General features: G+C 55.7%; 1 protein-coding gene across 1 annotated transcript; it reads left to right on the top strand.

Annotated features, from left to right (window-relative positions):
* The first annotated feature begins 8510 nt into the window (after positions 1-8510).
* On the top strand, positions 8511-53685 carry SYT2 (synaptotagmin 2). The gene is made up of 9 exons (XM_045787640.2): positions 8511-8704; positions 38797-38991; positions 40182-40348; positions 41700-41819; positions 42277-42444; positions 42812-42979; positions 44342-44459; positions 45417-45550; positions 47497-53685. The coding sequence occupies exons 2-9, from the start codon at positions 38814-38816 to the stop codon at positions 47701-47703; spliced, it is 1260 nt and encodes a 419-aa protein (XP_045643596.2). The 5' UTR covers positions 8511-8704; positions 38797-38813; the 3' UTR covers positions 47704-53685.
* The last annotated feature ends 1074 nt before the right edge of the window (positions 53686-54759 follow it).

A 54759-nucleotide genomic window follows, 5' to 3' on the forward strand; every position in this document is an offset into this window, starting at 1 on the left:
AATATGAAGGCAGAACGGATATTCCAGGGCTGACTTGGAAGCCACGGGGGAACACTGGTGCTGAGGCGGTCCGTTCTCACCCTGGGCTACACAGAGAATGACGGATGCCCGGGCCCCTCCCAGGCTAATTGAACCTGAACCTCCGGGGCGGGGGGAGGGGGAGGCTGGCCATCTTTCTTTCTAGCTCCTAGGTGATGGATGGACCACAGCGCCTCAGGTGGCCTCCCGCGTTGGCCCCGGGGCTCCAGCCATCCCACCCTCGCAGGGGGACTGACTCTTGTCCCCACCCCACCCCGTGCTAATCCATTGTTGTCGAGGATGCAGAAAGCAGGGAAGATAGATTGATGTGGGATGGGTCTCCTGCAGAAGGAGGGGGGCCAGCCGCTAAAGGGGAGTGAGAGATGAGAAGCTTAGAGGGTCTGTGTGGTGGATCCTGGGAGAACAGTGAGGATGGAGGCTGAACCCCCAAACAGTCCCTGTCACCCACCCCCACATTTGCACGGACCATGAGTTCCTCCTTCGCCACTACCATGACCCTTGACACATGCCCGCTTCTCCCCAGCAAGCCAGACTTCCAAACTGACCTTCTGAGCTGAGATGCCACTCACTCAAGGCCAAGGGGTGATGGGTTCTCTCTCTCCAGGGGCATCCCTTCCACTGCCACCAGCTGCCACCAGCTCTGCTGAGGGAGCAGCTCTCCCAGAGATAGTTCCGGCCCAATGGCTGGGACGGACACCCCTTCAGACTCTATAATCAACTTGTGTGGCTTATTTTAAAATGTGCCTCAACTTTCCAGTTCTGTAAAATGGGTAGAACAATATCGGAATAGAAACTTACACCTGAAAAGCAGTAACTATTAATAGCTAGGCATGTGCTGAGGTGGGAGAAGTAACCAGCGTAGGCATCCAACCGTTGGGGATCAAATCCAGTCGCTGCTCCTTACTGGGTTAGTAACATCTTCAGAGCAAGGTTTTCTCTATGATTTATGAGTCAGTGACTTCCAGAGGCATATCTCCTGTCTGAGCCTCCTTCTTGAACTCCAGGCCCACATTTCCAAGTGCCTACTGGACACCTTCTCATGAATCTAGCACAGGTTCCCTGTGGAGCACACCTGCAAATGAACTCACAGCTCACATCCTCCCTTGGGGGCCCTACCTCTCTTCATGAATGACTTTGCCATCTTGGAAGGTGGTGAGACACCAGCCAGAGACTAGAGCCATCCTGGGTTCCCCTCCTCCACCCTGAACTCCCAGTCACCAGCATGGGGAGTCTGCCACCCTGCCTCTTCATTCTCCCTGTGCTCCGTGTCCAGGCTGGGATCATCTCTCACTGACCTATGGCAGTGGCCTGCCTCTTCTCCGTCCAGTGCGGCCACTGAGCTTGCTGCTGACAGCACCCTGCCTCCAGGCCTTGCACGTGCCCTCACCTGTGTGGGTTAAAGCCACCCCCTCTGGGGACGCCTGGGTGGCTCAGCCTGTGAAGCATCTGCCTTTGACTCAGGTCACGATCCCAGGGTCCTGGGATCGAGCCCCGCATCCAGCTCCCTGCTCAGTGGGGAGCCTCCTTCTCCCTCTCGCTCTGCCACTGCCCCTGCTTGTGCTCTCACTCTCTCTAACAAATAAATAAATAAAATCTTAAAAAAAAAAAAAGCCAGCCCCTCCAGCCTGGCCTGGGGGTCCTGCTGCCCCTGCAGCACCACCCCGGCCACTCCCGGCTCTGTGCGGGGTCTCCAGTCAACACGGCCAGTGCATTCTTGCCTCCACACTTTTTAAGCACTTGATATTTGCTTGATGTGAACACCTACCTCCTTTTCCTTGGCATCAGACCAGAAGCGCACTTCGAGACTCAGAAGTTGTCTTCTCTGGGTGACCTTCACGTCCACTGTCACCGCTGGCGAGGCTCCGGCCCCTGCTTCCAGGGTTCTTCGTGCACGGGCTCTAGACCTTGTTTCCCACGCTCCGTCATATGTGCTCATGGGCCCGTCTCCCCCACAGACCTGTGGGCAGAAATGCGCCCCAGAGCACTTTATATCCCGGGGCACTTAGTATATACTCAATAAATGCTTGACAGAAGGATCCCTACTGGGTTCTCTTTTTGTCCCCCAAAGACCACTCCCCCACTAGACCAAGTCACACTAGAAGGAACAGACACGCATGCTGTGTCCTGTCTATATACGTTCTGACCAGTAGATGGCGACAGAAATGTCACCTTGCGCAAGCAGGAGGCCCCCTCTGGTGGTTGCATCAGGCCGGCTGAGCTCCCCGCTCGCAGGTGGGCAGGCTGGCCTGGCGGCTTGAGGCTTGCTCGGGTAAACAGTTCCTCAGACGGTAGTTCACACACCCGCAGTTATGGGAGTTGATTATGTTGGCTTCCTAAATCCTCTGGGAAGATCCTCCGACCCCAGTCCCTTTCCCTCCTCAGGGTCCTCTGCCACCCATCTGTTCTTAGATGGCCTGCACGTCTGGCCTGAGACTGGAGAGCACTCGGACTCTCTCCTGATGTCCAGGAGAATGGGGGACGTGGAGATGATTTGTTCTCTTGTGACAGTCAGACTGGGACTGAATTTAGAGCAGCCCGAGAGCCCGGAGTTAGCTGGGTGGTGTCGGACAAGTCACATCAAACCCCGAGAGACGGGAGAGGGCGAGAGCCACACAGGCCGGCCCTCACATCCCGGCTCTGGCTCTTCCCAGCTGTGCGAACTCGGGCCAATCGTTTGCCTGTTTTGAGCCTCACTTTACTCAGCTGTGAAATGGGGACAAACACTGATTTTATAAGGTCGTTAGAAAGCTTACGGAGGACCCAGTGTCCACGATCCTGTCCAGCTCTGGTTGGGAATGAGGGCACGTACTATTGATTGGCAAGGCATGTGGTGGAGGAGGTTAGAGCGTGGCCTCAGAAGCAGAAAATCGGAATAAAATCCTGCCCCTTCTGCTTCCTAGCTGCGTGACCTTGGGCAAGTTCCTTCACCTGTCTACCTCAGTTTTCCTGTCTATAAACTGGGAATAAGAGTGATTCTCATTCCTAAGGTGGTTGTGTTAAGTAAGTTCATATTGAACCCTTAAAGCAGTGCCTGGCACAGAGCGGGCACCCCACGTGTGTGTCCCGTCCCCATGGCCGTGACCATCGCTAGCATGCCAGTACCCACACCGCATCGGCTCCACACGCCCACCTGCTCCTACAGGAAGTCGAGTTCCCTAAGTCCGCCGCAGCTGGCATATGTGGGAGAGCCCCCTAAAGCCCACAGGCACGCGTGCCGCCACATGGGTCTGGGCTGCCCCTGCCTCCAGTGCCTCGGTTCCCCATGCCACCACTGTCCCAGCTGCTCTCTGCAGCCTCTCCCTGCTCTTCCTGCTGCCGGGCCCAACCGCCCAGGCTCTCCATCTTTCCCCGTCCCACGGGCTGTCTCCAAAGGGAGAATGAGAACAGTATCCCTCTCGCCCTGAAATACTCATTTGAGGGGCAGGGTGGCCTGAGCCTGAAGGGTTAGATTCAGGAAGCCAGCTCTTGAGACCTCCCTTCAGTTTCCACACAGCTCTTTTTCTTTCCAGACCATTAAGTCCGGCAAGGTCAAGTGCCAACCACAGTATCCAAGCTGGAGGGTCGCTCCCTCTGACCCTCAAGCCCTGTTGTGGGCTCTGCTCATTTTGTCAGCTGTATTCCTTCTTTCTGACAATTTATTTACCAGAAACGTCTGTTTAAAGTCCGCCAGGTATGTCTCCATATGTCTGGAGCCCATTTTAGGCACAGTCCGAGCTTCCCTAGCGTACCACTCTGTAGCCCCCATGTAAACCGATGGATGCAAATAAATACTCCAGAAGAGGGGTGTCAGCACACTCCTCAGGTTTGGTGTATGCAGTTGGTTCTCGGCTGTAACCCGTCCTGGACTTCTTGCCCCCCACAACACTATAAACTGCATAGCACGCAGTAAGCACTCAATAAACAGTAGCTATTCTTATTAGTCTCCTCACCTGCAAAATAGAGCTATTATAAACATAAGAGCTAACATTTACTAACTACTTATTATGTCCCAGACATTGTTCTAAGTTTCTCACAGGTCTTGACTCCTGCGATATTAATAATGATCACGGGAGATAGATTTTTGTTCCTGTTTTACAGATGAGGCGCAGAGAGGTTGAGAAACTTGCCCGAGGTCACACAGCTGGAGACCGTATTTTCACCCAGCATAGCTTCCACCCTGTCACCTAGAACTGCTGGGAAGATTCCATGGTTCCAAGTTTTACAGGCCCTCCACAAGCACTAGAGACCCCTGCTCCAATTGCCAGTGAAGCTGAGGGGGAGGGAAGGAGGGAGAGGAGCAGAGGTGTGGAGGGGGGAAGAGGAGGAGCAGGGCTCCACTCGCAGTAGTGATGGTCTTGGTGGTGGCTGCAGGATTTAGAAGCTCTTTGCAGAAATCCAATTGCATTCCTGGAAGGGAAGAACCGGGAGTCATTATTTTGTCTGGACAGGTCTGAAGCGGGGAGGGAACTTGGTCAAGGTGAAGAGCTAGGTTGGCTTTTCAAGTGTCCTCTTCTCCTTTCTCCTCCCCTCTTTCTCCTTCTCAGCCAGCCCGGGCTTGGGCTGTGGGGTGGGGGTTTCCAGCGAGGCTGCCTCCAGCAGCTTCTCCAGGGTACCAGCTGTGGGGCTGCTCTGGACTAGGGCTGGGGGGAAGGGGCTGTCACCCTCCTAAGCATGAGCTTGCAGGAAGGCCCAGGTCACTCACATAGAAAGGAGGACATCCGAACAGCAACAGGAAGGCAGCCTGGGGAGACTGCAAAGTCCTCGTGAGGCCGCGTCTTCCCAACATGGCCCTCCAGCCACAGGCCCAGGAAACATATGGGCCACAGGAGCCTGATCCTGCGGCGTTGGACTGCAGCCCAGAGCTCCGGGGCAGCTCCAGAATTTCTGTGTAGGAGGAGCTCAAGCGCTGCCATCGCATGGGAAGGGAGGTGAGGGGACTTGTTTTAGTCTGTGGACTTCAGCTGGAGACGATTTTCTGGGAGATGCTGCTACAGATCGTGGAGGAAGCTACATTGCTGCCCCCGCTGGGCTCTGCCAGGGCCTGCCGCCGAGCTACAAGCGGGGTCGGCTTGTGCCAACACCTGAAGCCAGCACAGGGTCAGAGCGGAGAGCCCATGTTGGGCTGAAAGGCAAAGCCTGGGTGGCGAGGAAGGAGCCTCTGTGTCTGCTTTGTCCTGGCAGCCTGGGGAGGCAAGGAGAGGAGAGTCACTGAGCCCCCAGGGAGAAGGTGGGAAGCAGAGGAATATGGGCCATTCCTCTCTTCCTTCAACCCTCGTTTCTTTTGTATTTCTTTACAGCCTTTATTTCTTTAACACGGATGGGCCAGGAACACCACTGTGTTAGTCGCTCTACATTCATTATCCCTTTAATCCTTGCAATAACCCTATTTTGTAATTAAAGTCCCCACGTTGCAGGTGAGAAAGCTGAGGCTCAGAGAGGTTATGTCATTGGCCCAAGGTCACACAGCACAGTGCACAAGTGGCAGTGCCATGATTTGAGGACACTGAGCCTCAGAACCACTAAGATGCATTGCGTGCTGACTCTGCACCGGCTGGATGGACAGGGGGTCCTTTCCCTCCTGGAGCCTGCGGTCTGGTGGGGGGAAAGTTTCCAACAGGACATGGCAAGGGTGACAAGTGCTACAGACGAGAAGCACAGGGTTCACAAGAGAGGCGTCAGGGAACTGAGACTGGCAGTACAGCGGAGAATTGGTGTGGTGATGTGGGGCAGAGAGGACAGTGTCCTCCACCAAGAGGACAGCATATGCAAAGGCTCTGTGGCAGGGAAGAGCACAGCCCTTTCTGGACCTGCAAGGAGATCAGGGTAGTTGGAGCTCAGAGGGTGAGGGAGTGGGGGGGGCACATCTAGAGATGCCTACAAGAAGGTAGTAGGAGGGGTAAAGGTAAGGCGCCCCTGGGGAACAGGCCTCAGCTATAGCTATGTCACCAGCTCGTGGAGACTAGAGGAGGGTCAGCATGTGACATCACGAGACCCAGCTCCATGCTCTAACTCCCGACCAAAACAACACAGGAACTTGGGGGAGTCACTCACCCTTTGGGGGCTTCCTATGCCTCAGCGGAGTGAAGACTTGTCCCTTCCTTGCCTTGCTGCCTCCTGGGACTGTTTAAAAGGATCAAGTCAAATCAAAGCCATAAGCTGTTGCTACCACCCTGTGGCGGGGGGGGGGTGTCTCTGGGGCCCTAGGGACTCTGAGCAAACTGAAGCTAGCTTTTCTCAAGGGACCACCCTGCTCCCACCTCCCCATCTTGACCCAGCCCCCGGCCTGTGCAAATGTCACCTGATCCTTCCCTACCCTATCAGAATCCCACGCCCCCAGGAGGGGAGAGGGCACAGTGGAGGAAGCTTATACATTAAACACAGGTGTTCTCATAAGGAGCAGACGTAGTCCTATATAAATGCTTTATTTTCTGTCCTTAGACCCAATTTAACTGGCAGCAGCTTTGATAAGACTCAGGTATCTTTTCAGCCGTTTTACCAGAAGGAGCCAGGGGCTTCCTGTCAGCCATCCCCCAGCATCCATGGCATTCCACTGCAGTCATCAAGGCAGCCACTGCCCCAGTGTCTCAGGACATCCTAGTCTATGCCCCATCCAGCCCGCTGAACTTTCAGCCCTTTTCTCCCTCCTCCCGGCAAAAAAAAAAAAAAAAAAAAGCCTTTGGTGGATCTCAAAAGAGAAGCCTTTCTTCCCCCAGAAGAGGAGCAGCTGTGACCAGCCCCCCGCAGTGTGGGAGACCAGCAGCCCTGTGGTCCCGGGTGTGGGGCTGTGGGGGAAAATCCCTGGTCTCCTCCTGCAGAGCGGCTGACCTTGAGGCTTTGATGGTCGGTCCCCTTTTCCATCTGAAGGATGGTGAGGGGTCAGCAGAGCTGACCAGTCTCCAGCCTCTGTCTTGTCCCCTAGCCCACACCGAAACACACATACAGCCACACACACACACACACACCCTTCCCAACACTGATGTGTGGCCCCAGCCGGGTACATGGATGGCACACGCTCCCCCACACGCTTGCAGCCTGGAAATCCCCGACTCAGCTATTTCTGCAGCCCAGGGGCCGTGACTGGCGAGCGAGGCTCCAGCCCAGCTCGAAGCAGTGGGTGTCGCAGTGTTGCAGTGGCCGACTCTGGGGTGATGTCGATGTCAGGGGCTGGGCCAGGGAGAGGGGATTCGCTGCAGGCATGGGGAATTCCCAGAGTTCCTCAGACTCTGTGGAGATAAGAAGTCCTGGAAAGCTCTAAGGGAGGCCCTCCCCAACACATACACATATGGGATTTTTTTGGGGGGGGGGAATCACCTCCTGGGTCAAACCCCAAACTTGATTCTTGAGTCTGGGTATGAAGTACAGGAGCAAACAAGAGGGGGAGGCTGTGGGGATGAGGGCAGGGGTGGGATGGGTGGTGGCCCCACACCAGCAGAAACTGGACAGGGCTGAGCTGGGGTCATGAGGTCTTAGTGGGCAAGTGTCCAGCATTGAGAATGAGGCACAGGGGTGAGGCCGAGACACAGGAGCCGACCACGGCTCACAGACCTCCCGGCCCCTCCTGCCTTGTGAGTATGGGCAATGCCTGGTCCAGCCCGAGCTCTGGGAGGGTTAAGGCCTGGCTTTCCCCAAGAGGAAGAAAGCTGAGTTGTGGCAAGTGGGGAGGCTCTGGGTCCCTATGGCCGGAGCCCTTTGGTGGGTTCCTACCTGAGAGCCAGGCCCAGGCCCAGGGCAGCGCACACTTCCTCCTCCCTCCCCAGGGGCCCCTCCACCGGCTTCCTCCCTTTCCCTAGAGACGGGAGGAGAGCCCGAGCACCGGTCCCTACTTCACCCTCCCGCACTGAAGCTGGTGGCTGCGCGCTGTCCGAGCTCTCCGGGCCACACACCCCCACCGCCCCTTCCCCTCTGCTCTCTGCCTTTTGTCTCTATCACTCCTCCTCTCCCTCCCTTTTCTTTTCGCCCGGACTCAGGAAAACCTTCATCCGTATCCCCTGAAGCAAATCGGCTCGCTCCTACCCGCTAGCCGGTTCCCGACAGCGCAGAGATCCCCCTCCCCGCACCCCTCCCCCAGCCAATCCCCGCTCCCGAGAGCTCGTAAAGCTCGTGGGTGGCGCGGGTGGGGTGGGGACTGTCGCAGGAGGGCACGGGGCGGGAGGGGACTCCTCCGCATTTCCCCGCGGGGCTCCGGGGACCCGAGGCCGGACCCACCCACCGAAAACTTCTCTAGGGGCGCGCCGGGTTGAACCCCTTTCCCTCACGCCGCGTCTCCCTCGCACACACCTCCTCTTCCCTGTCGCCCCTCCCTCCCCGCCCACCGGGCGTCCGGTCGCTAGCAAGGGGGCGCGGGGCGTGCGGGGGCGGCCTCCCCGGGGCGGGGATTGCCGGGGCTGGGGCCCTGCGCCGCTGTTTGCGGGGATCGCCCTCGGAGGGGCCGGCACGCGCTGTGTGCAGGCGGATGTGAGGAGCATCTCAATTGGCGGGCGGGGGGAGTGGGATCGGGCTGTTACTACTGCAGAGAGAGAGAGAGCGCGGGCGAGCCGGCGAGCCGGGAGCCGGCGGGCGGGAGCAGAGCCGCAGCGGCCCGGCCGGCCGCGAAGTAGGAAGAGGGGAAGGCGACTTCGAGACCCCGGCCGTCCCCACGCTCTGCCCTCTGGGCGAGCTCATTCCGCACCGCGCACGGACATCCCCGGTAAGAGCCGCCCCGGGCGGGGACACCCTGCGAGGGCAACGCGTGGTCCCGAGCGCAGCCGCGCGCCGACCACCCGCGGCCCCCCGGGGGGCCTGGGGCGCGGGCGGATGCAGGGTCGCTAAACTGGGACGCTCCGACTTTCTGGGCTCGGCGCTCACAGCCGGATAAACTAAGTGCCGGACAGAGCCCGCGGTGGGGGAGTGGGCTCCGGAAATCCACTTGCGTGGGAACCACCCTGTCGGTCCCGGGGAGCTGTCCTGAATTATCCCGGGAGCCCCACGCCCTTGCCCTGCTTCTCTTCGCGGGGGGCCCGGGACGCGCGCGGGGAGAAGGCGAGAGAGGCCGCGGTGCCGCCGCGGGGGGCCGCGGGCGGGGGTGCGGGGGAGGCCGATGAAGTGGGTGTACCGTGAAAAGTGGGTGCGGGGCGCGTGGGACCCCCCGCCACCCCCGCCGCAATGAGGCTGAGCCGAAGCGCCCCGCGAGTGGAGCTCGGGAGCCCCCTGGCGCAGAGAGGGACGCGCTGGGGACACTGGCGGTGCGCGGAGCTCGAGTGTCCCTTCGCGCCCCCCGCCCTGCCGCAGCGGTCTGGGGCGGGGATGGGCGGCGGCATCTTTGCCCCTTCCTCTCCTCGAAACTTTTTCATACTCCAACGAGCGCCGCGGCTCGGTGCGTTGGAGGAAGCGGGGTCCTAAGGATTCTGGCAAGCGGCAGAGCTTGGAGAGACTGAGGTGGGGGTTGGGGAAGGGGCAACAGGGCAGTAGGAGGGCACGCTCTACTCAGTTTGCTGTGTGACCTTGGAAAAGCTGTTGCACCTCTCTGAACCTCAAGAAGATGAAGACACTTGGCGCCCCAGTCAGGAATGGGGACGAGGTGGGGGGTAGGGTGGTCCGGTGAACCAGCGTCGGGGCGCCTGTCCCTAGCTTTGGCGCCTAGGAATGCATGCCTTTGATCCAAGGCTTCTTTGCTGGGAGCTCAGCGCTCACTTCCTGGGGAGGGGGGAGGCAGTGTGGAGCTGTGCACCCAACGTTCCAGCGGAAGTCAGGAAGCTTCCATTCTGACCCAGCCTATGACCTTGGACAACTCACTTAGCTCTCTGAACCTCAGTCTCTTCATCTGTGGAATGGGGTTTTGGAGCTTATGGTACCTGAAGTCTCCCAGTTCTGACACCTGCAGGGGAGGCCCGTGGAAAGAATGGGTGGGGTGCAGCCTCACCTGCTGTACTCCTCCCCTAACCCAGGCTCTGGGGAAACTGTGGCTCCCCACCCCCTAAGACAGTCAGCAGGGCCTTGAGAACCTCAGCCTGCTCACCCATCGTCTCTTTCCACTTGTAAAAGTGCCAGGACGGCTGTGAGAATGTCTGGCTTCCCAGTGCCACACATCCTCCTTTCAGCCAGCAGAGCCTCCCTGGGGAGAGATTCCCAGTGAGAGATAGGAGTCCAGTGGGCAAAAGCGGATGTCAAGGACCCCCCAAGGTCATGCTGTCTGGCCCCTGGCTCTAGACGGGGCTGCATCGACCTCAGACAAGGGTGATCTGAAGGAATCATGTTTAGAAAGATCCCCTCTCTGCTGAGAGAGATCTCCGCTACAATAGCCCCTAACCCCGCACTCTGCAGCCTCAACAAGCCTTTGCCATAGGAAAGCCCAATCTCACTCCTTCTGGGGTGAACTCTGGTTTGGTCTGCAGTTGGGATGGAACCCACGAGCTTCTCACTGGGCCTCAGGGTGTTGTGGGGGAGAGTGCTGGCTTAAGACAGGAAGCCTGAGTTTAATCCCAGGTTCTGCCTCCAATTTGTGTGACCTTGTGTGACCTTGGGCAAGCCCCTTCCTTCCTCTCCTCATCTGTCCATCGAGAGGGTTGAACTAGATCACTTCTCAGGGCCCTTCCCACCTTGCAGGTCTGTGGCTGAAGCTCTGGACTGGTGTCTGAGTGCCGGCAGGGGGCTTGGCTGGGTGACGGGGCCAGGTGGTTCACACCCGCCTCACACACACTTCTGTCCCCAGAGCGGAGACAACGGGAGACTAAATGCTCTATATGGAGAGGCCACTTCCAAGGCCTTGCACAGCCCTGGAGTGAATCCTCGGGAGACCCTGGCTCCACTAGTTGTTAGCTGTGTGACCTTGAGCAAGAGACAGTGTTTTACATCTTCGAGCTTCAGTTACTCGGTTGAAATGAAAATAGTGGTGGTATTTTAGGATTGTTGTGAGGATTAAACAAGAAACCCTCGGAAAATGCTCCATCCGGTGCTGAGCCCTCCGTGCCCTCGGTGAGTGGTAACTGCTAGTCGTGATAACAAGAAAGCCTGTGGGAGCGGGTGCGCCTCCCTGCGGACAGGGCCTGGGATCTCCCCTGGGCTTCCAGAGCTTCCCTATGGAACAGGAGCAGTGCTGCCTCTTTGTCTCTCTCCCTCTCTCCCTCCCTCTGTCCCCCTTCTCTCTCTCCCCCTCTCTCTTTCTCTCACTCCCCCCCTCCCTCTCTCCCTCCTTCCCTCTCTCCCCGTCTTTCTCTCTCTCTCCCTCTCCCTCTCTCTGTTTTTCTCTCTCCCCCTCTCCCTCTGTCTTTCTCTCTCTCTCCCCCTCTCTCTCCCCCTCTCCCTCTCTCCCCCTCTCCCTCCCTCCCTCTCTCCCCCTGTCTTTCTCTCTCTCCCCCTCTCCCTCTGTCTTTCTCTCTCTCTCCCCCTCTCCCTCTCTGTCTTCCTCTCTCTCCCTCTCTCCCTCCCTCCCTCTCTCCCCCTGTCTTTCTCTCTCTCCCCCTCTCTCCCTCTGTCTTCCTCTCTCCCCCCCCCCCACCATTAGCATCATTCTGCAGCAGAAACTTCATGTGAAAGAAAAAAACCTGCTTGACTTTCCTATAACTTCACACCTGTTTGCCTCTAGCTCTCCGTTCCCCACTTTCTGCCGCGCCTCCCGTCCCTTCTATGGTGAGGACACATGGGGATTTGACTCCACTTCCCGAACCTTCCAGGAATGAGCCCTCTGAAGCCCAGGGAGGGCTGAGACTGGATCCCACGCCTGGGCTTGGGGTGGAAGGGCTGGCAAAGGCCCTGGCTCGGCCTTGGGGGGACTCTCAGGATCCCAGTCCCCAGAGCCAGACCAGATGGGGTGCACTGGTGGGTTGGGTGGAGGGGTGGCAGGGCCAGGACTTGGGGTTTCCCAGACTCGCAGAGTGACCTTAGGCAAGTCCCATCCACGGCCCTCAGTTTCTTAATTTGCAAAGTAAAAGGTTGCTAGTCCCATCCACGGCCCTCAGTTTCTTCATTTGCAAAGTAAAAGGTTGCTTTAGATTAATGGAAGGTCCTTCTAACCCTTTTGGTTCAGGGCCCTCACTGGGGCTGGGTGGGGTGGGGTGGGAGGTTTGTGGGTGTCATCTGGGCATCCGCGCTCATTGCCCCTTGGTCACAGTTCTAGGACAACCTGGGGAGAGGGGTTGCCTCTTTTTCTCAGTAAGAATGCTGAGGGGTAAGAGCAAAGGCTTTGCAGGTAGACAGACCTAGGTTCTCATCCTGGCTCTCTTTTCTTATTAGCTGTGTGAATTTGGGAAAATTACTTAAGCTCTCTGAGCCTCAGCTATCTCATCTGTGAAATGGGAAGGAAGTTACCTATCGCCTAGGGTTCTTACAAAGACTACATGGGAATAACTTGTATAAAATTTCTGGAATATGGGGAGTTTTTAGTGTGAACTGGGTGCTGCGCAAGCAATGGGCTTTTTGAGGCTCTGTGTTGTCCCGAAGTGGAGGGGCTCGGGTTAAAGGAAGGGTGGGGACAGAGCCCACGTGGTACGGCTGTCACCAGGCACAGGCTTCCGAGCCAGAGCCCGGCCTCCCTCATCCTGTTCCCTCTGCGCACTGGCTCAGGGCTTCAGGAGTTTGAATGCACGGGTCCTTGTCACAGGGCCTGTGGAGGGGCTGCAGGCAGAGTGTGCGTCTGTCAGAGAGAGCAGGGACGTGAACGGAACGCTCACCGTGACAAGGGAATACAAGCCGGAGGCGTCAAGCTTAGTCTCAAGGAAAGGGCTGTAAAATGAGGTCTTGGAGAAAAGGCATCCCCGCTCACGGGGGTGGGTTAGGTGAGTGGAACCACAGCACAAGGCACTGGAAGAGGCCGTGGGGTTCAGATTATGGGCAAACTGAGCCTCAGAGAGGGGGTGCACCTTGCCCAGTATCACAGGGCATGTTAGCGCCACACTTGGGGGCCCTCATCCCGTGCTCTTTCCTCTCTCCCCATTAAGCACCAAGCAGGTATTTTCCAGCTCTTCTAAAATCAGAGAGCACAAGGCAATACGCCTTGATGGTGGCAGAAAGGACATGGGTCGCCGATGGGAAGGCCCCTCTGGCCTGATACTGAGAGCATCTAGTCTGATGTTCCCATTTGGCAGATGAGAACACTGAGGTCCCAGAAAATGAAAAGACTAACAAAAGGTTGCCCCGTGTCTGAGACTGTAATTCCCAGGCCAGAGCTCTGGTCGTTTGCCAGCTATTGTATGCTGCTTCTCTTGGGTCAGACACACTACGTGGCCGCAGGACAGCCAGAATGTGAAAAGATAAACGTGAATGCGCTTGAGAAAGGGACAGAGGACAGAGAGACAAAGCAGAAGAAAGACAGAAATATTACTCCCAAGACCATGATATTCCTTCTAGGCTTTCTTTCTTGACATGTCTCTGTCGGCCCCTGCTCACAGCTCTTCTGCTGACAGCCTGCCTTGCCCTCTCCGAGGAAGGAGACAATAGCCAGCCCCATTGGTCTCAGTTCCACTGGCAACGCTGAGTGAAAGAAAGTCAATATTTGCCCAGTGGCAAAGGACGGGAAATAAGTCTGACTTGGGATTGGGGGGTGGGCAGGATTCTGAAAAGGAAGGTTGCAGAGTGTAGGGCCTCCCATGTGAGCACTTGACTTCTAAAGGAGCCTTTGGGTTTACCGCATTAAATAACCCTTTGTAGCTTGGACAGCATCCGGCCCCATCTGCCTGCACCATCCTCCTCGCAGCCCTGATCCCTAATAAATTTCCCTTATTGTTCGGAGCTGCCGCCTCCCCAGCTTCCAGCTCCCTGGAGAAATGGGACTTTTAAAAGCTTTTGCAGAAAGGCCTCGGAGCAGATGGCCCATTGAGAGAAAGCTCAGGCAGAGCCGTGCAGAAGCTGCTTCCTTATCTGGGCCCCTGAGCCCAGAGAAAGATACGGAAAAAGTCCTTGGCAGGTCAAGAGAGGCTGTGAATGGTTTTCTCCCCCCTGCCTTTGTTTTGCTACCTTTCCTTTTTTGTTTTCTTTTTTTCTCTGCATCCCGCTTTCTTGTTCTCTGGGTCCCAAGGTTGGGTAGGGGCTAGGGGGGCGGGCGGAGAGCCAAAGCCCCCAGCCTTTCCTCAACTGAAATGAAATTCTTGACCCCACTGCAGCTGCTGGCTGCTTTAACGGCTTTTGTGATTGCAGTCTTGCTCATGGAATCACATCTCAGCAATTTCACAAAGGGTGCATTGGGAAGCAGAAGCATTTCTTGTATGAGGCAGTGGGGCTGGCTGAACTGCAGCAGGAAGGGCTCAGGTGAGGTACGAGGAAGCACTTCCTACCGTGGGAATCGCCGGCTGTCCGTGAATTGGCTAGGGGGAACCTGTGGGGGTGGATCCATCCAGCTCACCTCCCCACTTTGGCAATGAGCTAGCTTTCTTCCCTGCCCCCCCACCCCCGGGGTAAGAGGCCACAGTGACATTCCTGGAGGTCAGCGCTGCCCCTGAGACTAAACCTGGTGCCGTGGATCCCAAACTGGTCCGCGGGCCCCGTGGTCCCTGGAGACCAAGCAGCTAGAGTGACCTCCCACCGGGAGGGCCCGCCCCCACCCCCACCCCCGCCCCCGCCCTCCTGCCGCTGTGGGCTTGGGGCTGAGGGGCTGAGACCTGGGGGGGAGAAGGAAGGCCCTGGGCCTCCACACGGCCAGCCCTGTGCTGCGGGGGATTCTGCAGTGTTACAGCGCTCCGCTGCGGTGACAGGAGAGGCTCTCGGGCTGCTGCTCACAGTGGGGCTGCCTTCAGCCTGCTCCCCGCTGCTTGGCCGGGGCTGGGCCTCCAGGGCAGCCAGCTGCTCACGGACAGATTGCAGCCTGTCCCCATGCCCCCCGGCACGTGGCCCCTGGGCCAGAGCGCAGCCCAGCTTCCCTGCAGTGGCTTCCCTGCATCTCTGCTTCATGTTGAGCAGGCTCCCTGAGCCTGTCTTGGGACCGTGGCCCATCTTTCGGGGGGGTTGGAGTACGTAGGTCCTTGTACCTCCCGGGTCCTCGGCACCATTGCACAGTGCTGGAGAGCTCGGATGGCCATGCGCCAGGTTGCCCCCACTCCTTTGGGATTTTGTTGTTTAAACACTCAGGACCTCAGTTTCTTCGTCTTTAACATGGAAATAAGTTAGCTGGTATGCCATAGGGTTGGCATGAGAAGCTCTAAGAACAGCAAGTATCAGGCGTACAGTGTTAATAAAGATTTAGCTGTCGTTATGGCATTTCTTAAAACTGAAAGGGACATTTGGCAGAAAAAGAAACATCACAGTGGAGCTAGGAGTGGGGTGAGGCAGGGATGTGACTGTCTTTGATTGGAAGGATGTGGAAGCCAGTGATTTCACTGGTGAGTTACTGCACATGGTCCCACACATGCTGTGTCTTCCCATCTTTGGACTTCATTTGTCCCCATTTGAAAATGCGGAGACGGAGAACTGTCTCTCTCACCTCTTCCAGGGTGTCCTGGGGATCCAATGAGGTGGGTGATGGTCTGGGAAAACCAGCGGGCCTAGAGGATGCACGCACTGGCGTCCTCCTGTCTCAGCCTCTGTGACGCAGGCAGCTCTCCTGGCTGAGGCTCTGGCCCATCGAAATGTCTACACGTGCACCAGACCCAGTGGGCCGCTCTCCCAGTGAGGCCACTCAGACTGGGTGACTCTGGGCTGAATCTGGCCTCTCTCCGTGTCTGCTCTTTTTCGTTTGGCCAGGACAAGGCATGGGGGTTTTGTGTCTCTGCCGCCTTCTCAGCAGTGGGGCAAGAGTGTTTCTGGACACGGGCCACAGTTGTACAAGCAGAGAGCAGGAGGGAAGAGCATCCCCTTCGAGCTGGGATGCCCTGGCCGGAGCCACAGACGCACGGGTCATGCCTTCCTTGGAATGGCCAGATAGGCTGCTCTTCCGTCCTCCCGCTCTCTGCCAGGCTATCTGCAGCACAGGGCGGCAGGGAAGGGGGCTGCCCGGGAGCAGGGAATTGACGCCGTGCCATCTTCAGCCCCTTTCCTGCCAAGTAAGTCAAGGACCCTGCTTGAAAGCACTTTTATCCCCTCCCTCATCTGTCTCCTTCCCGGAGTGGGAGATAGGGCCGAGCTGACCTGCTGATGGTACTGGGTTGATGACTAGGCCAAGGGTGTCACATGTGGTCACCAAAGGTCTCCGTCGAAGACCACAGTGAGGACCAGGCTGCAGATATCCAGGCCAGCAACTGAGGGATGCCCCCTGTCCCCCAGCCCTCGTAGCTGGTCATCTGGGGTGAATGGCAGATATGGAGAAGGGAGGACACTTCATTCCAGTGTTACTCAGGGCCTTGGAAATGTCGCCTCTGGAGCCCTCCTCAGAGCCTCTTTCCAAATATCATTTTACCGAGAGCCCCAGAGATGAGGTTGTTTTGCCAAGGTCACCTCCAAAGTCAGCCGTGAGCTCATGCTCAGAGTCCACTGTATTTCATCCGCTCCATTCCCCAGGCTTCCTAAAGAAAGCATTGGGCATTGGCTAGAAATGGAGGCGCCCGGCCTGGTGCCTATTTCCTGTGACCTTGGCCTTGACCTCAAATTTCCCTGCACCTCATACCTGAGGAAGTTGGAAGGAGTTAGGTTAGATAGCAAGGAGAATTTGCTGAGTAGCCTCGTGGGGTGGGAGGAAGGAATGGAAGATTTTCCCAAGACATTTGGGAGTCCAGGCTCGATTAGGTCTCAGGGGAAGCTTCAGGAAAGAGCCCTGGACTTGGAGTTCAATGACACAAAGTCCAAAGTCAGCTCCTGCAACCTGCTAACCATATTGGGCTAAGGGCTGGATCTCTCTGGACCTCATCGCCCTCCCCCTCTAAATGTGATTGGAAGTTCCTTTACTTTACAGGGGCATATCGATTTTTTACTAAAAAAAAAAAAAAGTGTTTACTGAGATACAGTTCATTCATTTAAAGTGCACGATTCAGGACTTTGAACTGGGGCGCCTGGATGGCTCAGTCGTTAAGCGTCTGCCTTCAGCTCAGGGCGTGATCCCGGCGTTATGGGATCGAGCCCCACATCGGGCTCTTCCGCTATGAGCCTGCTTCTTCCTCTCCCACTCCCCCTGCTTGTGTTCCCTCTCTCGCTGGCTGTCTCTATCTCTGTCAAATAAATAAAATCTTTAAAAAAAAAATAAAGTGCACGATTCAGTGGTTTTTAGTACACGCTTTTTAGTATGGCAATGCAAACACCACCATCATCTAATTTCAGAATTTTTTTTTCCACCCCAGATAGAAAGCTGCACACATTAGCAGTCATTCCCTCTCTCTTTCTTCAAGCCCTAACCCACGGATGATCTACGGCGCGCCTCTGCACGTCTGCCTCTTCTGGATATTTCGTATAAACCGAATCATATACCATGAGTTCTTTTGTGTCTGGCTTCTTTCCCTTGCATCGTTTTCAGGGCGCCTCTGGGCTGTAGCAGGTGCCGTTCCATTTCTTCTTGTTGTTGAATCATATGTCATTGTGTCGATAGACCACACTTGGTTTATTCTTTTTCAGTTGATGGACATCTGGGGTGGATTTTGACTATTAGGGACTATTACAAGGGCTATAAACATTCACGTAAAGGTTTTTTTCTTTTTTTTTTTTTTTTAAGTAATCTCTACACCCAACGTGGGGCTCAGACTCACAAGCCAGAGATCAAGAGTCGCGTGCTCTACTCACTGAGTCACCAGGCGTCCTCTGCCTGTCAAGGCTTTTGAGAGAACATGGATCTTCCCTTCCCTGGGGCACATTCCTAGGAGTGGAATTGCTGGGTCAAATGGTATACTTATTTTGAAAGTTAACTTTTATTGGACCCCGTCGTGAGTATTTTACATGTACCCTGTGAGGTAGGTACTGTTATTAGTCCCATTGTACAAAATGAGGGGACCCAGGCCCAGATAACTGAACTACCAGAGCCAGGATTTGAACCCTGACAGTCTGGCGGTAGTCCCTGTAGCACCAGGCTTCTATACGTGAGGTTTAAATGAGGTAAGATACGAGAGTGTTCCAGCACACTGCCTGGCTTATAATAGATGTTCAATAAACATTGGTTGCATCCTGGGAAAGATGACCAGACACCCTGCATTTCTCTGTCTGGCCTGCTGTGTGGCCTTAGGAACTTCCCATGTCCCTTTGAGCCTCACTCCAGTACCCCTCCAACATTATATAAAGCTTCCAATGTGGAATTTAAGAGGCAGAGAGGACCTACGACTCAGGGTCGGGGTGTGGGAAGTACAGTGAAGTGGAAAGTGTCCTAGATTCCAGCTCTGACTCTCTTACTGATGTGAAAGTAATTTCTGGGGCTCCTGGGTGGCTCAGTTGGTTAGGCGTCTGACTCTTGATTTCTGCTCAGGTCATGATCTCCTGGTTGTGGGATCGAGCCCTGTGTTGGGTTCTGCGCTCAGTGCGGAGTCTGCTTCGGATTCTCTCTCGCTCCCTGTCTGCCCCTCTCCCCACTCACACTCTCTCTGTCTCTCTAAAATAAATAAAAATAAAATCTTAAAAAGAAAGAAAGAAAGAAATTCCCCTTCTCTGGGCCTTGGTTTCCTATTGTTCAAGAAGGGGCTAGAATAATCAATCCTAAGGTGCGTTGCAGCTCTTTGTCCTATGTAAGCCCCATGCTACCTCTCAGTAGCCTGAGCCCCCTGGGAGTGAAGGCTGGAGTAGATGTCCAGAGTCTCAGGTCACCAGGGGTACTCAGCAACACTTCTCTCACCCAGTGTGTCAACAGGCCAGGTTGGGACTGAGTGGGGTGGTGGGCGAGAACCCCCCTATACCCTCCCTTCATCCTAGAGCCCTTGGGTTGGGGAACTTTTCCTATGATCTAGGCCAGAAAAGGCCATTTCATCTCCATACCTCTCTCCCTCCTTCTTGGTCTCCCTTCTCTTGACTCCTGCATTCTGGAATTCTGCTCCCCAAAGTCACTGCGGCCCTCCCACCAGTCAGCTACCTAGCTGGCTGCTGGTGCTTGGCCCCACCTCCTGGTTTGGGATCATCTATGGAAAAGTGCTGAGCCCACAGCAGGTGCCCGCGTGTGTTGGTTAACTCTGAATCTGGTTCCCCTGGTTTCCCACCCTTTCTCAGTGAGAGCGCTAATTGTTTTCCAAACCGCCAAGCAAGGCAGCCGCAACAGTTCTGCATCTTCATCCAGCCCGTGCAACCTTTGCCAGGCCCTCCCTTTACTCCGCAGTCCCTGCTTCCTGGAACCTGCCAGAGGTCCTACTGCATTCCAGGTTCTCAGAGGCTAGTGCATGTAACCCTACGTGGTAGGGACCGTGGTGTCTCTGTTTTATGGAAGAGAAAGCAGGTCCAGGATAAGGGAGTGCTTTCTCCAAGGTCACCAAGCTGGCAGGTGGCAGTGGGAGGATTTGAGTGAAGGCTGTCTAGTCTCAAAGCCTGCACAGCAGACGGATCAGAAAGGTGGTATAAAGGACGTCTGAGGGGTGCTCGGACCCAGAGAAACCAAGTAGAGTGTCTGTGAGCAGGCAGGCTCTGAAGTCCTCCAGGGCAGGTGTCACTCTGTCACATCTCTGTCTACATCTGCATGGAGCTCAGTCCTCCTCTGGGGCTCATCTTCTCTTCGCCGAGCAGGTGCGGCCTCTCCAGCAGGGTCCCGCTCCAAGCTTCCCCGGGGAGATCAGGCGATGGCTAAGCAGCCTTCCTTCCACTGGGGATGGCTTCAGGCTCTCCAGGGGTTGCTGTTCCTGCCTCTGGGGTGCTGAGCTGGAGTTTCAGTCCCCAGCTCCCCTCCCCCCCCCAATGCCTGTGTGTCTCACTATTTTTAAGCTCCGTGGGCTTAATGAGCTGCCTGCCATGACACACCTTCAACATTCACCCTTTTCTCTAATGAACCTCGGAGAGCTAAGCGGGCTCCCTTGTTACTTGACAACCACCCCCGTCAGGAGGCCAGCGCTGGGCTGTTGCCCGTCTAGTCCCGACTCAGCTCACGGAGACCTGCCCTGCAGTGTGCCCCCCAACTCCGTTGGTGGTGACAACACTGGGTTCCAGGCCCCCCCTTCCTTCCATGCCGTCCTTTGTCCTTTTTTTCCCCCCATCCTACCCCAAGCCCAGAAAAAGCAAAATTGAAACCACCAAATCAATAAATAGGATTTAGTAAGAGTTTATTGTGCATTTCAGAACAGTTGGTGAACTGGGAGCTTTTAAATTCGAAGACTGATAAGAAGCTCAGGGACCTGTCATTACAGGACGGCTTATCAAGTGAGAAAGGAAGTTGCTTACCCTTTACCAAGAGGCTTTATTACAATGGAGGTTTCCACTTGAAAGGGGATTGGTTCAAGGTGATTACCTTAGGGGCGCCTGGGTGGCTCAGTCGTTGAGCGTCTGCCTTCGGCTCAGGGCGTGATCCCAGAGTCCTGGGATCGAGCCCCGTATCGGGCTCCTCCGCTGGGAGCCTGCTTCTTCCTCTCCCACTCCCCCTGCTTGTGTTCCCTCTCTCGCTGGATGTCTCTCTCTCTGTCAAATAAATAAGTAAAATCTTAAAAAAATAAAATAAAGGTGATTACCTTACACCATTTTTTAGGAAGATAACTTGTTTTTTATGATTATCAGAGGCATTACAAGAACTAATCTAAGTTAAATCTTGCTTATGTTCATCAGATAAGCTAGATGTAGTTTTGCTGACATGGCTTAAATGATCCTGTCCGCTCAGGGAATTCTCAAGTCTGGTCTCCATTTTGTATTTAATTTCCATACCCCCAAGCCATCCCTGCAAGAGTAGTGATGTTACGAAGTGACCCGTTGAGCTCCCCACGTAATCAGGTGCTGGCCTCTCTTGAGGACAAAGAGCCTGGGAGCTGGTGGGGCCTGGGCAAATGAGGCCAGCTGCCAGCAAGGGTTGGGATGAGGTGTCAGAGTTTTGGAGATTCACAGGGTTGGAGAGGGAACCTTGAAGTTCATCTAGACCAAGGCTGTGTCCCCTCCCTATTCATGGCATCCCTTCCAGTAGTGTCTAATCTCAGCTTGAATACCCTCAATGACGGGGTACTCATTACCTCACGAAACCACCATCCCACCAGGGTTTTGGAAAGTGCTGACTATGCGAAACTCCTCCCACATTTTGAGCCTGAAGGAGGGGGGCGCTCCCAGCAGAAGAAGAGTTCATCTTCTGCCCCAGCCCTCACACCGCTGGACTTGGAGCGGGGAAGCTGAGAAACCCCCAGCGCAGTGTCGGGGGTAGTGGCAGACAGGCCCCTGAGCCACGGAGATGGGCTGTGGTCCTCACCTCTGAGGTGACCTTGCTTGGGCAAGGGGGCCACCAAGGAGAGCCGACATGGCGGGTAGAAAAAACTGAAGTTAGATGCCTGAAGCCTTTCCTGCTTCAAGGGTGTGAGGACCCTGGATATGCGAGAGAATATTAGAACTACTGAAACAGACCGGCGCTGTATATGGAAAAGGTGAAATGCTGCCTCCCGCTTACCAGCCGCAGGGCCCCAGGGTCTGATGGGAGCCACACCAGGAATTCCAGTTAAAGTTTTAACCCCGGGGCCATTCCACAGGGAGACTGAAGCCCCTGATAACTCACATGTGCCTGTTTTGGCGAACTCTCCAAGCCTGAAGATTTCGCTGGCTGGGAAGAGCCCTGACTTGGGAGCCAGGCTCTGCCCCAAAAACCTTGTGACCTTGGGCCAGTCACTTCCTCCCTCTGGCTGGGTTTCTTGTGCTGTAACCTGTGTTGCATGTGGCCCTTCCGAACTGATGTGATCAGTAGGGCTCTGAGGTGGCAGAACGCTGCGCACGTGGGCAAATGTGCTTCCTCTAGGCCCGCGCTCTGCAAGGCTCAGTGTCACCCGTTTCATGAAGGGGACGATCCCCCGCCCACTTCCTTTTCGGGTCTCCTCCAGCCTATGGCAGAGAGGCTGGAAACCTGTGTGGATTTTACTCCTGACTACGGCAGGGCCCGTTCTCAATGTGCTCAGCAATGGTGGGTGTAGAGCAATGCTTCAGCTCCCGGGAGAGAAGGCTGGAGACCTCTGCTGTCCTGGCTCAAGGAGGGTCTCCTGCCCCAGGTCAGGCTCGGGGGAGTATGTCCCAGAAGGTGGGGTCTCTCGAGTCAGGGCCGGTGTCCTCCTGCAACCCCCCACCTCCCTGTCGGTTGTCATTCCGGCACCTTCCAGGGCCAGGGTGGTGAGTGGTCCCATCTCATCTTGCAGTTGTCAGACACCCATCCCTGCCACCTGCCAGATCTCTCGCCTCAAACTATCCAGTCCCTTCCAAGCCCACCCCTGTGTGCCTGGCTTGGGGCTCCTCTCCAGAAAGCCTCCCCCGAGGGGTGCTGCCTGTTTCTTTATGCCTTTGCTCCATGGTCTCTCAGTAGGAGAACCTGCGCTTCATGGGGGGAAGCAGGTGGGCCACTTGGGGCCTGGCGACCCTCCAGTCCAGCTCTCGCAGACCAAACGGAGCGCGTAAGTGCGGGGCTGGAGCACTGACCACGGATCAGCTGGGAGAGCGTTCTCCTCTGCGCGTTCTTTGTTCTCTCTGATTGAAGTGTAACTTAGATTCAACAACGTGCACGACTTACTGGTGCACGACTTACTGGTATTTTCCCCTGCGCGAGCATCCCAAAGGCTACCCGTGTCCCCGCCCACCGCTCTCTTACCTCTGTCACCGCAGATCTGTTTTCTCCTCTTCCTGGCTGTCCTTCCGCCCTTGGCTGTTCTTCACTCTGCCTGGCATTTCCCCTCTTCCTGCGAATCCTCCAAATGTTGATGTGCCCCGGAACCCATCTCTGATTTCCTTCTCCCCAGGGTGACTGTTGTCCCAACAACCCCCCCCCACAGCCACCTGTGCTAATGACTACCAGACACTGGTTCTCCCAATAGCACCCATTCCCGAGTGGCTCACTAGCCCACCAGCCACCTGCCGGACGTCACTGCTGCTTGGTGGCCCCCTGGCCTGGCTTGGGTGCTGCTGGGATGTCCTCGGGGCACCGGCACCACCTCTTCTCATTGCCTCCAAGCTCTGTCACTGCAGAATGGGAGCAGTGGCCGGAGGAAGAAGAGCCAGACTCTGCTAGCTTCTGTGGGGGGCACCGGGTCAGACCCCTCCCCTAAGAATCTGAGAGGTTGAGCCAACAAAATGGAGCCCCAGCAGGCCCAGCTGGAGAGGCCGGCCGATGCTGGGCGATGGATGGTGTGAGTGTGTGTGGGGCACAGGCTGGAGGTGAGGGGGCTAGTCGGACACGGGACAGTGCCGTAGCCCAGAGACAGGACTCAGCCCAGAGCTGGGTCTGGGCTGGAGCAGAGGGTCCAGGCGGGGGGAGGAGGGTTTATACTAAGAGAGGCCTGGCCACCAGCACAGAGAGCTGCAGGCTCCCGGAAGTAGAGAAGGACGCTGACTGAGCTTAACCTGGGCCACAGAACGGCGCTTAGGAGAGGCCCGCCCTGCCCAGCCTCCCCTCACCCCTGCGTGCTCCTTGCAGGTTCCAGGCCCTCAGGAACAGGATATGGGCACAATGTCTTGCTTTACAGTCACTGTCCCTGAGCCTCACAGCCCTACAAGGCAGGTGTTATTCTCGTTCTCATTTTACAGATGGAGAAGCATGACCCGCGGAGGCTAAGTAAGCTATCTGCCCAGGTTCGCAGGGCTGAGATTTGAAGCCAGGTCCGTCTGACCCAGAGGCCAGGCACTAATGTGCGCCACGTGGCTGCCCCCCCTACCCCCAGGGCTTGACCTGGCTCCATTTCCTCAGTGGTCCTGCCTCCTAGGTTTGGATCCACATAGAATCCAAGCTGAACTTTCCAACTTGGGATTTTCCTGCATCTCTTCCCTCCTCCAGCCTGTTGGCATTTTGAGGATGTGGTTTGCCCCTCGGGGTCCCTATTCCCCATGTCTGTTCTGACTCCCAGGTCAGGCAGGAGAAAGTTGGCTTCTTCAGGGAATAGAATTGTGCCCCCGGGACTTGCGTGACCCACTTTAGTTTTGGGAGACCACGAGCTGTCAGAGGTGCTGGCGGTAATGGGTATCTTCATCTGAAAAGTGAAGGGCACATCTTTTCCCAAGGGCCTGTCCAGCATCTGGGAGGAAACAGGGGGAGCAGACTGCGTACTCCTCAGGTGAGCCCCCCGCCGGGTGCTGAGGGCACACTGGGCTCCCCCGACTTCGGACTGCCCCCAGCTTGGCCCCCGATGAAATACTCTGCCACCTGAGGGCAGCTCTTTGTGTCCTATGGGGCAGGGAAATTGGACGCGATGTGAGTGTACCCTGCTTGGCCTCCATCTCCTCATCTGTTAAATGGGAATCCTCGTACCAACTAGTACTGCCTGACATGGCTGAGCACGAAATGAAATTCAGCGTGGGATTCAGTAGAACCACTAGGAAGGGGAGGTTTCCTTCCTTGCCCCGGCACGTGCCCCACCCTGTGGGCCTTCGTGATATCTTTCGCCCACACTTAGTCCCGCAAGCTGGGGCTGCTTGGTAGGAGGGAAAGAGCCCTGGGCTGGGTGCCAGGAAATCACGGTTCCAGTTCGCAGTGGGGCCTTGGGTAAGCTGATCTCTGAGCCTCAGACGTCTCGTCACTGGGGAGAATCCCACCTGCTCCGCCTCTGAGAAGTTCTGAGTGTGTCGTCTTCCCCTGAGCTGCTTGAGGAGGGGGCTGAGTCTTCTCGTCTCGTACTCCCGGCACTTAGCCCTGATGTTACCTTCCAGGTTGGATAAGGCGGACAACCTCTGCCCGGTCCCTCATTAAGGAGGGAAGTAATCTTCACGCCCTTCCTTCCTCAGCCTGCGACTCTCCCGAGGTCTCAGCTGCATGGGACTCCCTTTCCTGAGGGAGAAGCCCAAGGCTGCCTGTCTGTCTCCCTCTTCTTGAGCCGTCCAAGGCGGCAGGCCTGCCTCCCCCAGGCCCATGACCTCTCAGGCCCTAGGCTGTGGGGGTCTGGCCTTGACAGCGTGCCCCAAGCCTCCGAGTCTCTCTCCTCCCCTCCAAAACAGGGGCTTGCTGGATGTGGCTGCCAGAGGGGAGGGTGCAGTGCCCAGTGACAGCCCCCCCCTTCTCCGTTCCCTGCTTGCCAAGCCCAGCAGCCAGGCTGCTCCTGGGCGCAGGGCCCGCAGCCCGGCCCAGCAGGAAATGCAGAGGCCGACAAGACACCTCCCACCTGGCAGCCCTTACTGTCGCTGGGAGCTGGGCCTCCTGCAAGTGACTCTGACAGGAGTGGCGCAGTCTCCCCGAGGACCAGGCGGGGCTGGGAGGAGACTCCCCAGCCTCGGGCTCCCTGAAGTGCCCCTCATCTCCTGGCCTGAGGGGGACTGGAGAGCAGAATCCCTGGCTCTTGGTCAGTGCTGTGGCCTCCTCCTGGGGACACGAGGCCTGGCCCGGGGCCCACGGTCAGCACGGACGCAGCCAGCCCGCCGAGGAGCACCGAGGAGAGGAAAGGCGTGTGCGTTCAGGGACCACTCTGTGGGGGGCGCTGTGGCTGATTTTGTTCTCACTGGGCCCTGCTGGGACCGACACCTTGCTCGCCCTGTCTCTGTAGCTGAGGAATGATGCCCGGGGCGTGAGCCCTGCTCCCAGGGGTGCCCAGCTGCTAGGTGCCCTGTCTGAACCCAGCCCTGTTCCAACGTCCACGTTCTCCTCACTGCGCTGGCACCGCTCGTGCCGCTTGTGCTCAGACATTAAGGGCTCCAAGCATCTCGGAAGGTCAGGGGGCCAACGCAGGGACGTTCAGAGGCACTTTCCGAGAGGCGGAAGGAGGGGGAGAGACACCAGGTCCCCTGATGCCTCCTTCGGGTCCCACACCTCAGGCCACCTGTGAAAGCAGAGGATCACCTCGCCTGAGGGACTGGCAAGAGGTGACAGGGCACTGCTGTGGGGTGGGGGGCATGCCATCTTCCCCACCACTGGGGCTCTGGTCTGCAAGGTGCCCCACGCTGGGGTCCGTCCCGCTCGCCATCCAAGCACAAGGTCGTCGCCTGTCACCCCCAAGTCCCCGACAAGGGATGTGGTCTGGGACCCCCGGTTCTCTCTTCCTGGGGCTTCTCACGTTCCCACATGTGGCTGCATGACCCATGCATTTACTCACTTGTTTACACACGTGTTCACGGTGCCGTGCATGCATGTTAGCACAGCCATACGTGGGGTCACACACAGAGCCTTGCCGGTACCCCCCCGCACTTCCCTGTCCCGGTCCTCTGGCGGCTGCTGTCGCTTGGCTTGGCTGGGCCTGAGGCTCGTCTCACAGCGGCCGCGAGCACAGGCCGCCGAGCCACAGTTCTGCTCCGTGACTCGGCTAATGGAGCCTTCCACCAGTTGCCCACCTTCTCCTTTCTGGGCTGTGAGCGTTGACTGGGGCCTTGGAGTCCGTGAGCCTGCGCGGGGTGGGGGGAGCCCTCATCCGTGCCGAGGCCGAGATGGGGCCGGGCTGGTGCTGGCAGCCCACCGGGTCTGCATGAGCCAGGCCTCCGGGGAGGAGGCTCCTGGTGCCTCTCCCTTCCTCCCTCAGAGCCTCCTGGGGCCCCCCCGTCACCCTGCTGTGGCTCCCCTCTCCTCCTCTCCCCAACCACCGCCGCACACCACACACTCACATTCACGCGCTTGCACCCTCCGCCACGCCCATAAATACATCCCGCGCACCAGCCCACGCCTCCACACTCACACGCTCACGTTCAAAGACTCTTGCTTTCGGCCCAGCCTCTAACCCCCGGTCCCTTGGCGGGGCGGTGCTCAGCAGAGCCCGTGTGTTCAAAGCTTGTAACGTTTAGTCAGGAAGAGGATGCATCAATTTTTAATGGTTTTTAGTTCAAAATGAAGATGTGCATTTGGCGTGCGGGGTAACAGGGGCCTCGTTGGGAAGTCCGGAGCCTTTCACATGTGGCAGAGCAGGGAGCTCGTGGATTCGTGTCAGGCAATCGCTAAGAAGCCACCGGGTTCCTCTTGCACGACCGATGCTTCCCCATGGGCTGCCAGAAGCAGCACTCCTGCGTGAACGTGACAAAGGCACAGCACCCCCCCCCCCGGGTCCCACCGCTCAAGCCCTCCACTCACAGCACACACAGAGGCGCTGTGACACTCGGGGGGTCAGGCCTCCGCACCCCCACTGCCCCAGGGAGCCTGGGGGTCGCAGGTCCCCAAGCTGCCATGTATCCCCACTCAGTCAGGGTCCCCCAGCCTTCCAACCCCGTTCCCAAGTATCCTGACACCCAACCCATGGAAGGCCTTTCCTCCACCCCTGGAGAACTGCCTGTGGGTCTGGGAGGCATTGTCAGGTGCAGCGGGGCTCTGGACAGAGACCCAGGATTCTGAGTCTTGGAAGAAGGGGGAGGGAATGCAGCAGGTCCAGGGCGAGAGGGACCCCTCGGCCTGGCAGCACCAGAGGCCCTGTCGGCTGGCTGGCGGGCCTCCGGTGGAGGTGACTCAGCAGCTTCTCCCTCTGCGGGAGTGTGCAGCGCTGCGGTCTGGGCTCAGCGCAAGTCTGGACCCCAGCCCCTCTCCCCACTGCCTGGGGCTACTTTGTCCTGGTCCCAGCTCTGGTCCTGGCTGGGGTCGCAGAGGGACGTGGGCTCCCAGGGCCTGGCCTGATGGAGCCTCCCTGCCCCCCCTGCCCCCCTGCACCCCCTGCATCCTGCTCTTGTTGACTAAGGATGAACTGGAACCTGGAGGCTGCTGGGGGTGGAGCAGGGGGCGACAAAGAGCAGGAGTCGAGGGCGGACGTGACTGCTTCCGTGGCTCAGCCAAGCTGTGTGATGTGAGAACTCACGGCCCTTGGGGACAGGTTTCTTCATTTTTCGGACAAGGGGTTTGGACAGCGCTGTCTGCCGGGTTCCCTGGGCTCCCACAGTCCGGGGCTTCACTCGTCTGTGATGAAGAATAGCCGCAGCCTGAGTCTAGGTTCAGGGACGGCGGCGCTGCGGCAGGGGTGCAGGCCTGCGGGGCGCCAGGGCCCTCGCGCGAGCCTTCCCCTCCGGTCACCACCCACCAGCAGGGCAGGAATGGTTAACTCACTGAGGTGCCAGCAGAGGCTCGGGAGGGGCTCAGTCCCGCCGCTCATCTCCTCCTGTCGCCTGTTACGGCCTCTGCCCGCCTGGGGCCTCTCCTCAGGTGGCCTGGGATTTGCTGATCTCAGCCTCCATGCAAAAGAAGAGAAAGGAGTGTGAGTGTGGTTGCAGCAGGAAGGATCGAAGTTAGACTGCAGGAAGGACTTCCTAACTCTCTGGCACCCTGCAGTGGGTCAGGAGCAGGGTCTGCTTCTACAGACCAGCAGTGGCAACCTTGCTGCAAAGTTGAGGTGCGTGTGGCCTGCCCCAGGCCTCACTGCACAAGGAACTCACAGAGATGGCTGATTTATTTTCAAAATGAGCTAGGAAAGTCATTCATTGAAACTTGATCCTCAGCTTCCCAGGACCAAATGTAGGACTGGAGCGTTGGTTCAAAAAGTAAAGAAAGCAACTTATCGTGGAGTATCGGTGTGTTCAGCCCGCTGGCTTCGGTGGGCGGTGTCTTGCTGGTTACTTATTTCCATCTCCTTACCTTGGCTTCTGCAAGTACAACCTGAGGAGAGATTAAATACGTTGTATCCAGTTAGCGCCCCATTATCTGCATTGAGGCCAGGCCTGAGTGTGATAATCCACAGAAGGGCGGGGTCCCCAGATCCTACTGAAGAGGTTGAGGTGGCAGCGGGGGGGTGAGTGTGTGTGTGTGTGTACGTGCACGCCCATGTGCTTTGGGTGGGGGTGGGGATCAAACTTACTCATCTTTGATGTGGGGTCAGAGCCTCATCAGGGAGGACACCTGGGGGGGCCCATGAGCCAGTTGAGAAGCATGTGGGCCTTCAGAGCTGCTGACACATCCTAGGGCAGGGGAGACGCGGGGTGAGGGAGCAGGGTGGCCTCTGGGAGAGGCAGGGGAGGCCTTGATGGTGACTCCCAAGCTGGGTGCTTCCTGGGTGAGCACCACAAAGCCCCTCATTTGTTCCCTCTTTTACAAGGCTGGGGACCGGGCTCCTGGTTGTGCAGCTGCCCCCCCCCGGTGTGGGGGAGGGGATAGGCAGATATATTTTCGTGCTTCAAAATCCAAACACCACAGCAGGGTGCACAGTGATCTGTCTGCCAATGACTCCTTCCCGGCTCCCCTCCCCTGAAGCAGTGACAGCGCAGGTCACCAACTCCCTCTGCATCTTTCCAGAGCCAGTCCCTGAATGTGTAAGCACATACCGCACACGCCCCCTCCCCCCACCGAAACTGTGTGTACTCTTGTGCACATTCATTGTTTGATCGACATTCTCTTGAGATTGTCCCATACCTGCACCCAAAGAGCGAAGCCCTGGGGCAGGGTAACCTCCACGATGCTCCCACATCGGCCACGAGCCGAGCAAAGCAGAGTGTCTGAGAGCTTCTGTGAGTGTGAGTGGGTGTGAGGCCAGCTCCCAACGCCTCCCGCCTCCCCTCTGCCTCCCCTCTGCCTCCCTTCCATCCTGCCTGACAGGTTATGGTCACCTCGTCTTAGATAACAGGATCACAGCTGAGCTCGGAGCGAGCGCCTCTGGGTGTTTGGAGTCAAGAGGAGAGAGCTTCCGGAGGCCTGTTGTTCTGCTTGCTGGGAGGGCTCTCTGGGGAAAGGGGCGGCCCTCCCTGCTTTGCTGTACCCCAAGGTTCTCTGTTCATATGACCTTCTTAACACCCACCTGCTGTCCTGCGTCTTCCCCTGCTCCGGGCCACTTCCTCGGGTTTGGTCTTATGTGACAGAGAGAAAAATAGATAAGATAAAGAATGAGTCAACCAGGTTGTCACTGGGTCCCTGACACTGCCCCCCCACCACCTACCACCAGGCCAAACGTGGCTGCTCTTCCTGCCAGAGGGGGCCAGAGGCAGCGAGCTAGTGCTCAGAGATACCAGCGTGGTTCTGAGTGTGCAAAGACTCTTAGACCACATGCACCACCTCACCTGGCTCTGCCCACCGCCCCAAACCAGCTCCCGGTGCAGCTACTCCCCGCTCTCAGCCCTCTCACTCCAGTGTGCAGCGGAGCTTGACTGAAATGGCCATATCTTTACTTTTCTCCACCGCAGTGCAGAGGTGGGGGAGGAGGGAAAGCTGGGGAAGGGGTAGGTGCAGGTGGGGAGGGCTCGTTGAGTGGTGGCTGCAGCCCAGAGGTGGGACCAACTTCCCCTGAGAAGCAGAAGCCAGAGTGCTGAGGACTGAGACTGTCACAGGAGCCAAGTGGCCATCCTGGACAGACAGACAGACAGATGGATGGCAGCCAGTGGCCTGGGGGCAGAAGGGAATACCTGCAGGGATTCTCCACTCTACCGAGCTACCTAGCTTCAGCTCCACCCCTGCTCCTTGGGCTTCTGCTCCCCCTGTTGGAGACTCCCCCTTTCTGAGCTTCTGCTGCGTCTGCCCCCCAACCCCATCCCAGGGAGGAGGGAACAGGGAGTGGGAGAGCAGGAGACCTGGCCTCAGGCAGACTTAGGCTCCAGTCATGATGCTGACTGTGGGGCAGGCACTTAGCTGAGCGGAATTTGCCTTATCTCAGACATGACCGTGCGCTCCCAGGAGGATTCATAGAGAACAAGACCGGAGACGTAACTGGTTATTAAGTTCTTCGTGCCTGTGGGTTCCTCCTGCAGCCTTTGATGGAAGCCAGGCGGAGGGCACTGTCCCGGTGCGCAGAGCCTTCAAGGCTTATTTGATTTCCAACCACTGGTCTTGAACTTTAACTTCCCCTGCAAGTCTCTGAATTCGCAGAACCTCAGATCCCACAGTGTGACCGCTGACCACCTGCGTCAGGGTGAGCCAGGACGCGTGCGGCTACTCGAGGGTTCCCGGGTCGCACTTGCAACCCGCCGAGCCAGGCTTTAAGGGCGGGGTGCTGTGGGGGGGGGGGTCCGCACAAGCTTCCCAGGGTCTCCCCAGGAATGAGAGCCTTCCTCATCCCTTCCCCCGTCTATCTGCTCCTAGCTGGGTCTCCCAGGTCCCCCTTCCCCCCCGCTGTCAGACCTTGACCCCTGACCCTGCAGGCCCAGAGCAGGGGCCTCCCCCCAGCCCCCAGCCTGTCTCCCGAGTGTCCCAAGTGTCCCTGTGTTGGTGTCGCAGCACCTTGCAGCCATTCCTGGCTGATGGTGCCATTTCATGCTTTCCTGCTCTGGCAATTCTGACCAGACAGAGGAGTTCACTCTGTCCTGGGAGCCCCTGGAGCCTCCAATCATTTATCATCCTCAACCCTTCCAGCTGGCTGCCTTCCGCAGGACTGCAGCCGGAGCCACGAGTGAGGCCAAGGCAGCTATAAATCCCCAAGGATTTGACTTTTCCTCCTTTGCTGCGCTTGTCTCCGCCTCTGCTCAGATGCAGGAAGCCTGCATCCTAGAGTGAGGAAGAGCCCTGGAAGTGAAGGAGGCGGCTGTGCTGGAGGGGAAGGAGCACTGGATGTGGTTCCAGAAGATTCTGCTCCCAGCGCTGCCAGCAGCATGGGCTGTGTGGCCTTGGACAAGTCACTTCACCTCTCTGGGCCTCTGTTTTCCATAGGAACGGAAACATCTTGTTTCCTTAGCTTCTGGTGGAATAACTACGGAAGAAAAAACTGACCCCAGGCTTCCCCAAGAAGGAACATAAAACTTTGTTGTTTTTAGAACTGCATCCGTGCTCTAGAAATGGTTGGTGATGTCACAGACATTCACAACTGGGTGAGTTCTAAGAGGCATCGCAGACATGAAAGACTCATCCCTTCCTGAACGGATGGTTATGAGGGCCTACTACGTGCTAGTCAGAAATCCCTGTATTCATGAATCTTAAAGTCTAGTGAGTGGAGACACATAAAATGATAAAACACAGACTATGTCGGTTGGTGATAAGTGTTGTAGAGAAAAACTAATGGGGGGAGGAGGTGCCAGTGGTTGGTGGGGTTTGCACTCTCAAAAACGGTCGTCGCAGATGACCTCACTAAGCTGAAATTTCCATGTGGAAATCTGCAGGGAACAGTGTTTCAGGCTGAGGGAAGAGCAGGCTTCCAGGCTCTGAGTTAAGAGTATTCTTGGCATGGGTGAGGATCTGGAAGGAGGCCAGTGAGGCAGAGGGAGGGAAGGAGGAGAGCCCAGCGGGAGGAGTGAGGGCACAGGCTGGGTGTGCAAGGCCTTGAAGGCTGGCGGGAGGACCGGGTACTTGGAGGGAAATGAGCCGCTGTAAGGGTTTTGTTTTAGTAACAGGATCCGTCTGCCTGCTGGGCTGAGAACAGACTAGAGGAGGACAAGAGGGCAAGTAGGGAGACTGGTGAGGAGCCTCCCATCTTCCTCCTCGTGACAGAAAGTTCCCCTGAGGGGCGCCTGGGTGGCTCAGTCAGTCGAGCATCAGCGTTCAGCTCGGGTCATGATCCCCGGGTTTTGGGATGGAGCCCCGCATAGGGGTGGGGAAGAAAGAAGGAAAAGAAAAGCGCCCCCCCCCCTGAGGTGGGCCTTGGAGGGCCTTGGGGCGGGGCAGAGGGACCGAGGGGCCTGGAGCCTCTGGAGTCATGGGGTGGTGGAGAGAGGGCTGCTTTCTCTCTTTTTACATTTTTTAACTTCCTGGACTCTGGAAGACCACAGAGCGAGGGGACAAGGGTCATTGAGTCAGTTTGGAGGGAGTGACTCTTGCGGGGAAATGAGAACGTGGGAAGGGCACGCACCATCCCATTTAATCCGAGCCTCAACTAAAGGCGCTAGGAATGCAGGGTCTGTTTGACAGTGAAGCAGTCTCAGGCTCGGGGAGGTCAAAGACACGAGCCAGGGTCAGACAGCTCATGAGGGAATGTGCCTGACTCCATAGCACAGGGCTGGCTGCCAAGGGAGAGGAAGGGTGGGCGGCCCTCAGAACTGTGCACACCCCCACTTACCTGTCTCGTCACATGCACACACACACACATGCACACGCACGCACGCACACGCACACACACACATGCGTGCTTGCACACGCTCCCCTGGCCTCGGCTGCATGCCCCCGGACCTAGCCTGGTGACTGAGGGAGCAGTCGGATTGAGTCTTAGCATGCCTGTGGAAAGAGCCCTGCCGGCAGAGCCAGGCACTGATGGTCTGGGCGTCCGGGGAAGGACGGGCTCCAGTGTCATCTGTGAGATGACATAACATGCCCAGTGATCTAAGAGTCTGTGTCCTGCTCATTCATTGTTCCAGTCACGCACCAAATGTTTACTGAATGCCTGTCATATGTCAGACGGTAGGGTATCTGCTAGGGCAGGGTCGGCCAAGTTCCTCTTAAAGGACCAGACAGACAGTAAAGGTTGTAGGCTTTCTGCCACAACCATTCAGCTCTGTTGTGCAGAACAGCCAGAGGGATTGTGTGAATGGATGAGTGTGGCCGTGTTCCAATAAAACTTTATTTACAAAGATTAGGCAGTGGGCCGCATGTGGCCTGCGGGCCTTAGTTTACCAAACCCTGCACCAGAGCTACAGGGGTGAGCAAAACAAATGTGGTCTCTGGTTAAATAGTCATAGGCCGCGTAAGTGCTATGAGAGTAAGGACGGAGCCATAGACACATTTCAGGCCTTGACCAGGTGGGAGTGGGGGTGGTGGCAGGAGCCGTGAGTGTGGTCGGGAAGGCTTCCTTGAGGAGGTGCCATTTGAGCTGGGCTGAGACAAATGTGTAGGCATTAGCTCCATGAAGTTGGGGAACAGGGGCACGGCATGTGCAAAGGCCCTGTGGTGTGTGTTGGGGGTGGCGCATGTGTATTAGAAGAAATAACAGAAGGCATGTGTGGTTGGCGTTAGAGACTCAGGGGAGGGGAAGAGGAAATGATGCTGGATACAGAACAGGACGGCCTCGTTAGCCACAGTCAGGATTGTGGCTTGTGTCCCTGGGATGGCTTTGAACCCTAGTGACATGTTCAGATTCCTGTTTTATGAAGATTGCTTTAGTGGCACTTGCAGAACTGACTGGAGGTGAGCGAGAGGAAATACAAGGAATGGAGGGGCTGTGGCAAGGGTCCCGCTGGACCTCTGGGCCTTGGCGCTCAGAAGTAAGTTGGGTTCTTACTTCAGAATGGGGATGTGGCTGAGGCTGGGGTATGCTGGAGGTCACCTGGGGGGGACTCTTGGCCTGTGGCCTGGGAAGAGAGGCTTGAGGACAAACCTTGAGGCAACTGATGGAGTCTGAATTATGATGAAAATCAGGGAGTGGTGGGGTTGAACGTGAGGGAGGTCAAGTACGACCAAATGAAAGGTTTTGCTGGGCTCAGCGACCTTGCGGTCACCTGTGACTACGCAGAGGGCCACATCAATGGGGTGATGGGACAGAAGCCGCCGGGGGCGGAAGGGGGAGGGGCGAGGCGACGGACACCCCGTGCATTGGGGCGTGGCCCTGGGGGGAGCAGGAGACTGAGGCAGCTGAAGGAGGAGGGGCAGGGAGGGTCTTCGTTGCTTGGTTGGTGGCATTTTAAAATGGGAAAAATCCAGTAGAGGGAATCTTTCTTTTTCTTTTCTCCTTCTTCTTCTTCTTCTTCTTCTTCTTCTTCTTCTTCTTCTTCTTCTTCTTCTTCTTCTTTTTTTAAAGATTTATTCATTTATGATTAGAGAGAGAGCAGGTGAGCAGGGGGTGAGACAGAGGGAGAGAATCTCTAGCAGGGCCTAACATGGGGCTCCGTCTCACGACCCGGAGATCATGACCTGAGCAGAAATCAAGAGTCGGACGCTTAATGGACTGAGCCACCCAGTCGCCCCATAGAGGGGATTTTCTTATGCCCAGCCTTTCCCTGTTTCCATTTTTGTTTTGTTTGTTTGTTTGTTTGTTTATGTTATTTGCATATTTTATTCGTTTTGTATCACTCAGTAACTGCCAACTCTTACGAATGTGGTGATGGCTCCAATGAGACGTTCACTGTTCTAAGGTAACTCCTGAGCATACAAATAGCTTTTCCTACAAGTGTATCCTCTACCAGAGAAGAGGTCGTGTGGTCTCGAGGAAAGTAGGATGGTGCAGGCATTGGGAGACCTGGCGACCAGTCCCCAGCAGGCAGTGAATCAGCTAGATCTGAACAAACTGGTTGACCAGGAAAGGTTGGGCAAAAGGAAGAACACGGATCAAGAAGGTGTCCTGAGAGGGTCCAGAGGGGTCGCCTCTGAGATGGAGGGCCTGGCCTTAAATAGGAGGAAAGTCCTCAGCTGAAACAGAAGGTCAGGAGGAGAGGGTGGTCAATATGCATGAAGTTCAGTCGAAGGTCGGTGGTTTGGCCTCTCGTGGGACATTATCAGAGATTTCTTTTCAATGGCTTTTAATAATAACAGGTGAGGTGTTGGGGCCATGGGCAAGCCCCAGGGCCATGGAAATAGAAGATTTGCAGTGTCCGTTGTGAAGGGAGGCACGGTGAGTGGGAATGTGTATGAAAGTTTCCACGCAGGGTGGAAGGGCAGGCTGGTGTTGAGAATCTCCGGGGCGCCTGGCTGCTGTCCTGCAGAATGCTCGCCTGCAGTGCTCAGTGGTCTGGGGGGCAGTGGAGAGGACAACGCTGATAGTGGGTGTCTTAGCTCGGATTGCCGTAACGAAATATCATAAACCAGGAAGCTTATCAACCACAGAAATGTCTTTGTCACAGCTCTGAAAGCTGGGACGTCTGAGACTGGGGTGCCAGCACAGTTGGATCCTGGGGAGAGCTCTCTTGCAGGCTACAGACCTCCGATGTCTGGCTTCTCCCCTGGCGGAAGGAGCCAGCTAGCTCCGGTCTCTGCTCTCTGCACTAACCCCGTTTGTGAGGACCCCACCTGATCACCTAAGCACCTGCCAGGCCACCCGGCCTAACGGCAGGACGCTGAGCATTAGATCTCAACATCTGAGTTTGGGGGGGACACAAACACTCAGTCCCTAATGGGGGAGGGAGGAATTTCTCCAGGAGTGGTGTTTAGCCAGGCGGGGTCACAAAAAGGCAGAGAAGGGGAGGGGTTGTAGGGAATTAGGGAAAAATTTATTGGCATGACGGACAATGGTGGGAAATGAAGATGGGAGGGGTGGATGGTGCCTCAGGAAGGTCAAGGAGATTTCTGGAGGAAGAACAGGCTAGGCTAGGGGAAAGTAAGTGCGAAGGCTGTGAGTTGGGTTGGCGAGCCTGTGACCGGCAGCAGGAGGGCCACTATGGCGGGAACTGAGGGGCTGAGAGCCGAAGACTTAGGAAATGCACTGGGGCGTTAGCCAGGGGCCAGAGGCCCGGCCAAGCCGAGATTTTATCTGAGTGTGATGAAAGGCCATTGGAGGATTTAAATAAATGAATCTGATTGCATCGTGGAGATTAGACTGAGTGGAGGAGAGTGGGAAGCTTCCACATAGGAGGCTATGCGGGACTCCAGGTAGAGGGGCGCAAAGTGGCCGAATTTGGAAATCACTGAATGGAGCTGAGGAATTTGCGGATGCCTTGTGGGGTGATGGCAGGAGGGGAGCTCAGGATGACTCCCAGCACTTTGTAGATGTGTAGCTGAGTAGGGGGCCTGACTCTACCCCATCCGTCTCCGGGTGCCTGACGCCGGGCCTGCCTTTTATCAAAAGCCGTCTTCTCCAGCATCTTCGTTGTTCCCTTGCTCAGCTGGGCAGCTTTGTTCTCATGTTTTTGGTCGGAAGTGGATTTAAAAGTGCCTTCCAGGCTCCGGGCCCTGGAAGAGCCACTGCTCTGTGCTGCGGCTTTATTATTAATAGCCCTACGTTCCTCCAAACAGCTGTTTGTCATTCTCCTCTGGTGATTCCCCAGGAACACTGGAGAATCTTTCATGGGAACTTGGGCCTGACAAGACATCCATTATTGGCTGTTTTAAACTCTTTCCCCTTCCCTCTGGAGTCAGGGTGCATTCTAGGCTTTGACTCACTGCCGCCAAAGTGCAATTTTCCAAAATGTAAATTTGTACATATTACCTGCATCCTTAAAACCTCTGACAGCTTCCCATTACTCTTCAGGTAAAGACAAAAGTCTTTGCTGTGGCCTCTGAGGTTCTGTGCCTGGGCCGGCCTGGCCCACTCTGCCAGCCCCATCTTGACCCAGGCTCCCTCCAGTCCGGTCTTCCTTCAGATTCTGTGCTCAGCACACCGCTTACTGCCTCCGGGCCTTTGCACATGCTCTTCTTGCTGCTCAGGCTGCTCCTTCTCGCCTCCTCACTTGGATATTTCCCATTATCCTCAGGTCTCAATCAGTTCCTCAGGAAAGCATTTTTTTCTCTCCCAGATTAGGTCAAATGTAGCCCATTATAAACACATACCGCCAAGTATCTCTCCTTTGTGGCATTTCTTAGAATTACAATTTTATATTCTCTTATGTGCAGTTTTTTAATTCACTTTATGGTAAGTTCCACAAAGGGAGCATAGTATGAGCTCAGTAAATTTGTTAAGTGAATGAATGAATGGTTCTCACATTTGTCCTCTCACTCCATCCCCTCTGTTCCTCCTCTGGTCTGGATCCATATCATCTCTGGCTGGTCTGTGGAACCAGCCCTCTGCTGGACCACAGCCCCAGCTTCCCTTCCTCCAATGCCTGTGGAGCTATCTTCCCAAAGCCCCACTTTTAACAGAGCAGGCCACTCCTGCCTTAAATGAACGCCACCGCAGTAATATTTTTACCAGCAAAAACTTGGAAACCATCTAAACACCTAATAGTGCAATGGTTAAACAAATATGGTACTTCCATGTAGTGGGGTATTATTTAGCTATTTAATCATAAAGGAAAATTTTAATGATAAGAGAAAAGGTTGGGGGCGTGTGGGTGGCTCAGTTGGTTGAGCATCTGACTCTTGATTTCCGCTCAGGTCACGATCTCAGGGTCCTGGGATCGAGCCCCACGTCAGGCTCTGCATTTAGCAGGGAGTCGGCTTCCCTCTCTCTGCTCCTTCCCCTGCTTGTGTGTGCACGCGCTCCGTCTCTTTCTCTCCAAAATAAATAAATACGTCTTTTTAAAAAAGAGAGAGAAAGGGCTTATGATAAAATCTTTTGTTAAAAAAAGCAGGATGCCGAATTACATGCAGTATGGTCTCAACATGTAGAACACGCTCTGAAAAACCGTTACAAAATGCTCCAAAAAGTGAACCTGAGTTATGTCTCGATGGTAAAATTATGGGCAGCTTCTCTTTCAATCTCTTGCCCTCCCTTTTCTAGAGATGTTGATGTAGATTGAGGGCAGGAATGATAACAGCAGGAACGATAACAAGACAACAGATAACGAGGTCGCGGAAGAAGTTAAGGAGGAGACAGGCTCAAGAAGGAGTCTTCAATAGCAGAAGCTTGCCTCTTTCCTAGAGTTCTGTGGTTGGATTTAAATGAGATAGAAGAAAGCGATTAGGTTTACAGGTTTTTTTTTTTAAAGATTATTTATTTATTTATTTGACAGAGATAGAGACAGCCAGTGAGAGAGGGAACACAAGCAGGGGGAGTGTGAGAGGAAGAAGCAGGCTCATAGTGGAGGAGCCTGACGTGGGGCTCGATCTCGTAACGCCGGGATCACGCCCTGAGCCGAAGGCAGACGCTTAACCGCTGTGCCACCCAGGCGCCCCAGGTTTACAGGTTTTGGAGTCAGACTGACTGGTTCACACATCAGTTTCAGAACTTGCCAGCTAAGTGACCTTGGAAAAACTGCCTGACCTCTCTGAACTTCCATTTCCGCATCTGTTAAAAGGGAATAATAATCACACATTAGGCTATTGTTTAGATTAAATGAGGTCATGCATGGAATGTACTTTGCATAGTGCCTGACTCATATATGTCCTAACTTGATGATGACTATTACTGTTGTTGTTTCACCACAGTTGTTAATATTATGGGAAGTATCTTTGAATTATAAAGGAATTATTATTAATAGTCTATAGCTTTTGAAAGAATTTTCCTGGTCCTTTGGGTAGAGCTTTCTGCACTCAGACCTCCGGGATGTTCATCTGCTCCCATCTCCTCTCATCTGCAGCGATCCCCTCTGCCACCATGAGGAACATCTTCAAGAGGAACCAGGAGCCCATTGCGGCTCCTGCCACCACCACCGCCACAATATCAACGGGACTCTTAGACAACTCTACCGAGAGCGGGAGTGTTGGGGAGAGTAAGGAAGACATGTTGACCAAAGCGAAGGATAAATTCTTCAATGAGTTCCAGAAGATCCCCTGTGAGTGTCCCAGGTGGCTGAGAGGGCGGGGTGAGGCTAGGGTTAGTGAAAGGCCTTGTGGGCAGGGCAGGGTGGGGAAGAGTGGGGAGCACCACTGGGAAGTGTTTGGCCGCATGTTTGGATTCCAGGATGGGTTATTTGGGGAGTCCCTTCAGGAATGGGGGAGAGTGTGGTCCGACACTAATAAAGGGAAGAAAGGGGTTTATGTGCCCCAGTTTCCCAGGGGGGGAAAAGTTCTTACAACTTAGAAAATTGTCAAATGTTGATACCAAAGGAAGATGAAAAATCATGAAACCGAAGTCATTATTGAAGTTTTCTAGTCATATTTTGTTTCGTTTTTGTTTTTGTTTTTTAAAGATTTTATTTATTTAGTCAACAGAGATAGAGACAGCCAGCAAGAGAGGGAACACAAGCAGGGGGAGTGGGAGAGGAAGAAGCAGGCTCCCAGCGGAGGAGCCTGATGTGGGGCTCGATCCCATAACTCCGGGATCACGCCCTGAGCCAAAGGCAGATGCTTAACCGCTGTGTCACCCAGGCGCCCCTCTAGTCATATTTTGAAACGACTTTAGTTTGGAAGACAGAAAATACCTCCTGTCATCCTCCCATTGCTTTCTGAATTCTTGGCCAAGGTTGTAGAGGCGTCACCAGAGATTAAGGGGAGCAGCACCCACCAGTGGGAGATGGTGCTTCAGGACCACGGAGAGCAGCCCAGGTCCCATACCCAAACGTTCGAGTTCTGCAAAGCTGAGCCTTCTAGGTCCTTAAGGAGCTTAGTCTGCTGGCTCTGGGTCATCCCTGTCAAGACCGGGTGTAGGGAATGGGTTGAAGGGGCTCTTCCTATACCTGGGTCAGAGAAGGACATCTCATTCTTTCCAATATAAGCCATAGATCAAACGAGTGAAAACTCAACAGAGCCTAACTTATGTTCTATCTTGTATACACCTGGCTGCTATCTCTCAGTTCGGGGGCTATATCCACAAGGGCTGTAGACTAAGGAGAGAGCAAGACATTAATGAAAAGACATGCAAGAAGATGCGCAACTTATACGTCAATCACTCATGAGTGTGTAGTTTAAAAAGGTGGAGTGTGGGCGTGGGAGTTCATAGTCTCCACCATTTTAGCCAATGCTGTGGGGCCAGGGGACCTGAGGCAGAGCACTGCTGACTTCGGGGTCCTCTCTGTGTGGGCAGTACCACCCTGGGCACTGATCGCCATTGCTGTGGTCGCTGGCCTCCTGCTCCTCACCTGCTGCTTCTGCATCTGCAAGAAATGCTGCTGTAAGAAGAAGAAGAACAAGAAGGAGAAAGGCAAAGGCATGAAGAACGCCATGAACATGAAGGACATGAAAGGCGGTCAGGTAGGATGATCCAGGGGTGGGAGGAACGGAGAGGAGCCCAGCCCAGCTGAAAGGTGAAGCAGGGTCTTCTGGGCTCCACAGCTAAAGCAGTTCCCCTTCTTAGAACTCCACACGTCCTCCCTTGCCTATTGGCTACATCTCCAGTGAAATGTTGTCTACCCATCAGCTGGTGGGAAGGGGGGACTTATTCACGTGTTAGCACGGACTCATCCTTGAAAAGACAGAGGAAGAGAACAATATATTGACCCCCAAAAAGGCTATGGGACAAAACACTGGAAAGAGAAACACCAACCCACCAGGAAACCACCACTGGAGTGACCTTGTGTTTTCCTGCCTTTAGGACAAAAATCTCACTGGAGGCATCTACTTGGGATGGGTAGGGGATCGAATGAGGTAAAAGAATGGTCCCAAGGCACCCAGACAGGGCCAATTGGAATCCATCTCTCTGATCACATAATAATTTGGTTTATTTACCCCTGTTTTTTGGGGTTGATTGGCCTGGAAAGGTACTTTGGTAAACCCTAGTTTCTTCTTTTAAGTTTACAAAGGCCCCTGTGTGCTTCACTTTTACCCACATTCGTTCATTTGTTTCGGGAGTGACTAGGAGAAATCTCTTGCTCAGGAAATCAATACGGAGGATGGAAGGCAGGGCCTGATCTCAAGAAGTCAGCCAGAGATTAAAGCCTTCGAGTGCTTGTGTGTGCATGTCTATACATGCCTGTATGTGTGTGAATGTGTGTGTGTGTGTGTGTGTGTGCTCCAGAGAAGCCTGCAGTATGAAGTCGGGGTAGGAGGAAAGACTCCAGGAATGATCTGGGTGTAGCCCAGCCTGGTCTCACCAGGTTCCTGGGACTTCAGGAGCTGGTCTGAGATGTAGGATTTCTTCTTACGTCATTTTTTTCCTTATCTTCTCACCTCTGTGGACTCTCCGTACTCCTGAATGCCCGAACTGTGCTCCTGGTAAGTCTTGCCCAGGGTGGGTGGGGCCTGAGCTGGGGCAGTACTGGGGAGGGGCTAACAAGGGAAGCGCCTCTCCGGTACCTCAAGACACTCTAGAGCGTTGGCACGGTGCCTGGCCGCATAGGACTGTCTTGCAGGGAGAGAGCCTCACCCAAACCAGAGCCACGTCTTCAGGACACAGGCTGGGGCTCCGGGGGGGGGGGGCTGCCTGGGGGCTCTGAGTGGCTGTGCAGAGCAAGTCCCCAGGACAGTGCCACATTCCTATTCCTCGCCCCCACACTCAGCTTCAAGTGAGGGTCTGCACAGAGGGGCTGGCTTTCCGATGGCCCTGCACCGGCCAGGCTCCGTTCTCTCCTCTTAAGCCGATCCTCCTCTTGCCCAGCCCCCACAGGATGATGACGATGCAGAGACCGGCCTGACTGAGGGAGAAGGTGAAGGAGAGGAAGAGAAAGAGCCAGAGAATTTGGGCAAACTGCAGTTTTCCCTGGATTATGATTTTCAGGCCAACCAGGTATGAGGGCTGGGCTGGGGGGTGAACGGGGGACGGGGCAGAGGGCTGGGATTTGGGTGGGAGGGGGATAGAAACGGCTCCACACTCCACCTCAGCCCATAGGCATTGCTCCTTTCCATGGAGTGGGGTGGGCTGGAAACCACAGGCAAGTACCCTGAAACATTGACTCTGCCTTGGCCACCAGCCTGCTCTAGAGAAGGTTCCCTGGTTCAGATGGGCCCTGCTGTAAGCTTGCCCGCCAGCCTTGGGCAAATCAGTTGCCCTCTTAGCTTCCATTTCCACTGATGCCATGCCAAATTCCTGACGGGGAGATGAAGACCGGTCTTCGTCTCTAGCACCAGCCTGTTCCCACCTCCTCCCGCCCCCAGCTGGGAGGGGTTGGTGCATGCTGGGTCTGGAGCCGGGTCTGGTGTTGGAGCAGTCCTGAGACTCAGGGCCCCCCTCGTTCTCTCCTCAGCTTACCGTCGGCGTTCTGCAGGCTGCTGAATTGCCTGCCCTGGACATGGGAGGCACCTCAGACCCTTATGTCAAAGTCTTCCTTCTTCCAGACAAGAAGAAGAAATACGAGACCAAAGTCCATCGGAAGACACTGAACCCCGCTTTCAATGAAACTTTCACCTTCAAGGTGATGTGGGCGGGAAGGATAATGCCAGTTCCCTCCCCGATCCCAATTCCACTTGAGTTTTGCAGGCCTTTCCCTGGTCCTTAGTCCAGGCTAAGACTCCGGAATGAGCTCAGGCTAGAACAATGGCAGGTTGGACTGTGGACATGTGTGTGAGGTCACTACTCAGGCTCCTGTAGGACTGGGACATCCCCCTCCCCTCACACACTCAGCTCTTCGCAGAGCCCGAGGTTGTCTCTCTGTGTCTGCAGACTCAGGGGAGTCCTGTGGGTTAGCGGGAACAGAGCTCAGACCCAGGGTCCTGCCCACAGCAGCCCCTGGAGGTGCGTGGGTTGTTTGACCCCTCTCTGACCCTGCTTGTGTCCTGTAGGTGCCATACCAGGAGCTAGGAGGCAAAACCCTGGTGATGGCCATCTACGACTTTGACCGCTTCTCCAAACACGACATCATCGGAGAGGTAAAGGTGCCTATGAACACCGTGGACCTTGGCCAGCCCATCGAGGAGTGGAGAGACCTGCAGGGCGGGGAGAAGGAGGAGGTGAGAGGGGAGACCGGGTGGAAGATGAATGTGGCTGCCCACCTGGGTTACCACCTAGTGGCATGACAGGGAGAGGGTGGGCTTTAGAGTTAGGTGAGCCGGGTTAGGGTCCCAGCTCCACACCCCCAGCTGTGTGTGGCCCTGGGCAGGTCGCTTAATCTGTTTAGACCTGGGTTCTCTCCTGTAGTCTGTTTTTGCAAGTGAGATTATCTACCTCTGTAATGCACCTGGCACCCAGTAGGCATTTGGCATCTAGTAGGTACTCAAGTAAATAAGAACACCATCATTATTTTACTCCTAATGTTCTGCTGTCACTTAGGACCAGTGATTCATGACTTCGTGCCTCAGTTTACCCACAGGGAAAGCCCACATTTATTTTAAAGCCTTCTCAGCATGGGGGCTTGTCCTCCCAGCAACTGCTACAGCATTCAATCACTTACCAAACACTTATTGAGCACCTACTGTGTGCCAAATACTCCATTTTAGCCACTGCTCCTTCCAAGCATCGGTCCTTTGTCTTGGTCAAGCCCCTGCTGTGGCCCCGCACAGTCCCAGGTGGTGATGGAGGAGGGGAGAAGAGACACTTAAGACACCATTCCTTGCCTTGGGGCTCTCACGCTGTGTGAAAGCAGGGCCAGCACACCTAAGCTGGGATATGGGTGAGGTGGTCGGAATCGGCCCGAGTGGCCCCGTCTCTGAGAAGCTCGACTCTGGCGTGATGTTGGCAGAGCTCTTAGGAACCAGCAGCCCTGGGTTCTCATTCTGACCCCAGTGCTAAAGTGTTGTGGACTTTGTGGAACTCTCACTGGTCACAAAGAACCCTCGACTTGTCTATGTGAAGGTGTTGTGGTGACAGTAACCTAAGAAAAGGGACGCAAAGTGCTTTGAAGACCACGGGTCACTCTGCAAGTGGAATGGTTGACCGGGAGCTACCTTGGGGGCGGGAGGAATCAGGGAGGAAGGCTTCCGAGACGCTTAGTTTCCCAGTGTCCTTGGAAATGAACCCTTTCCAGTGGACCACGCCCACTCCTTCCCACCTCCCCCAGGCCTGGGGTAGGAGCCTGGCCATACCTTGCATCTGTCCAGATGCAGCCAGTTATCACCCGCACACTCCTGCTCGCAGCCTGTGCTTTGCTCCATGCCCTCCTGAGGCCATGGCTCCTGCAGCGCCACTCTCAGGGGCTCTGTTGAACTGCAGCAGGAGGCCCTGAGACCTTCTCAAACGTCACAGATGTGGGGATTGGGGACCCAGAGAGCTGGGGAGGCACCACTGTCTTGCTCGTCTCGGCAAGGAAGAGTGAACTGTGCTAGAAGCGGTGGGATGGCTGAAATGACCCTGATCCTGCTCTTCCCCCTGGACAGCCAGAGAAGCTGGGTGACATCTGCACCTCCCTGCGCTACGTGCCCACGGCTGGGAAGCTCACTGTCTGCATCCTGGAGGCCAAGAACCTGAAGAAGATGGACGTAGGTGGCCTTTCAGGTACATGCAGGGCTTCTGGCTGCCATTGGGTGGCACCAGCGAGCCAGTCACTGCCTAGAGCCCTCCAGTCACTGCCCAGAGCCCTCCGTTCACACACCCGTTAGAGGAGCACTTTCCTGCCCTGGGACACAGAGGGTATCTCCGAGCAGCCGTGGGTCCTGAGGGCAGGACCGTGGAGCAGGAGACGCCCAGCTTTCCCTCCTTTGCCCAAGGGTGCCCTGCCGCCACTCTGAGCTGCCAGACAGTGTGGGCCATGGAGGAAAGATCAGAGAAGCTTCATCTCCCAGTTGAGTTAGTGGCTTCTCCCAGGGAAGTGTAGGAAGGGGATGGGGTGCAGCCCAGAGCTTGCTTCTCTGTCGTGTCACCAACCATCTGGGACCCTCCTCCAGGAGAGGCGCTGCTGGAGGGGACTGGGGTGGGGAGCGCTCAGAGTGGGGCTGGCGCACAGCACTGGGTCTGCTGGGACAGGGAGCACGCTGCCCCTGCCGCACCTTCCTGGGAGTCAGGCCTGTGGGCGGGCTCCACCGGGCAGGTCCATCGGCTAACCCCAGCTCTGCCACTGACCGCCGTGTGGCCGGGGGCACGTCATTTCCCTTCTGTGGGCCTCAGTTTCTCATCTGCAAGGTCTGAAGGATTGTGCTGAATCAGGGATGGCCTTTAGCACTGCTCTGTCCCCTGCCTAGGACAGATAGCACCAAGGGACCCCCTTACTGCTTCTGGAAGAGGCCTTCCTTAGTCCCGCATGCAATGCTCCAGGCCCGCAGTGGTCCTCGAGGTGCAGCCCGCTTGCTGCCCCTGAACTAGACGCTGACTCCATTTCTTTTGGACTCGGCAGCCCGTGCCTCAGGCCCTGCTGGGTGCCTGGCCTTGGTCGGTGGGCGCTCTGGGAGGCGAGCGCGTTTGCTGGGAGCGTGGGGGCTGAGGCAGCCGCTCCGGGCTGGGGCTCTCCCTGTGCAGATCCCTACGTGAAGATCCACCTGATGCAGAATGGCAAGAGGCTCAAGAAGAAGAAGACGACGGTGAAAAAGAAGACACTGAACCCCTACTTCAATGAGTCCTTCAGCTTTGAGATCCCCTTCGAGCAGATTCAGGTGCTCGGGCGTTCGGGGACGGGGGCACAAGCGGCTGGGGCGGCACGCGTGCCCTCGTGGGGCTGCAGGGAACTCACACAAAGGCCCCCAGGCACCTCGCTCGGTGGGGGGAGGGCTCCGGCTCTCACGGTGCCATCCTGGGGCCTCCTGCCCGGGGCCTCTTCTAGAGCGTTCCGCTTTTCTGAGATGAACACGAGCTATTCGAAACAGTTCTACGAGTCATTCCTTTAGGACCGGGGGGCCCACGAGTGTGCGGTGGGCCGGTGAGGTTGGAGCTGCCGAGGAGGTGGGGGCAGCCTCCTCGTCTCCCTGCTCTTCCTGGTCCAGCCACTTCCCACCTTGGTCATTCTTCCTCCACTTCTGCTGCTGCCTAGGCCTGCCCCCAGCTACCCCTCCGCCCCTCTTCCTCTCTCCTCTTTCCCTCCATCCTTTCCTTCTCTACTCTCTCCTTCCTTCCTCCTACCAGCAGTCTCTGTAAGTGTTGGAGGTGACACCTGTTTTTCACCACGAAGGGCCACGAGTGGGCTCTGAAAATGGCACGAGTTGAACATTGCATAGTGCTGGATCGTCTTGGAGTCTTGATCTCTCCCTCTTTGGAGTAAACTGCCCCCTCTTCTCTTCCTCCCCCCCAACCCCCTCCCCCGCCCACCCTAGGGCTGGGAGGCAGGGGTGCCAAGGGAATCGTCAGAGCTGACTCCATTATCTCTGGAGAATTCTTCAAGGGGACAAGGGGCAGCTCAGTGATAATGGACCCCAAGAGGAGTCCTCCTTGTAGAAAACTTAAGATTGATACGAAGTGTGCTGGCCCAGGTGTTTCAAATTCGATATGCCTAACACCAGTGTAATGATCTTCCCCGCACCCCTCCCAGCCAAACCCGCTTTGTCTGCTTCGTCTGCCTTCTGTTTTCAAGTGAGAGACCTGGGCATCATCTCAGACCCCCTGCCCTTTTCTCTCCTTTCTCATTTATCCAACATACTTTGCTGAGTGTTGCCTAAGTGCCAGGAACTTGCGAGGTGCTGGAGAAACCCATGTGTAGAAGACACGGTCCTTGCTGTCAAGGACCTCACAGTCGGGAGGGCAGCAGTAACGGGCCACTGAAACACAGGGAGATGACGGCTTCACAGAGCACGGTGAACAACACAGCTGAGGCTTCCAGAGCAAGTTGGGTCCTAAAAGGATGAGCCTGAATTGGGGTGGGGGGCAGGCCAGCGAAAGGTGCAGATTGTCCCCTCGGCCAGTCTGACTGACCACCAAGTCCTCTTGATTCTCTTCCCTCAACACCTCTCCAGTCTGGCCCCTACTTCCATTCCCACCGCCCCGCCTTGGTTCAGGCCTTCACGACCCACCCCCCAGACCCCGCCACGGCCCCCCAGCCAGTCCCAGTCCCCCTCTGGTGAATCTCCCAACTCAATGCCAGGGTTCTCTTCCTTCCTGGGATCCTCCTCTCTCTACCTAGAGAAGCCCTCAGCCCTCACCCCTCACCTCCCAGTTTCTGTGTCACCTCCTCTGTGAAGCCTTTCCTGACTGACCAGAGGAGGACTGTCACCTCATCTGAGTTCCCATAGTACCTTTTGCTTCCGTCTCTAGCTTCAACTTTATCACTTCAGGTTGTAAGTTTATGAGTACATGTCTGCTGCTTTCGTTAGAGATGATGTTCACCTTTTCCCTTTTCCTCAGCGCCCCGCACCCCCAGGCCCTCAGCAACAGCCGGAGCACGGCACATGCTCCGTAAGTGCCTGTTGGTAGAAACAAAGGCTGTTTCCAGAAGGTGCAGCCTTGGCCTCCGTGTAAGTTCGGTCTTCGCTGGAGCCAGAGAGGGAAGCCAGGTGCCCTGGGAGGCCTCTCCTTGCCGAGCATTTGGAGTAGAGGATGGAGGAGGAGAAGTTTGGTCACAGGATCGCTCGTTTTCACCTGCCAACGCCCTCCCTCCTTTGTTTCCCCGCAGAAAGTCCAGGTGGTGGTCACCGTGCTGGACTATGACAAGCTGGGCAAGAACGAAGCCATCGGCAAGATCTTTGTGGGCAGCAATGCCACGGGCACGGAGCTGCGGCACTGGTCCGACATGCTGGCCAACCCCCGGAGGCCCATCGCACAGTGGCACTCGCTCAAGCCCGAGGAGGAGGTGGACGCACTTCTGGGCAAGAACAAGTAGGCAGCAGCGGCCGGGACCCCGTGCCGTGACAGACACTGACAAGATCCAGAGCTATCAATACCTCAGTTATGCGACCTTAGAGGTTTTCTTTCTCATTTGTTTGTGGTTGTGTCCTTGTTTTTCCTTCCTTTATCTCTTTTTAAAGACCAACTTCCCAATAATGGCTGTGTGAGGAGAGTCCCCTAACAGGTGAAAGAGAAGACTGGCTCTTTTCATCGTCCCAGGAGCTGTCCTTGGTGCATGCCCTGTCACGTTTCCCTCTCCCTTCTTCAAAGCTTCACTGAAGCCTCACCCTGAGTGAGGCCCTCTTCCGGCAGAAAGTCGCAGCACTTCCTGTTTTTTGAGTGTTCTGGACCAACAAAATGGCAGCACATCCTGTTTCCTGACAGGAAAGGCAACACAGTGGCCTATGATGTGTGTGTGTGTGTGTGTGTGTGTGTGTCTGTGCACGTGCGTGTGTGTGTGTGTGTGTGTGTGAGCATCTCTCTGCAATCCTGGAATGAGCCATGGACAGTGAAGTCGTGTGGAAAAAGAAGGTTTTTCAGGGACCCTGAAGTGAAGAGACGTCCACCGTCCAAGTGGGAGATCTTCTGTCAGCTCATGGAGAGGGCTCAGAATCCTGGTCAGATGCCAGAAGCTCCCATACTCCTTGTGGGTGGCTATTTGGGAGGCAAGATGTTGAGACTGGATTTGTCCGGAACTAGGACCAAACCCCCGATGCCATCATAGACTTCCTCCTGTCAGGCATGGTTTCCCCACAAGCGTGGTTTCTGGGACATTCCTGGACATGAACTATTCACTACATTGGTCAGGCTCTAACAGGGACCACCACTCCTGGGAACTCACTGTTATTGACAGTTAACGTCAAACTATGAAGAAACAAGACCCATTACCTAGAAAGACCAAATGAAACTCCTGGATCTTCTTCACTCCCCTCCAGTGGGAAACACAGATGCTTTCTCCCTTTCCAGAATATAAGCTATGCGGTTCATTTGCATTGATTCCCCATCATGCTTTTGCCTTCTGTTTTCTCTTTTAATCTAAGTGGAGCAACGCTATCTGAAGACTGTTATCTGTACAGAGCCAGAGAACTCTAAAAGGAAGGTTTAAATATTCTTAGTTCCCCTGAAGTCCAGGTAAGAAGGGGGAGGATGGTGGACAGATGGCAGAGATTTCCCAGACGAGATAGGTGGGAGTGCTGAGATTCCCCCCAGCTTCCACTCCTCTGCCTTCCATGCCAGACAGCTTATGGGTAGCTCGCGTGGCCCAGGGAGACATGTGGGGAGGCCCCATCCTACCCTTCCTTAGGGAGGCTTCTCTCTATGAATGCCGAGAAGCAAGATATCCATTCCAAATGGTTGGTGGAGGACACCTGCTGGGGTTTCTACCCCACGCTCAGTTGTGTTCCATTCCCTCTTCACTTTGTGTCCCTAGCTCTGATAAAAAGCCATATATATGTTAGTCAAGTTTGCACTGAGCCTCCTTCCAAACATTCAGCCTGGGCAAGAGAGTTAGGCCTCACATGGCCTGAGGCCAGCACCACTTCCTTCACCCCTTCCTCCCATCCTTGCCTCCCTTCCTTCAGCCTCTCTCTTCCATCCATGAAGCCCTGAGGCCCTTGCCATTTTTCCTCCACAGAATACACATAGCTTCCTCAGAAGCTTGGGGATCTCTCTCCCAGCAAAAATGGCAGCACTTCCTGTCGTGCCCCATCTGGGCCACCTCAGTGTCCTGTAGATACCTAAGACAGATGGACAGTGTTAGAGAAAATCAGGCTTTGAGGATCTGCATGAAGAAGGTGCAGATTGTCTTTTTATTTTGTTAAAAGAAAGATGGGTTTTTTGTTTCTGCTGTGCCACGTGTTTTTGGTTAGAGTAGAGGATGAAGGAACATCTCCTCCAGACACAGACTGGGAAGTGGGGCTCAGCCTTGTTCATCTCTCAGAGACCCTTCTCCTTCTTGCTAGTGGCCCTTGGTACGGGGGAGATTGTATTTTACCGGACCCTGTGTGAGTGTGGGTGTACTTCATGATGACAAGGTAGGACTCTGACAAGGACTGTGAGCTTTGGTCCTTGGGACCAGAGTTGTGGTCATGGTAGAGAGTTGTAGGACAATAGGGTGCCTTCGGAATCTGGCTGACTGCAGAGTAGGATGTCCTGGTATAGACATCAGAAGTCACTGGACTCTTCTTCCATCCCCAGAGCTGTGGGATTTTGGTGCTTTCTCAGGGTCTCTCTCCCCACCATATCCCACCACCCTTGTTCAGAGGACCTCCCTGTCCATCTCATCTTCCTTACCGTCACTCTTTTGCCCTTTCCTGATGTACTTTCTACCACCTGGGATTCTTCTCTGCCCAGGAGCCTCATTCAGCCCTTCCAGAGCCCAAGATTTGCCACTCTCCTGATGGGGAGGAAAGGAAATGGTGGGTACTTCTGGTGGTTTGGGTGTCCATGTGCCAGAAGACAGGGGCTGGATGTTTTCACTCTGGGCCCATCTCGAGCGAGCAGCCTTGGTGGGGGGGACAGGTTGCTGAGAGACTAAGTGTTGGCACAGGTGTAGAGCCGGGGGGAGACCTGAGTGGTCAACAGTTCCTCCCTCCCACCCACTTAAGTCCTGGCTGGTCCTCGGATGGGCACTTGGCCCAGACGAGCCATCCCAGTGAAGGCATCTATTCAGGTCCACGAGCTAGGCAGGTGAACAAACTTATGCTTGTAAGTTTCTACACCTGAGGGGTGATGTTACCCGAAGCACGGAGCATCATTCTGAACCCGCACTGCCGTGCAGGTTTATTTCTGGGGAGGTTAGGATGCTGGGATGTAGGCCCTAAGTAGGACAGAGTTAGGGTCTGGCTAGTGAGGGGTTCTGGAGGCCTCTGTGGCTGTGTGTTCTCACTCCCAAAGTCTACTGCAGACAGGAAAATAGTATAGAAGTGATTTTTTCCAAAGGGACTGAGACCATAAAGACCCAAGCCCAGTCCTACCCAGAACTGGGGTGAGGCCAGAAAGCTCAGTCCTCTCCTATCTCCTGGCATAATCATTCCAGAAGGGAAACTAACTCTGCCAGAGCCATAGGCAGATTTTTGGACTTGGGAAGTGGAAGCAGAGGCCTGGGGGAAGCAGGGTGGGGAACACTCGGGCAGCCCCAGACACTGAGTGAGCCCGTGCTTGGCATGACCGAGAAGTGCCTTTGCAGGGATCCCTCCGCTGGAGGATGGGACAGCAGGGATTAGAGTATAGTCTCAGATCCTGATCTTTTTTTCTTCCCAGGAAACCATACATAGCTGGGTTTCTACAGAATCAGTTTGGGATGATTTTGCTGGCCCAGGGCTCCAGTGAGAGAGAAGAGAGAGGTTGCAGCAGTCCTCCTGTGGGTAAAACCAGCTCCCTGATTAACCTGCCTCCGTGCAGTGGGGTGGTAGTGGGCGAGTGGAGAGTTTGAGAAACCTCCCCTGGGGCTGGGAGTGAGAGATTCCACGTTCCTTTAATGTATGCTAATTCTTGGTCTCACCCAACCATATACAGAGAGGCTGTCCTTTGTCTGTCCATGCAAAGGTAGGAAGAGATTGAGCCAGGACCTGCCCTCCCACCCCACACTCTGTTCCTCCTCCCCTCTCCCTTCCCACCTGAGGCTGTTTGGGGGCCCTTTCTCAGAGCCCTTGCGTGGCAGACAGGGATAAGTCCCAAGGCCTGGTCTTGGTGGCCCAGAGCCCCACCACATGGTTGTCAGATTTGGCAAATAAAAATACAAGATACCCAGTTCGATTTGCATGTCGGATAAACAATAAATAATTTTAAAGTCTAAGTACGTCTTAGGCAACATTTGGGACATACGATACAAAAAGTGATTTATTGTTTATCTGAGATTCAAATGTAACTGGCCATCCTGTGTTTTACCTGGCACCCCTATTCTATGACCACTCTCCCCTCTCCTCCTCAGTACCAGGGGCCAGAGACTGGTCACCAAGGATCTTACTTAACCTGCTTTTCGAGCTGCAATATTGAGAAGGGGACACTGTGACTTGAAGACACATGAATATACTTTATTTTCTAAGTGACAACAAAACAAGAACCTTCTGAAGCCATTTGAGCCTCATACCCCCCTCCACGTGCATTTAGTTATATATAAAAGAAGATAGTGGTCTATAAGCATATGAACCGAGTCTTGTTTACTCAACATGCATGTCTCTGACTTTCTGTAAATAGCCGCATGGCCATGCTGAGAGTCCCCCTAACCCCTGACCTCGACCCCACTTTACACACCTCGGTGAGGCAGCCCCTTCGATTTTATGTCACATAAAGTCTTTGTCCCCAATCCCTGCCCTGTCTTACCCCTTCGGGAATCCCCCAGTGGGAGCCAAGGGCTGGGGCATCGGTTTCCGGCTCTGGCACCAGCCTCGCCATCGGGGAGGAGGGAGGGCCAGGGGCGCCCCGAAGGCCCGAAGGCCCGTTTGCTCCGCTCCACCTGCTGCCCGTCTGTCTGCAGAGCTGGCCCTCAGTGTCCCATGCGCTGTGTCCAGCCCGGTGTCTGCTGTCCCGTGTACGTGTGCGGTGTGCCCCTTCCTCCCACTGTATGAATTAACTGAAAAGCCATAAAGGGGGCCTCCTGCCGGAGACTGCCCTGGGTTCCTCCCAGGAGCCCCCCGTGTCCCTCTGACTGGCTCCCCACAGAACACTTGTGAAGGGCTCACCTGTTGTCACCCCTCCCGCTCTCTCAGCCGCGTGTCATGAGCACGGATGGCGTCCAGGGGTTCTGGCCGAGTCCCAGGAGGCGTCCCGGCTGGCCCTGCCCGAGCTGGCTCCCTCCACCTGGATTTGACAGTCCAACTCCATCTCCATCCTGCGTGTGGACGGGGCAGTGGTGGGGACGCCGTGGTTTTGGGTGTCTTCTCAAAGGGCACCGAGGAGGCAACCAGGATTTTCAGGAGCAGCTAGTCAGCGGCTCAGGTTTCCATCACCATCCGGGCTTGACGGAACCAGCCCTGCTTGTGTGACACTGTGGGGTCAGGGGCTACGGGTGGCGATGGAGGAGGGCCTCTTGGGGGTCCACTGGAGAACGCAGTGGTGGGGCTCTTCCCGCCGTGCTCCCTCCTGCTGGCTGACAGCGCCCAAGAGTGGGTGGCCTGAGGCCTGCAGACCCTCCCGTCAGCTCCCCAGAAGCACCCTGTGGTGAGAACGGGGCGGGGTGGGGAGCTGGGGGCTGCAGGGCCCACGTCACTGTGCTGTACCAGGACGGGCACGTAGCTCCCAGCCTGCAGCCCCTGTCTCCAGGGGCACCGACGAGGGCAGACAACTCATGGGAATAATGCCAGGAGGCCTCAGGCCTGGTGACCGGTAAGCATGAGGAAGAAGAGAGACAAGAACGTGAGGAGGACAAGGCCGAAGGCGGCGGGGTGGGCTCTGCCCTTCACAAACCATGACTTGTGAGCGCGCAGAAGCCCCAGGGCCCTCCGTGCTGGGGACCCCCTCTGGGTAGGCTGGGATCCGGAGCTCGGAGGGGCGGAGGGAAGATGTGTCTAGCCTCCCGCTAGCGCTCTCTGGGGCCCTCCTGCTCTCCGCACCCACAGCAGACAGCAGTGCAGGCAGGAGCTGAGGGCGTCTGGCCTGGTGACGTGGCAGAACTGAGTGCATGGGGTCGGGGGTCTCTCCATCCAGCCATCAGGCCTCGAGGAGGACCCTCTTCAAGGAAGCTTGACTGTTCTGCCCTGACTCCCCCCATCTAAGGACTTGATTGGCTGCTTTCTGAAATCCCCGGGATCTGAGAACTTCAAAACCAGGGGGGCAGACCCTAGCCTGCCTCAGGTCAGCCCTGGAATGCATCGGCCCCACCAGGAACCCTGCCTTTGTCTTCACAGGGGCACATGTGTAGCCCCGACCCCCACTCCTTGCCCCCCACCTCCTCTGCTTGGCAATGCTCTCCACACCCCCCTTATGTGGACTCTGTTGTTCTTGTCTGATCTCTTATCAAATTGTTATTTTGTAATGAGCTGCGTCTCCTTATTAAAGAAATGAGCTGAAAGAAACCTGGGGGTGGGGGGTGTCTCTAGTGGTTGCCCGGCTGCGGGGAGGGGGCAGGGAGGGGGCAGGGAGGGGCTGCCTCCTGAGGGTCTGCATGGTGGGCGGGAGTGGGGCGAGGGCTCTGAGAATCTGGCCTCAAGGCCAGCGCCTTCCTTCAGGGAAGTAGTACAAGGGGCCCGAGGCCTGTTCTCTTCTTGGGGATGCAGTCTGGATGGGTGGTGGGGGGCACACATATCCTCATGACAGCTTTCTGGGGTCAGGGCAGTGGTGCTGGGGGACATGGTCTGGGAGGCTGGGGGGGAACAGCCACCTTCTGAGCGCTAAGACATGGAAACTGGGCCTGGGGAACGGAGGTTTGAAAAGTGAGAATTTCTACGAAGTCCTCAATTGCCCCATTGTAAAGAACTTTAAACGTCTTTGATTTCTGAGGCAAAGATGTTGTTAGGGGCCAAGGAGGAAGCTTTAGAATTTTAAGGAAAAAGAAAGGGCAGCAACTGCCCCTGTTGAGAGAAAAGACGGAGAACTGAAACAGAAGCATTTATGTGGGGTCTTAGAATTGCACTTCAGGGTACCCCGCTTCGGGTAGCAACCCAATTGTGTCCCTTGAAGAGCAAAAGCCAGAGGTTTTTATCAGCCAACTGTGGAAGTATTAGGAAATGTACACAAGTTGTTTTCCAAAAATTATGATTGGAAGATACAATTACATTTTACAATTGGTTTTCCGAGTACCGTTGGTTACTAGGAAAATCTCGTTTGCAGTGTCCAGTTGTTACCGAGACTGTGGATGCAGCAGGCCTGTGTTCAGTCCTGTGCCTCTGCCTAGTTCAATAGTTCAGTTCCTGTTATTAAACACAGGATGAGGTTTCAGTCCCAAGATGGAGTCTCTTATGTTCAGAGGTTTTACACGGGTTCACACCCCCAAGAACTGGAAAGGGTGAGGCTCCTTCCTCAGTTCCCTCTCCCACCCGGGGACCTGTCTCCTCGCCTCGAAGACGGTCCGGACCTTCGTGAGCTTAGTCCAGGCTGAGATTCTAGCCGTGTT

Source organism: Ursus americanus, chromosome 2 (assembly GCF_024610735.1).
Source record: "Ursus americanus isolate L20-20 chromosome 2, mUrsAme1.1.p, whole genome shotgun sequence".
In the NCBI taxonomy this organism is placed as follows: domain Eukaryota; kingdom Metazoa; phylum Chordata; class Mammalia; order Carnivora; family Ursidae; genus Ursus; species Ursus americanus.

Bases quoted from the DNA above. Each gene is read 5' to 3' on its own strand.
- SYT2 (XM_045787640.2), top strand. From the start codon at position 38,814: ATGAGGAACATCTTCAAGAGGAACCAGGAGCCCATTGCGGCTCCTGCC. The intron at 38,992-40,181 runs GTGAGTGTCCCA...CTGTGTGGGCAG, and splicing joins TGAGTTCCAGAAGATCCCCT to TACCACCCTGGGCACTGATC. The intron at 45,551-47,496 runs GTGCTCGGGCGT...GTTTCCCCGCAG, and splicing joins TCCCCTTCGAGCAGATTCAG to AAAGTCCAGGTGGTGGTCAC.